At 56.8% G+C, this 63,685-nt stretch overlaps 2 protein-coding genes and 2 non-coding genes across 7 annotated transcripts; all 4 read left to right on the top strand.

Annotated features, from left to right (window-relative positions):
• The first annotated feature begins 5,437 nt into the window (after positions 1–5,437).
• Positions 5,438–52,917, top strand: TRPM2 (transient receptor potential cation channel subfamily M member 2). Of its 4 annotated transcripts, XM_019745725.2 has the most exons (33): positions 5,438–5,911; positions 6,246–6,376; positions 9,947–10,183; positions 10,936–11,024; positions 14,774–14,939; positions 16,210–16,390; positions 16,925–17,091; positions 18,706–18,886; positions 20,056–20,117; positions 21,152–21,352; positions 23,520–23,622; positions 27,458–27,579; positions 27,827–28,156; positions 31,669–31,806; positions 32,969–33,098; positions 33,267–33,412; positions 34,200–34,312; positions 34,695–34,908; positions 35,544–35,662; positions 36,167–36,299; positions 36,636–36,807; positions 40,962–41,145; positions 42,631–42,812; positions 43,082–43,214; positions 44,128–44,215; positions 44,700–44,787; positions 45,476–45,633; positions 46,250–46,326; positions 47,409–47,495; positions 47,937–48,042; positions 48,715–48,816; positions 50,201–50,314; positions 50,895–52,917. In XM_019745725.2, the coding sequence occupies exons 3-33, from the start codon at positions 10,040–10,042 to the stop codon at positions 51,018–51,020; spliced, it is 4,356 nt and encodes a 1,451-aa protein (XP_019601284.2). In that variant the 5' UTR covers positions 5,438–5,911; positions 6,246–6,376; positions 9,947–10,039; the 3' UTR covers positions 51,021–52,917. The 4 variants fall into 4 exon arrangements, with proteins under 4 accessions (XP_019601284.2, XP_019601290.2, XP_019601288.2 ...); XM_019745731.2 differs by lacking the exons at positions 5,438–5,911; positions 6,246–6,376 and adding an exon at positions 6,401–6,563; XM_019745729.2 differs by lacking the exons at positions 5,438–5,911; positions 6,246–6,376 and adding an exon at positions 6,606–7,120.
• On the top strand, positions 47,996–48,049 carry LOC141568083 (Z6 small nucleolar RNA). The gene has a single exon (XR_012491091.1). It is a non-coding gene; the product is annotated as a Z6 small nucleolar RNA (small nucleolar RNA).
• On the top strand, positions 48,690–48,758 carry LOC141568084 (Z6 small nucleolar RNA). Its single transcript, XR_012491092.1, has one exon. It is a non-coding gene; the product is annotated as a Z6 small nucleolar RNA (small nucleolar RNA).
• Positions 52,918–60,479: 7,562 nt separating the features above from the next.
• Positions 60,480–63,453, top strand: LRRC3 (leucine rich repeat containing 3). The gene is made up of 2 exons (XM_019745652.2): positions 60,480–60,694; positions 61,428–63,453. Exon 2 carries the CDS (start codon positions 61,572–61,574, stop codon positions 62,343–62,345), a length of 774 nt encoding a protein of 257 aa, XP_019601211.2. The 5' UTR covers positions 60,480–60,694; positions 61,428–61,571; the 3' UTR covers positions 62,346–63,453.
• The last annotated feature ends 232 nt before the right edge of the window (positions 63,454–63,685 follow it).

Here is a 63,685-nt window from a genome sequence, read left to right as displayed (position 1 = left end):
ACTGGCCCCCAACTCTGCTCCTTGGCTATAGCGCCCCACTTGTCCTGGTATTGGAGTTGAGCCCAATCTCTGTCCCCTTTGGCAATAGTCTTGGATAAAGCCCTGCTTCCCATTTTAACAAGTGTCACGGTAATTCCCCCCCCCCCCACAAAAGTCAAAGATTGCTTTCCCAGGATGTCACAGCAACATCCAAAGCCCCGGGCCCCCAAGACTGGCAGAGGACCTACTTGTATAAGAGGCTCATGGCATGGCGAGGGGTGTGATTTGGTGGGTTAGAGTGGAATTTTGCTATGGGAGCTCCCATCCTGCCCAACCTTGCCATTTTTATCATAAAGACAATCTAGGGGATTCTAAAAGGAGGAAAATGTTCCCACTTTAATGAACAACTGCTGCTGTTTCCTGTGTGGTTCCGTGGGCTGTATCTTGCTGGGCCATAGGGTGCTGTGAGGGGGTTACCAACCAGATTCTTGCCCGAGCCCTCTCATTGGTGCCTGGGTGAGATGGCCCAAAAGCGGTGTGTGAGGCTCCTCAGGCAGCAGGGAACTTTGGCGTTCTTTGGAGGAGGAAGGCAAGCTCGCAAACAGTGCCAGTCACAGGTGTCAGACAGACACTGGCATTCGTAGTGGCCTCCTGGAGAACTGTCCCAGGTATCAGGGCCTGAGAGGGTGGCTCTCACGGTGGAAGCCGACAGTCACAAAAAGCCAAGGTTTCGGTGATGGCATGCAGGGACACTGGGTCCATCACAGGGAGGAGACATTCCAGCAGTCAGATGGCCTGTGGTCTGGGGGATGGGGAAGGGTTCGGTGCTCGGTGGCCATCAGTGGTTGTTGGGTCAATGTAAGATTGGGGAGGGCAGGGCCGGCCCGGTGGCTCAGGAGGTTGGAGCTCCGTGCTCCTAACTCCGAAGGCTGCCGGTTCGATTCCCACATGGGCCAGTGGGCTCTCAACCACAAGGTTGCCAGTTCAATTCCTCGAGTCCCACAAGGGATGGTGGGCAGCGCCCCCTGCAACTAAGATTGAACACGGCACCTTGAGCTGAGCTTCCACTGAGCTCCTGGATGGCTCAGTTGGTTGGAGTGCGTCCTCTCAACCACAAGGTTGCTGGTTCCACTCCTGCAAGGGATGGTGGGCTGCGCCCCCTGCAACTAGCAACGGCAACTGGACCTGGAGCTGAGCTGCACCCTCTGCAACTAAGACTGAAAGGACAACAACTTGAAGCTGAACGGCACCCTCCACAACTAAAATTGAAAGGACAACAACTTGACTTGGAAAAAAGTCCTGGAAGTACATACTGTTCCCCAATAAAATCCTGTTCCCTTTCCTCCCCCCCAAAAAAAAAAAAAAAAAAAAAAAAGATTTGGGAGGACAGGGCGTCTCCGAGCATGTGTTCCAGGTTCTTAACCGGCAAGCAGGCAGAGGACCATCTGACTAATGAGGCTTGAGCTAAGAGAAATGCCAGTGACACCGGGGCTCAGCCCCATCTAGTGGCAAGAAGCTTCCGGCAGGCCCAGGCTGTTTGAGTTTGCAGAGGGTCTCTGGCTGTCCCAGCTGAAGAGCCGTGTCAAGTGACAGGGACAAAGCAAGGGCTGCCAGGACCTATGGAAAGCAGGCTGGGCCAAGAGGTGATGCAGAAGCATCCAGAGAGACTGTCCAAGGTGTGGAAGGATACTGCAGGCAGATGGAAAAAAGCAAGCCTGTGCAGCGCTAGGTTCTGGGGGAACTGAGCAGGCATGTGACAGAGCACTGTATGTTGTGATGGATGCCAGTGGGCCAGTCGCTGATGGGAAGAGGGCTTTAGTGTTGTTAGCCCTGCTCGTCCCAGGCTTGACCCCACCTGGCTGAGATGGCCCCTCCCCCTTCTACCTGGACTGGTGTGGCCTTGCCAGTCACGAGAAGTGGCACCTGCCCTGTGCCCCTTGATAACACCCAAGGGGTTGGGGCCTCCCTCTGGGAGGGCTGCACCTGGAGGGTTTTTTGTTGGTGATGGGGCCAGGGAAGAGGTGTGGAGACCCTGCAGGTCTGCCCTGAGAAGGTCAAGGTCAAATCACATTCAGGGCATGTGATTTCCCTGAACCGAGGAGTCACTAGGGAGCAGGAGCCACTCCCCCGAGTCCATGTGGCCTGGTCATCTGACAGGAAACATCTGCTTCTCTTGTCAGCTGAGGGTGAGGACAGGCTCCTGTCAGGTCCCCACACGGAAGGGAGGAAGAGGGCACAGGCTTGCTCAAGTGGGTACCTGTGAAACCCCTGCCACTTCTAGGTGACAGGGTGGTTGGGTGCGAATCAGCTGAAGGTCCTGGCGATTCTGATGACATTTGTGAAGTGAAGACTCTGCATGGTGGTTGGGCTGTGTTGCTGTGCCTTTCCCAGAACTCCATCCCCACGTAGCTCCAGTGCGACTTGTCCCAGAGAGGAGCTGCTATGCGCTTTAGAAGGAGAAAGTAGCAGCGGCCATGACCCGCGAAAGCCGTCTGGTCAGACGTGGGAGAGACGGGGTTGTGTGCTACTCTTCTTGACAGCTGCCCTGCCCCCTCCCACTCCCCATTCCTTGGCAGACTCCTCCTGGGCATCGCCTCCCTGCCTGGGGGCTGCTCAGTGACCCCCTTCTCCAGCTTCTCCTTTTGGATGTGCAGGTCTGCAGCGCCCCTCGCACCGCTGTCAAGCTGAATTGCTATAACATATTTTGTGTTTCATAATACAGGGCTTTTGCTTCCCTAAACGAACCCTGACAGGAGAAGGGCAACCAAACTTAAACCAAAAGTGAAACCTTGGCTCACATAAGTAACCCAGAAGCCAAGGGTGGGGGCCTCAAGCGTGGCTTGCTGCAGGGTCTGGGTCTCTACCCACCCCCACTACCAGTGACCGCATCCAGATGCCCCTCACCCTCGGCTCCCGGCCCAAGAGCCTCACTGTCGCGTCCAGCGCAACACGGGCAGTGAGGGTGTGAGAAGGGGCGGCTTTGGGTTAAGTTTTAAGAAAGAAACATACAGAGACTTAATGCAGTTAAATCTCAGAAGGCCAGGGGTCTCACAGTTCTGAAAGGCTGGAGCCCAGATTTGAGCCGACTGGAGGTTTTTATTGATAAGTATACAAGGGAGTAGCAGTGTTTTTGGCACGGTCTGTGGGACTCACTTATCACGTTATAGAAACAACCCAAACCAATTATGTTGACCTTCAAACAGCCGAAGCAGAAAGTCCTTGAGGTGAGGAATGCAACTCCTTTAAGGGACATACATCACATGTTGAAATTGTTTCACAGAGCCGAGCAGAGAGAGTTTAATCTTATCACTTTCAAGACTTTTCTCCCAATTAAGTGAGAGGGAAAAGTCAGAGCCAGCAGCCGCTTTTCCCAGACAGGGAGAAGGGGAGACAAGGCCCCTTCCCAAATCTTTCTGAGGCAGCACATTGGGGGTCTCCATGGGATTTGCCTGGCTTGAGTTGCCCCCCCCCCCGTGGGGGATCTTACTCGTCATTGGCTGCAAACCCTCTTTTGGAGACTAAATAGAGAGAAATACACAGTCCCAGAGATGCACAGTCTCACAGACTCTTCTTTCCTTAAGGAAAGACATGGGGGGACAGTCTGCTAGGCTGCTGTGTGACAACACCTCACGTCCAGTACAAAGAATGCTTTCTTCCAATGGCTCAGGTGCAAGTTTGGGTACTGGCCTGGCATGGGTCCCGTGCCACCTTGAATCCATCGTTGTGGCTGTCTGCAAAATGCCCGATGGCCAGCCTGAGAAGGTAGAGGACCCAGAGGGACATCTGAGAAGAAGAGGAAAGTGCTGCCGCTGGGCCATGGTGGCTGTGGGACAGGTGACCACCAAACCCTTCCTTGAGTCCCCTGCTAAAACTGCTGTATTTCAGCAGAGGCGTCCCTCCTCCAGCAGAGGAGACCTCTGGGTCTCTGTTCCCAGAATTCCCATGTGGCTGGCGCCCCAGGGTTGTCATTGTGGCCCTGGCCACAATAGGATCGTCTCTGCTCTTTAAAAAAAAAAAAATAATGATTCAGCATCTCTAAAGACCTTGCTGACTGAGTCCAGTTGTGACGCAGCTGAACCACGAGCTTCGTTTCTGCCAATGCCAGGTGCCCAGACCAGCATGGCTCCCTGGACTCCTGAAGCAGCATTGGCTGCACGCACACCTATGGCAGCTCCTCCTTACTGGTCCTTTGAAGCCCCTGGGACCATAGGGGGATGGGAGGGGCTTCCTCATGTCAGATTGCCTGCAGGGGGCGCGGAGGTGGGGGTGGGATCCTGGGCCCCCTGCGTCTTTGGTGGGGGCAGCAAGGATCCAGGGAAGGGGCCTGCTGTCCCCAAAGCCCTAACTGCTTGGCCCTCAGCCAGGGCCACCACACAGCGCATCAGGACCCCAAGGCTCGGGAAGGTTTGGGCTGGACAGTGACAGAGCAGAGGGCCCTGCAGGAGGAGAGAAAACAAGCTGTGGGCCAGGATCTTCTTTCTGATGCCCAGTCATGCAGCTGCGGGCAGGGTCTTCATTCTTCTCAGGGCCTCCCCAGAGTAAGTGGTGAGGGAGGAAAGGGGGGGAGGGGAGAGCGAGGGCAAGTTCCTTAGTTCCCCTGAGCCACAGCTCCCTCACAAGTGCAGATGACATTTCCTGCCACATCAGGTCTTGAGAACAGCAAACAGACATGGGGAGCTTAGCATGGTCCCTGGGCTAGGAGGGCATGCGTGGTGACCTCCAAGGACCCTGAGGCTGATGCTGAGAAGTTGGGAAGGACAGACGGCAGACGTGTTTCAGATCTTCGGGCAAACCACGGGACATTCTCATAGGAGAGCAGAGCGGCCTGCATCTACTGATTTAACTCAGTATCCTGAGCGAGTGTGCAGGTGAGGGGGCGTTTCCAGCTCAGTCTGCATCACAGTCGCTATGGAAATGTGCCACCTGTTAGAGCAGACATGCAGCCAAGAGAGCGTCTGCAGTCTCCACTCTTGTGCAGCACCATCGCTCTTACTTACTTTTTACCGGCAGCGCTTTAGGATTAGACGGTTCTGGAATCAGATGACCTGTTGACTTCAGGGACGAAGAAAAACAACGGTGTCCCCAGGCATGACGCCCACATCTCTTGGTGCTCTCTCGAGACCAGGAGCCAGCCAACCACAGCCCACCAGCGAGACCCAACCGCTGCCTACTTTGTCAAGTTTTATTGGCACAAAGCCACATCCATCCACTAACATTTTGCCAATGGCTGCTTTCTGGCTGCAGTGGCAGAGTTGAGCAGTTGGGACAGAAACCATGGGCCTGTAAAACCTGAAATGTTTACCGCCCGGCCCGTACAGGAAAGTCTGCAGCCCCGCTGTAACTTTGGCATGCTGGCACCCCCCCCACCCCCGCACCCCCAGGCCACCCCTTCCCCAGGAGCCCACAGCCTTGCTGCTCTGGGTTAGTCATGGCCAGAATGTGTTGACGCCATGTGCTCAGACTGCCATCTTTCTCACAGATTGCGGTTTTCCTCTGGCTGCCAGAGCAATGGGCTTTATATCTTGGGCACGATGTCCATGCCGGGAAAAAGCCCTCTGCTGTGTATTGTCTATCTGAGCTGGAAACAAGCCTCCCTCAAGGCCAGAATGGGCTTCATTCCTGCTTTACAGTCAAATGCCATTTTATGGGAAGGACATTTCATAATTGCTCTTGCAATTGCATAATTGTCCTGGTAGACGGAACTGGGCCTTCTTGTGCAACAAGTGACACTTCTCTAGGAGGGGAGGGCCCCTCAGGGAGACATGGGCACAGATGCCTCTTCCAAAGCCTGTCTCCTGAACTCGTCACCTCAGACGGCATTCCCACGGGGACCTGGGATCACTGGGAACAAGCCAGCCCGCACCTGCACGTCGGTCAGCTCTGCCATTATTGCCGTCTGAGGAAACAGTACATGAGACGGCAGCCCGGGAAGGTGCACTGGACGAGGGTCTGAAGCAGCTGCTGACACTGGCGGGTCTTACCCCTCTCTGGGTTGTGGCCATAGCAAGCCCACTCCCACAGCGGGCACCCACCCGGCATGAGCTAGCTTTTGGGCTCTGAGAATGCAGCTGGGGATGGTGGAGGGCTGTGCCCCTGCAGTGTGTGGCCCAGCAGGCGACAGCTGTTGCGTCCTGTGACGCCCGCTGCTGCCCATCTTCAGTTCTGTGCTGCTGACTGCAGTGGGGCTGCCCTGACTTTGTGCCTCTCAAAGTGTTTGAATAAACGACTAAGTGCTGCCCTATAAAGCTGTGGCACCTTCCCCACAGCTGCCGGAGACCCACGGGTGGCAGGCTAGTGAGACCGGACATCCGCAGCCTGTGGACGCACAGCACAGCTGCGGCTTCTCTGAGGGCAGGTGGAGGCGAGGGGCTTTCCAGAGGACTACTCTGGACACGAGGTCAGTGCGCCCTGGGGAGGAAATGAGAGGGTGGCCGGTCGGTTAGGAGTCAGCTAGTAGCCCTTGGGCCAAATCCGAGAAGCCACAGGACACTCTTCACGTGCCTGGACTTGAGCAGGGCCCAGGAGTGGCGGTGGAGCGCTGTGAGCCTGCAGTGGGGAAGGAGAGGGCAGACGGCCTTTGTGGGGTGAGAGAACTGCGTGGACCTTTAGGGGAAGCCGGTCAGCTTTTCAGGAGTCAAGTCAGTTCTGCCAGTCCTCCTGAGAAGGGCAGTGCTGCCGGTAGTGGAGTCAGGGTAGCTGCAGGGGTCTTTCCGGGAGGTGGGGGAGGGGTCCTAAGCCCGGTGGCGGAGTGGCTCACCCAGCGCCAGGCCCATTTGGGTCTCATGCTCTCTGGCAGCTCCTCCACTCCATTGCTCCCCTTCCCCGCGGGTTTCACCGAGAAATTCTCCACTAGCCCCTCAGGAGGCAAACACCGACATGAGTGCCGGTCTGGGGTTCTCTGGGGAGGCCTGGCTCCTGCCCGGCTCCTCCTCGGTTCTCTCCGCGGGCGCAGGACGCCACAGGCTGCGCTCTCCGGCTGCTTTCTGGCTGCGGTGACGCAGAGCGCGCTGCGGGCCACGCGGGCAGTGCGGGGGACGGCACGGGGCGCACGCTTTGCACGGGATGCAGGCAGCCCCGCAGGGCCAGGGCGGCCGTCCTGTGCAGCGGCGCGAGTGACACCGGCGCGGGGCGCTCTGAGCAGGTGCGCGCTCTGGCTGGGGGTGGACAACAGCGGAATGCTGCAGCGAGGTCGCAGGACCCGGTGCAGGGTGTGAGCGCGCGGGGTCGGTTCGGGCGCTGGGGTCCAAGGGCGCGGGCTCGTGTGCTTGCGCCACTGGATGGCAAGATGTAGGCGCTGGCTCGCTTGCGGGTGCAGGGTCGCAAGCAAGGGCGCTGCTGGGACTCGGGTGAATGCAGGCTCACGGGTCGGGATGTGGGCACAGGAGTGAGCACGCGTTGGGCTGCGGTGCAGTGGGTGGGGGAGGAGGCCAGGGCGCGGGACTGGGCGGGCGCTGCGACAGGGCAGGGCGGGGGCACCGTCTCTCCTGCCGCGCAGAGTCTCCACTGGGAGACATCAGACTTAGCAGACTCCGGCTCTTGCTCTGAACCCCACACAAAAATCAGGGCCCACTTCTGTCAGCTGCTACTTTCTTGGCTCCTGGTGTGTAGCTGTTTATAATCTGGAAGTGCCTTCACAGCCAGTTCAGAAGACACAGGGGATGGGAGCGGCAGGGGGCAGCAGGGAGCGGCTATCTGCTGACACAAGTAGAGGGTGCACGCCTGGCTGCTGTGTCCCCTGCCAGACCCGCATCTGGCTGCTGTGTCCTCTGCCAGACCTGCATCTAAAGTCCGTTGCTCTATTTCCTGGTGAGTGGGTGGGTTAGGAGGAACCCCTGTTTGTGAGCTCCCATGGTTATGGATCCCTGTGGCAGCCGTAAAAAGTTGTGCCCAGGAATTTCATTTGGTTTGGCCGTGGTGTCTTTTGCCAAGGGTGGGGATGGTTTACACCAGGGGTCGCGTCTTTCAGCCTGCCGTCCCTATAATGCAGGAACCTGGAAACAACAGAAGTTGGTTTCTCACAGTTACGGAGGCTGGAAGTCTGAGTTCAGGGTGCCAGCAGGGCAGGTGAAGGCCCCTTCTGTGTTTCAGACTTCTGCTTGTGACGTCACATGGCAGAGGTGGCAGGGAGCTCTCTGCGGTCTCCTTTATAAGGGCACGAATCCCAGTCATGAAGGGCCCATCCTCCTGACTTCTCTCCCAAAGGCCTCGCCTTCAAATACCATCACCTTGGGGGTTATGAATTCTAGGGGAACATATTCAGACCATACATTCTACTTCTGTCCCCCCCAAAATGCACATCCTTCTCGAATGCAAAGCACATGCACTCATCCTAACAACCCCCAGGGGCTTCACTCTCCCGGCATCCACTCTACAGTCTAAAGCCCGAGGCCACATTGAAATCAGACAGGGGTGGGACTCGGGCACATCCCTCCTGAGGCGACGCCTCTTCAGCTGGGAACCTGTGAGACCGGCCCAGCCACGTGCTTCCCAAATACAACATGGGACAAGCGTAGGACAGAATCCCCACTGCTCAGGGAGGCACTGGGAAGGAGGCAGGGGTCCTGGTCCCGGCAAGCCTGACACCTTAAGGCCCACCGGATGCTCCTCCCAGCTGGGATCGCATGCTGGACGCTCTGTGGGTCTGGGCTTGTCCACCCCCCACCACAGCTCTGCTAGGCGTTGCCCTCACAGTGGTCCTCTGCCCAGGTCATACTCCCGAGGCTCTGGGGGCCCCCATCCTTAAACATCTGGTTGCAGGGAGGCATGCCCCCAGGCTTGTGCACTGTACCCATAACAACGTGAGCTTTTTCCAACACCACCTTCAAGTTCTTCCAGCCTCTGCCCATCACCCAGGTCCAAAGCCACTTCCACATTTGTGGGGTTTGTCACAGCAGCACCCACTCCTGGTACCAGTGTTGTTTACCAAGGTGCCTTCATGGGAGGGCAGGTCTGGGGTCTGGGCATGAGCCTGGCCATGGGACAGGGGGAGGGAGGGAGCGAGGATGCAGAGGTGAGCGGCCTGCGTGTCACTGAGAGCATTTGCCTAAGGTCAGCGACCATGTGACTGAACCGCAAGTGCCTAGCACTGAGCTAAGCCAGGTAAGGGCTGGGTGGGTGCCTCACTCCTGACAGGTCCCCACCCCTCCCCAGAGCATAGCAACCCCATATTGAAGCAGGATGAATGGGCAAGGAAAGGCCTGTCCATGAGTGACCCTCGTGTGCTGGGAGGGGGCTCTGGATGGGACGTGAGACCCTGTGAGCCCCTTGCCCCAGGAGGCCCTCTTTCACACCTTCAGAGCCGCCTGGTGGGGGAGTGTGACTCCATGGATGACATCTTGGGGTGTCACTGTGGGGTGACATGTAGATGACATCTTGGGGTGACACTGTGGAGTGACTTGGGTGTGACATCATGACACGTGATGGCAGGCATCATGGCTCCAGGGCAGGCAGCAGGATTTGCACACGTTCATTTGTTTTTCTGGTTTGTAAATGAGGGTTTCGTCATGATGCTCAGGCGGCCTCAGTGATAGACACAGTGGCATCTGGGCTGGGGACACAGGATTTGAGAAAAGGGGTCCATGTAGGGACTTGTCTCATGGGTGCAGGGCTGTGCCACTCCCCGAAACCTACTTTGTGCTGAGAGGGGTCTTTTTGGAAAATGAAAGCAGTGCAGATGTGAGGAAGCATGGAGAGGGTGGTGGAGTGCGTGCCACGTGTGACTGGCCTCAATGGCCCCCAGCTCCTGGGTGCGGCGGCTGCAGGCTGAGTGGCAGGGGTGGGGATGGAGCTGCTTCTCTGGTCCTTCACAGTGGCTGAGGTGGTCACCGTTGAGAATGGTGCCTGGTGCCCGGGACTGTGGCTGTGCTTCCAGAAGGCCCGGGGCCCCAGCCAGGGGCAGAGCTCTGCAGACGGACGGACAGCGGGGCTGCACACAGGAACCTGCCTCATCCCCTCTGATCTGTTTCAGCCCCGACCCCCCTCCACGTGTTTCCGGAACTAGCCAGCCAGAGCAAAGCCTGTCCTGAGGGAGGCGGGAGACCGCCTGGAGCCCTTAGTCCTGATGAAAGCTGGCTCCAAGCAGGAGGAGGGCTTCGGGGTGCAGCCCAGGAGGGTGGCTGACCTGGGCCCGGCCCCCAACCTCTGGCGAAGCAGCAGCAGCCTGCACAAGAACAGGTCGCAGTACGTTGTCAACAGCTGTGAGAAGGTAGGCGTCTGGGGCAGCGGCTCAGCGGCAGATCCCCTGGCACCCTCATGGGGACCAGTGACCACAGGGAGGGGCGTTTCCTGCTGGGCAGGGAGTCCTGTCCTGGGGCTGCATCCCAGGAAGGCCCTGGAGGAGTGAGAACGGGAGAGAATGGTAGAGGCCATGTCTGCCCCCCCTGCCCCGCCCGTGGGTTCACAGTCACTTCCTGTTCTTGGTCCTGGGCCAGACTCATGGAAACCTGTCATCCCTGATCTTTGTGTAATCACTTCCCATCCTTTCTGACTGGGAAGGCCCTAGCACAGCCTAAGTCCTGGGCCAGCTTCCCAGAAGGCCCTGGACGCGGCTTTGTGGACCGGGCATGCCTGAATGTCACAGTCCCGTGTCAGGGGGCAGGAGCGTGTCTCAGCCCGCCATCCCACCAGGACCAAGGCAGGTGTCCAGACCCTTCTCTGCCGCCTTTTCACCACACCGAGTTGTTCCCAGGAAGGCAGTGTTGACATATAAACTGTGAAGTGTTGTGCACATTCAAACAGGGCCCAGAGGAAGCGATCCCACACATTGCCTCAAACTGTCCTGAATCCACACCTGAGCGCCCTCCACAAGGGGGCTGTGACCCTCAGCCTGCGTGGGCGGGCTCAGGTGTCCCTTCTCTGAAGAAAGCCCCTGGACGCGTCTAAGAGAGATGTGGGGTGTGCCACGATGAGAACTGGATTTCATTGCCGAGGGACTCACAGTGCCTCTTTTACCCTCAGCAAGAAAATCTCAGCTCATGGATTCCTGAAAATATCAAGAAGAAAGAATGCATGTACTTCGTGGAAAGCTGCAAACTGTCTGATGCTGGGTAAGTGACCCTTTCCCTGTTCCCACGTGGAGTGCTGGTGAGAGCAAGATTGACCAGGGCCTCCGCCGGGATAGACCCCGAGTCTGCACAGGCCCGCGCTGCAGGGAGCATTCCATTTACCCCACGAGCTTGCCGTGGGGAGGAGTCTCAGCCACCCTGCTTTGCAGTTGCGGTGCGTGGTGTAGGTGCACAGCGGTGCTTGGAACCCACCCACTGGTTCAGGCTTCACGCAGCTGGCCTTGAGAGCAGCTTGTTTCCCCCTGGAACAGACTGTCGTGGGCCCCAGGACTGGGGGAGGAGGGCCCAGGGACGTCCGCAACCTGGACCCCTCAGTGAGGAGGGCCCCAAGTCGAGACAGGCCCGTCCTGCCCCAAGGCCCACCGCACCGCCTCTGCCTGTCCCCCCAGGAGCCTGTGGGACAGTGGGGCCGCCAAGGCCGCCTCCACGGGCAGTAGTGGCCACTGTGCCTCCAAGTGCTGAACCATCTTCTGGGGCTGCGGGCTCCCCAGTGGGGTGCCCATGAATTGGGGGAGCCTGCGGGCAGCTGTGGAGGAAAGCCACCCATTCCTGTTCCTGAGCTGTGAGCCTCAGTGGTGTCGCCAGTCGTTTTAAGTTTTTTGAGTATATTGGTTAATGATATTACATAAGTTTCAGGTGTACGGCGTTATAACATGACATTTGTATACTCTGTTGTGTGCTGACTGCCCGAAGTCCATTCTTCTGTCACCATCCATTTGACCCCCTTTACCCTCTTCGTCCGCCCCCCACCCCCTTCCTCTCTGGTAACTACCGTTCTGTTGTCTGTATCTGTGCATTTTGGGTTTGTTAGTTTTGTTTGTTAGTTTGTTGCATTTTGTTTTCTGTCTCACTATGAGTGAAGTCATACGGTTCTTGTCCTTTTCTGTCTGAATTTATTTCACTTAGCACGATACTCTCAGGATCCATCCATATTGTCACAGTTCATCTTTTTATGGTTGAGTCGTATCCTATTGTATATACGAAACATAGGTACTAAGCTTATGGACCTCAGTCTCACAGGAAAGTAAAAGAAAAAATAAATGAATGGGCACATCAAACTAAAAGGCGTCTGCACAGCAAAAGAAACCACCAACAAACAAAGAGGCCACCAACCAAATGGGAGAAGATACTTGCAAACGCACCTCCGATGAGGGGCTAACATCCAGAACATATAAAGAACGCGTACAGCTCAACAGCAAAAACAAACAAGCTGATTAAACAATGGGCAGAGGACCTGAACACTTTTCCAAGGCAGACACACAGATGGCCACTAGATGCTCAATGTCACTAATCGTCAGGGAAATGCACTCAAAACCCCAATGAGATGTCACCTCACACCTGGCAGAATGGCATCATTGACAAGACAGACGTGGAGAAAAGGGACCGTCCTGCACTGTTGGTGCAACTGCAGGTTGGTGCAGCCACCGTGGAAAACAACATGGAGGGTCTTCAAGAAATTAAGAATAGAACAACTTTATGACCCAACAATGCTACTTTGTTGGTGTTCCTTGAAGACGAACAGACTGTAGATTTGTAGTTGCGTTTCTCTTCTAGTCACACTTTAGTTTGTGCTGTGCCAAAATGGGCCATGCTTTCCCTGACTTCTCCTTCCCCCCCTTCTTCCACCTCCCCCCCCCCACTCCGGTTCAAGCCGTTGTTTCTCAGTCTAGTTGTGTAGGACACAGCTCCCTGGCCCGTGCTGGTATTGTGAGCCTTGCGCTCCCCCGGCTGAGGCAGTGGGTCACTGGTCACCCGCTGGCTGCTCACAGCAGCTCATGGCAGCCCACGGAAGCTCACGGCCGTCCACGGCAGCACACAGCAGCCCGCAGGACTTCTTCTTGTCACCTGGGAAACGCCTGCTTATCCTTCAAAGCTATTGCAGACGCTACCTCTACCTCAAGTGGAGCTCTCCTTGACCGCTGCCCAGAGAGTGACCTCGCCCTCCTACCACACTCGGTGTAGTTCTCTTTTCTGAGCTGTGACCTCTGAGCAAGGAGAGTCACTTTATTGCTTCCTGTGCTGGACACGTAGTCAGCATCCAGCTCACATTTGCTGAATCATAGGGGAGGAGGGACGCCCTCTGCGGGCAAGATAGAAGACTATTACAACAGGAATCAAGTGGGACCCCAAGAATGTCGCTCCTGGGGTCCTGTGAGACGCCCCAAGGGTTGTCCCTAAAAATGCCTTGTGCATGTGTGGGGGTTCACGCCTGGCTTGGCTCCTCTTCAGACGAGAGCCCTCATTTCCCACTGAGTGGTCCTAGGACAGACCCTTGAGTTAGAGGAAGTTGCCACCATGCTCCAGCTGACAGCCTCATGCCGGTAACCTTGAATATACTTCACGCATGATCAGAGTTTCAGTTCCACTGTGAGTTCTGACAATATGCTGAGTAGTTTGCATTGAGGTCTCCAGTCTTAGTTGTTTTCAAATAGACTTATAAAAATGGCCTCAGAGGAAACCTGGGACACACAAGCTTCCCATACAGGAATCACTGGTTTCAAAAACATTTTGAAGACCGTACTGAGGTTATCTGGTTTCTAGGGGCATTGAAACCCGACAGTTCTTTCCTCTAAACTCCGGACCGGTGGAGAAGTATGTGTGTGTGAGACAGAGAGAGCCTGTAGCAGCTCTGTCACGTCACAGGAAGGGACCGGATGGCGGAGAAGGTGCTGCAGGAGCTCGCATTCCTCCCACGGGTGTTTGTGGAGGTGTTCCCGTTTATGCCCATGTAGGTCGCAGGTTCAGGAGCAAATTCTGTGTTTAATTTCTAGGTCAGTGGTTTCAGTACAGCTTCCTGCATTGTGTCAGGCTTGGGAACACCACATAGATTGAAGATCTAACCTCATCAGAGGGCGATGGTCCAGAGAGGAAGGAAAGCAGGCAGCTGTTGTAGGCTGACTGTTAGAAAAACAGAAGAGGAAATTTGAGGCAGCCTGGGGCCAAGACCAAGAACTGGGGCCCGCATCCTGGAGACCTCCCTCCCTGCCTTGGACCGTAAATTGAGGTGTTCCCTAAAGTCCCTGCAAGTCTGAGAGTGCCTGTGTCTGCCTGAGGGGCCGCAGGGGCCGGGTCTGTGCTCACAGCCCCGGGAGCCGCTGCGTGAGCAGTGGAGACACATGTAGCAACGGACCCACTTTGTGAGCGAGCGGGGAAAGGGCAGCTGAGGGGCCCAGGGGTACTTGGGTTTGGGGCAGGACGTGGCCTCTTAATCATTCTTGGTCCTCTGCATGGTTAATTTGCATCAACAAAATAATTGAGTAAATTATTTTCCATCTCCAGCCTTGTTTAACTTTCACGAATTTGGCAGGGCTGGGGAGCTGGGGCTAGGGGATGTGTTTTTTTCATCATTTAACGGTTGAGAAACTGAGTTTCAGATGCACCTAAGATCACCCACTTGGAAAGTAGCAGGAAACCTGTTTTCTTTCCCCGATATCGTCTGGCTCCCGTTTTATCTGGTTTTAGACTTTTTTTGGTCTTCTAGGTAGGTCATTTATTGCTAAAAAAAAGTAGGAATCTAAAGAATTCTTAGATTTCCAGTTAAACAAGGTGTGATTGGCGTGGCTGGGCAGAGTGCCTCCTTACTGCCCCCACGTGGCCTCCATTGGCACGGTGGCCGGTGCCTGTCATGCCGGGTGGGGGTGAGAGACCTGACTCTCCACTGGCCTCTGACACCCACAGTGGGGAGCAGGACAGGCACTTGGGTGCCTGTGGTGACCGAGGGGTCTTTGCAGGAAGGTGATATGCGAGTGTGGCTACACACGCGAGCAGCACCGGGAGGAGGCCATCAGGCCCCGTGCCTCCCAGGATGAGTGGGACCCGAAAAAGCACATCCAGGAGGTGCCCACGGACGCCTTTGGCAACATTGTTTTCACGGGCCTGGGCCAGAAGGTGGGAAAGGTGGGTTTTCATCGCCCCGTCGCTTAGTGTGGACCAGAGCCCACGAGTGGTGACCCACGGTGGCGGGACTTCCTGAGGGGATGGGAGGCTGGCTGTAACCTGGGGGCACAGAGCCCCCTTCAGCCTAAAGGGTGGGGCGGGCAGGGCTCCACGGGGCTGGCAGGAGACACTCGTGCCCGTGTCCTCGCGTACTGCAGGGCGGGGCGGGGCTGATGGCGTTTTGTCAGGGCCAGGGAAGGAGCCAGGGAACACACAGGACACAGGCACAGGTGCTGCAGGAATGGCAGTGAGGTGGTGGGAAGGGGTTTGGGGCCAGCGCGGAGGCTGGTGACCAAGGTGAGAGCCATGCCGGGTAGCCAGGCAGTGCGGGGTGGGGTCCCAGCAGGGCCTCTGAGCTCAGCATCACCACGCAGATTCTCAGGCCTCACCCAGACCTGCTGAATGGGGGCCCCGCCCCCGGCATTTGAACCAGGCTTCAGGAGGATCTGTCACAGCCCTTTGGCACCGCCTCTGAATGGAGTCTGGTGGAGCCACGTCTTTCTGTGCTGGGCTTCTGGAACCCCCACTCCTCTTACCAGCTGGGTGTGGCCTTTCCCCCGACTCCTCTGAGTCCCTGAGGAGGTGGAACGAGGAGGGTCCTGGGGATGCTGGCCCCAGAGCCACCTGCATCAGTGCCGTCACGTGTCAGGTGCTGTCCAGGCCGTCTGAGCTGCTCGCAGGGCGATTCCATGCCGGCTGGGTCTCTCTCCTGAGACGAGGGGTCCCCGAGGAGTGTGGTGGGGGTGTCTTCTGTAACACGAAAGAGGCTCAGAGGGCAGTGTCTGGACCAGAGGCTGAGGACGACTGCCCCCGTGTGACGGCCAGAGTGGGGGGACCCAGGATGGGGACCCAAGAGGGAGGCGGCACTGGGTGAAGGAGGCAAGGAAGGAGTGCAGTGTCACAGCAGAGGAGACAATGGCAGCGCAGCCCTTACGGCGAGACTGGGAGCAGACGGGGGCGTCAGGCTGGGCTGCTCCTGAAGTGGAGCGGGCGAGCGGGCAGTGCTGTGGCTGGGAGCTAGGCCGGGGTGTGAGGAAGAGGGGCTGTCTCCGGCCTTCCCCTCCCTCTTCTCTTTATCCACATCCTGCCTGGGCACTGTCACCTGCACTCCGTGCACCTAGACCCAGGGTGTCCTGTGAGGCATCGCCCCGCCCGGCTGGGTGGGGTTCTGGGGGCCGTATGGGCTGCCCTGACACGGGGGCTCCTCTGCTGTCCCCTGACTCCCTTGCAGTATGTCCGGGTCTCCCAGGACACCCCCTCCAGCGTGATCTACCAGCTCATGATCCAGCACTGGGGCCTGGACGTCCCCAGCCTCCTCATCTCAGTCACGGGCGGGGCCAAGGACTTTAACATGAAGCCCCAGCTGAAGAGCATCTTCCGCAGAGGCCTGATCAAGGTGGCCCAGACCACAGGTGTGTCGCAGGGGAGGGTCCAGGTGGCCCAGACCACAGGTGTGTCAGGGGTGGGCGAGGGACACGAGGCCCAGGTCACCGGGACCTGGGAGCAATGTGCAGGCTGCGTAGGAAGCACTGGGCAAGTGGGTCCCTGTGAGGCAGAGTTGGAATGTTATGACTGGTTGGCCTCGAGGCCACCCTCAGCCGAGCAGAGAAGCATCTGGTCAGACTCCCCAACCTTGCCTGCCCGAAGCGCCTTCTTCCGCGTCCTACTGCTGCCACTGGGCTGCTCATGGCCCGTAGACCCTGTCCCTACGCCTCCTTGCTCAGGTGGGCTCCTGGGCTCCTGCAGCTGCCACAGGAAGACAGTCGGGTGTGGCTTCCTGCAAAAACCTGTGTGTGACAGTTGACCGTGGGATTGGAAGCTCCTGAGTGGTGGCCCTGTGGAAACGGGCCTGAGCGGCACAGGCTCCTGGGCCCCGGGTGGCAGGCGTGCGCGTGGCGGGGGTCATACCGGCTCTGTGGGCTTCAGCTCTCTGCCCATCCCCCCAGGAGCTTGGATCATCACCGGGGGGACCCACACCGGCGTAATGAAGCAGGTGGGCGAGGCTGTGCATAACTTCAGCCTGAGCAGCAGCTACAACAAAGGTGAGGTCGTCACCATTGGCATCGCCACGTGGGGCACCGTGCACAACCGCGACGGCCTGGTCCACCCCACGGTGAGTGCGTGGCCCGAGCCGGGCAGGGGGCGGGCTCAGAGCAGGTGGCATGTGGGGTCTTACGGGGACGGCAGTGGGCACCAGGGTCAGTGCAGAACGGAGGGAAGGGGCTGGACAGGGACGCAGCAGAGCTGGGCTCAGGTCCCCACGCCGCAGGTCCTGGTGACCCAGGACACGTAGCTAACTTGTCTGGACTCTGGTTTCCTACCTCCCAATGACAGCTTGAGTCCACATAGAGTTGGCTGGGAGACTCCACTGGCCATCCTAACAGCCACACAGGTGAGAAATGGACTTGACGGAAGGAACTGGCGTGGCCGAGATTCCCCAGCGACGAGCATCTGGGTTACATTGAACCCAGGCTGTCTGATCGCAAAACCTGACCTTTCACCCTTAAATCCCTGCACTGAAAGGTCTCCCCCAGCCTGTGGACAGCCCTCACCGGCATGAGCTGTGTAAGGCTGGAGACAGAGCAGTCCTGTTCCCCTTTCACTGGGGTAACAGGGGAAGCCACTGCTTGATGTGGAGACTGGAGCTAGAAAAAATCGTTTGATCCGCTGAATCAGAGTTTTCAAGGATTCAGCAGATTTGGCATAATGAGCGCACGTCCACTTAGATCCCAGAGTCAGGAGAGTTTGAGGGACTCACTAGGGGTGCTGAGGGGGATTTCTCGTAGCTGCGCCATGAGTGGGGAAGTGTGGGGGCAGCCCTTCCCCTCCTGGGCAGCAGCAGCCTGTGCCCATGTCCTGGGGATGGTGACCCCTCTCGTCAGTCCCAGATGCTGGTGACGTGGCCAGCCTGCCAGCTGCCTTTGTCTTCCTTTTGTGCTGGACGCAGACGTGCTTAGCTGGAAGGACAGCTCATTCCACAGAGTGGAAATGTGAGGCCAGGAAAGACGGGCTGACCTCCAAGACCACTCTTTACTTTTCTCTCCATTTCGAATTCAGAAGACTTCTGGTGACAGCCACCTACGTGGACAACACGGGTTGTGTGTGCTGGTCCAGCAGCCACCTTCCTGGGTCTGAGTCCTGGGTACTGTGAAAATAACCACACACCGGGTGGCTTAAAGTGACAGAAACTTACTGTTTCACTGTTCTGGGGCCAGAACTCCGAGCACAATGTCACTTGGCCAAAATCAAGATGGTGGCAGGGCCGTGCGTCCTGCAGAGGCTGTAGGGAAAAGCAGTCCTGCCTCTTCCAGCTCATGGCAGGGCTGTGCGTCCTGCAGAGGCTGTAGGGAACAGCCATCTGCTTCTTCCAGCTCGTGGCTGCTGCTGGCAGCCTTGGCTTGTGGCCGTGTCACCCCAGTCTCTGCCTCCTGGTCACATGGCCTCTCTTCTGCAGTCAAATCTCCCTGTTCCTCTCTCTCTTAAGGACTGTTGTGGCGGCATTTAGGACCCAGCTGGACAGTGCAGGGTAATCTTCCCATATTAAGATCCTTAACTTCGCTGCATGTGCAAAGACCCTTTTTCCAGAATAGTTACATTCACAGGTTTCAGGGATTGGGACCTGATGTCTCCAGGGGTCACTTCGCAGCCTCGAGGCCCCCATTCCCAGCATTCACGATGCAGAACTTCCCATCTGTGTGTCCGACTCCTCTGTGGCCACTGTCCCCAGGGCGGCTTCCCTGCCGAGTACATCATGGACGAGGAAGGCCAAGGGCACCTGACCTGCCTGGACAGCAACCACTCCCACTTCATCCTGGTGGACGACGGCACCCACGGCCGCTATGGGGTGGAGATCCCGCTAAGGACCAGGCTGGAGAAGTTCATCTCGGAGCAGACAAAGGAAGGAGGGGGTGAGGGAGCGCGCTTTGCGGGCAGGGGGACCGGGCCGGCCACGGGATGGGGGTGCAGCTGGCCGTGGCCAGGATGCGCCACAGGCATGGGTGGTGCCTGGTGCACGGTCAGAACAAGTGGATTTCCTTACATCTGTTCGGTGGGGGGTCGTCTCATACCCCGTGTAAGTAGCGAGGGAGTCAGGGCACGCCCCTGCTTTTCTGCTCAGTCTCAGGTCAGAGACCATCTTGTAGTCACGTAACCAATGGGTCAGAGATAAGAACGTGGGCCATGGGGGCCTGTCATCTCTGCCCTGGTGGGTGGGACGGGATGGGTTCTGGGGCAGTGGGGTCAAGTACACAGGCTGTGCACATGCTGTGAGGAAGGGTGAGGGAGGGCCTGAGATGAGGGAGGGTCCAGCTCTGTGCCGGGTTGGTCGGGCACCGCGAGAGCAGAGGTTTAAGCTCCGCGGCACATGGGACATCGGAGTACCCTGCAGGGCTGAGTGGGCGGGAACTTGCCTTTCTATTCCCAGGAGACACTGACTTGCTGGCCTGGGGACCACACTTTGAACACCCTGCTTTGACTGAGAACTTGGGTGGAGTGTTGGGGTGTGCGAGTCTGTGGGCACAGGGAGACCGTGTTGGCACTTGGGGAGAAAGTTTGCTGCCCGGGGAAAGACATTTCTGACATCTTCACAAGACGCCTGGCTCAGGGCAGGGGCTGAACGTCCGACGTAGGCCTGAGGTTCCTGCTGTGCTCCCATGCCCACCAGGTGCCTTATGCCCACCTGGTCGACGTGTCCCAGAGCCAGATCTGAGACACCAGGAACAGCTGCAGACAGAAGCCAGCAGGTCGCTGTGGCCTGTGGTGACCGGCTGGGGCCCTGGCCTTGCCTGCTGCCCACAGTGCACACCTTCCCCTCCCACCCAGAAAGGGAGCAGCATGGCGAGCGGGTGTGGGGAGAGGAGACGGCACAGGGCTCTCCACTGTGTGCTCACTTATGTGGAACAAGCAGGTCACCTGCCCCCAGAGCCTTTAATAGCTGCTTAGCACCTGTGATGCCCTCCCAACTGGTGCTTCCACCTGATTCGTGATTAGGTGGGAGCTGGCGGGCAGGGCGGTCTCTGCGGGTGGAGCATTCTGAGCCCCCGCGCCCCCCAATTTGGGTCTCACTGCTTCGTCCTAGGCGTGGCCATCAAGATCCCCATTGTCTGTGTGGTGCTGGAGGGGGGCCCCGGCACACTGCAGGTGAGTACTGGCCGTGTGGGCTGGGCCCCTGGGGTTCGAGTCCTGCTGTAGGTGGGACAATTGGCCCAGAGCACTGTTGCCAGCATCCCAGTGGGTCACTGGCAAGAGAGGGCAAGGAGCTTGTCCCCCATGAGGTGGAGCAAAGGTGGTCCACCATGTGGCAGGGCCCTCTCCAGGTGGGGGAAGGGCGCCCTGGCCAGTAAGTGGGGCTCCAGAGGGTCTGTGGCAAGGATGGACCGATGGCCCCCTGCTTCCAGGACTGGGGGATTTCTATAAACCTGCACCCAGACTCCCCAAAAGCAAAAGCCCTTGGCCTGCCCATCCCCGTGGGACCAGCAGCGGTCTATAGGCTGGTGCCCTCCTTCAGTGGCCTTGACCTGTATTCAGACCTGCCCCACCGTGTGCGGTCACTGTTCATGGTCTCTGTGCTATAGGACAGTATATGATGTGGCAGCCTGCAGATTTGCGGGGAGAGCATAGAAAATGTCGTTTATGTTGACTAATCCTAGGAGTTTAACATGGAGCTCTGGGGGTCTCCTGGGGGACGGGAACACAGCTGGTCCCCACTTGGTCCCCTAGCAGAATCCTCCTCGTGGTTGTCTCACAGATGGCACCCACACTGCGTCCTGACACACAGGCATCCTTCTGCTGGGGTTAGGGGCCCTTCCTGAAGTTGAGCTCACCTTGGGTCCCCGGGGATCTCCCTTTGTCATCCTGGTCTCACCCTGGGCCCCAACAAGGGAGCAGGACCCCAGCCCAGGCAATGCCTTGTCTTTCTGGAGACGCTCTTGTGTCCTCTCACTCTGGCGCTGTTGAGTGACAGGCCTGGAGGAGACGGTGTGGCAGGCGCACCCCCCGCAGCACACCAGGACTGGCCCCCTCTTGCTTTGAGCAGTGGGTGCTGCCACGCTGCCAGAATTTCCAGTAAATTTCATGGTAACCCATCAGGCCCATCATTAAGCCCCCTGGAGAGTTCAGGAAGTGTGAGAGTGGGGCGGGCTCATCCTGGCTCACGGTGCATCCCCGCCTTGCAGACCATCTACAACGCCATCAGTCACGGCACGCCCTGTGTGGTTGTGGAGGGCTCAGGCCGCGTGGCCGACGTCATTGCCCAGGTGGCCGGTCTGCCCATCTCCAAGATCACCATCTCCCTGATTCAGCAGAAGCTGGCTGTGTTTTTCCAGGAGATGTTTGAGACGTTCACCGAAGGCATGATGGTGGAGTGGACCAAAAAGGTGAGGCAGGCAGGCACGTCGGTCACCAGGCACGGTGACTCGCAGGCACTGGTAGCCTGGTGAGAAGGACCAGGGCACAGGGACCCAGAAACGGAGGCCTGGCGGGCCTGGGGTGGGCACAGCGTGGCCTGCAGAGGGTGGGGGCTTCAAGCCGGCCAGGGGCACAGGGCAGGCGGGCAGCCTTTTGCTGAGGCAGCACGCGGTCCTGCCCGGGGAGGGTGGGTCTTGAACGTCAGGTCCCGGGCTGGGACAGTGCAGGTGCGAGGCACAGCTGTTCTGGGGACAGGAGCTGCTGGGCTGCCGGCCAGGGGTCTGGCCGGTGCTGAGGCCGTGAGTGAGCGGCAGGGGCACTGCAGCTGGACAGCAGCCGGAGGCAGCCTAGCTTCCCAGCCTGGCGAGCGCTTGTGGTCTCAGGTGACCTCATTAGACATGGATGTCCTGTGAGACTGCTTTTGCCAGGTCAGGTCAGTTTGTGAAAACACAGGCCGGGCTGTGAGCTTCACCTCCGTTCCCTACCAGCCATTTCGGATTGGCAGGCCAGCCCTAGGGCCTTTCCTCGGTTAGTGTATAAATTATTCAAGCAGTTCTCAGAACTGAACCCACTGTTGTCAAAAGGCACCCGTTTCAATCCACTGTCCGTTGCCGAGTTGAGGCCCTGAAAATGGCCTCCAGACAACACAGTCTCAGCCGTGCCACGGGGGTGACCCCTCGTCATCACTCTCGTGTGGGGGAAGGGGTCCCAGCTCCATGGTCATGAGCAGTGATTCACACAGCAAAGGAGCACATGGGTCTGCAGTACATGGGCAGCAGGTGAGCAGCCAGTCTTTTCCCTCAGACGCTGCCGTTGGTGCACGTGGATACCAGCTGTGGGGGTCTCGTCAGGGGGCTCACAGCCAGCCCCAGGCAGCTGTGTGTCTGGAGGGCACATCTGCCCTCTCTCAGCACTGCTCTTCCTGCTTGTCAAATACGGACAATGATGGTTAAACTCGGAGGACGGGATGAATTCAGCTGTATAACGTACTTCGTTTGTGTCCGCACATATGTGCCCCCAAGGTGATAGCTGCTATCATGCGAACCAAGGGCTGGTTAAGTTCAGGAGACACTTTGCCTGGAGGTTGGGGGGGTTGGGTGGCTGGGGAGACCAGGGGCTATTTTGGAGTTGACATGAAAGCTGGACCCCGAGGGAGGGGGAAGGTTGGGGTCTTAGAAGGGGAGGTGGGTGTGTGAAGGCACCTGCTAGGTGAGGTGTGGTCCCTACGGAAGCATGAGCAACACGCTGCAAGATTGGGTGTGGCCAGCCTGGGGGTGAGGGAGGGGTCTGAAGCTTTGGGTAGCCATGGAAGGGCTTATGGGGAGTAGCGACTGGTACAGGCAACTGGTAGCAGCCAGGAAACAATGTAATTGCTAGATGGATAGGTAGGTAGGTAGGCAGGCAGGCAGACAGACAGACAGATAGGTGATAGAGCGAATAGGTACATAGATATATACCGTGTTTCCCCGAAAATAAGACCTAACCGGAAAATAAGCCCTAGCATGATTTTTCAGGATGACATCCCCTGAACATAAGCCCTAATGCGTATTTTGGAGCAAAAATTAATATAAGACACAGTTTTATTTTGGGGGGAGCACGGTAGCTAGGTAGGTAGGGTAGGTAAGTAGGAAGATAGGAAGGGAGGGCAGATAGATAATGTGGACAGACAGGTAGGTGGATGGATGGGTGATGGATGGATGGATGGATGGATGGATGGATGGATGGATGGATGGATGGATGGATGGATAAGTAGGTAGGTAGGCAGGTAAGCAGGTAGGCAGATTGGTGAGGAATAGCAGGGCCCAGATGGGAGGATCAGGGAGAGAAATTTTATATTAAACAATGCTGGGCGTTCAGCAGACATCGCCTCATGGGTAAGGTGAACATTCTTTACGCTTGGGTTACGTTTTCTACGCGACAGACCACTCTCAAACATTGCATATTTGTCCCTTATGCACTTTCATCTTCATTGTCCAGGCCATGGGGAGGCACGGTGGTGGCCCTGGCCACACAGGCAGGCAGGATGCGTGCTCAGGGCTCTAGTTCCGTGTCTTGGCTTTGATTCTCTGGGTGCCCTGGGAGGGGGCCGGAGGCCCGCTCGTCACTGCGTACCTCACTTGGGAATATCTGTTGCAGATCCAAGACATTGTCCGGAGGCGGCAGCTGCTGACCATCTTCCGGGAGGGCAAGGACGGCCAGCATGATGTGGACATGGCTATCCTGCAGGCTTTGCTGAAAGGTGAGGGTCAGGCAAAGTGGGGACCCTGAGTCCTACACCCCGGTCAGGGGGCCGCTGGCAGGTGGGTGCCCATCACCAATGTTGCGGTACAGGCGCCTTCCTCATGTTCTTATAAAATCTGAGCACAGCCCACAATAATTTAACCCTTTGTGGCCATCCTAGCTCCTCATAAAATTTCAGGGTAGGAAGAAAGAAGCGTGGAAGGCCCACTCCTGACTCCCCACACTTGGTCCCATGCTAGAACTCCCTGTCTCCCCGGCAGGCCAGTCTGACGCAGAGGGTCCTCATGACAGACAGCTCTCGGGTGCTTCTCCTGCGTCTGCCCTTTGCTCTCTGGCACACTCTCTCAGGGCACACTCTTTACTCTTCCCTCTTCTCCCGCCTTCCTGCTGGTGTCCGCACGCCTGAGCTAGGGACACGGCCCCCAGCTGACGCTGACGCACAGAAGAAAGCTTCCCTGGTGGCCTGTCCAACGTTACCTTTATTTCTGTACGTCCACTCCACGCCCGTCTCACTGGCGCATGAAACTTCTGACCTGTGAACCGGTTAAAACTGAGACTAGAGACTTCCGTGTAAAGGCCTCGTCTAGGGAGAGTCTCCTGGGACAGAGAGCTGGGAAGAGCTGCTTCAGCAACAGAGTGGCTCCCTCCTCTGTGGGGTGGGACCAGGAGCTGACTCACCATGTGGCCGAGGGCCAGACAGCCAAGTGTGAATATCTGGGTGCGGGCGGGTCCAAGGGGTTCCCCCCACAGATGGCAGTGGAAGCATCTGTCTCTTCTCTTCCTTCTTCTCTGAAGCAGCCAAAGGAGCGAGAGGAGGGAGACCAGGCAGCCCGTGTCTGGGGAAACCCTTGAAGGCGGTGACAAGGGGCCCTTGGGGACACTGGGCCTGACCATCAGTGCACAGCACTATAGGGGGACCCTACTCGTGGCCCAGAATAGACCCCACGTACCTGGGCAGCAAGTACTGTGCTCTGTTTGCACACAGAGCCAGACCAGCTAACGCCATAGTCGTGGTCACTTCTGGGCGGCTGGGGAGCGAGGGCATGTGCACGCACCTGGGTGCCGGCGTGCTTCCTGTCCTGATAATGGTGGTAGTCACGCAGGTGTAGACGCAGTAGGAAGTCGTGGAGCTTTACAGTTAAGGTCTGAGCACCGTGGACTCTGCTATCCTCAGTAAGAAGTTTTAGGGAGATGCTTCGGCACAGCTCGGTTGTGCAGGACAGCCTGTGGGTACCCCACGTGTGCAGAGGGCGCACAAAGAGACTGTGAGGGCCCCGGGAGACAGACAGCGTACTCACATCCAGCATAACTGGTCGTAAGTGGTTGCACAGGAGAAGGGAGTGGGCCCCTGGAGTTTCGGAAAGGAGCTCCCTCCTAATTCTGTGGGTGTCTGTGAAGACACGTGTGGTTATAAATACGTGTGGGGTTTTTCGGTGATAACCTTTATACAAACAACTTCACTGAGGTACCGTTTATATGTAGTAACCCCCACTCTAAGTTTACTGCTGGGTGAATTTTAACAGGTGTGTGTGGACCCCATGTCCCCCCCACAGTCCAGACACAGGACCATTCCCTCACCCAGAAAGTTCCCTCGTGCCCCTATGTCATCAAATCTCCCTCCACTCCACCCCGGTGACCCTTTATCTGCTTTCTGTCACTACAGGTCAATGACATGTTCTAGAACTTCATGTAAATGGAACCAGATGTTGTATTTTGTTTTGTGTCTCACTTCTTTTGCTCAGTGCCGCGGTTTTGAGGTTCATCCACGTTGTTCACCTCTGTATGAGAACTCGGTTTCTTTTTGCTGCTGAGTGGGTATTGTGTCCTGAGTGGTGCTGCGTCCTGAGTGGTGCTGCGTCCTGAGTGGTGCTGCGTCCTGAGTGGTGCTGCGTCCTGAGTGGTGCTGCGCCCTGAGTGGTGCTGCGCCCTGAGTGGTGCTGCGTCCTGAGTGGTGCTGCGTCCTGAGTGGTGCTGCCGTGAGTGGTGCTGCGTCCTGAGTGGTGTGCATCCTGAGTGGTGCTGCGTCCTGAGTGGTGCTGCGTCCTGAGTGGTGCTGCGTCCTGAGTGGTGCTGTGTCCTGAGTGGTGATGTGTCCTGAGTGGGTATTGTGTCCTGAGTGGTGCTGTGTCCTGAGTGGGTATTGTGTCCTGAGTGGTGCTGCGCCCTGAGTGGTGCTGCGCCCTGAGTGGTGCTGCGTCCTGAGTGGTGCTGCCATGAGTGGTGCTGCGTCCTGAGTGGTGCTGCATCCTGAGTGGTGCTGCGTCCTGAGTGGTGCTGCGTCCTGAGTGGTGCTGTGTCCTGAGTGGTGCTGCCGTGAGTGGGTATTGTGTCCTGAGTGGTGCTGTGTCGTGAGTGGTGCTGCGTCCTGAGTGGTGCTGCATTCTGAGTGGTGATGTGTCCTGAGTGGTGATGTGTCCTGAGTGGTGCTGCCGTGAGTGGTGCTGCATCCTGAGTGGTGATGTGTCCTGAGTGGTGCTGCGTCCTGAGTGGTGCTGCGTCCTGAGTGGTGCTGCCGTGAGTGGTGCTGCGTCCTGAGTGGTGATGTGTCCTGAGTGGTGCTGCGTCCTAAGTGGTGCTGCGTCCTGAGTGGTGCTGCGTCCTGAGTGGTGCTGCCGTGAGTGGTGCTGCGTCCTGAGTGGTGTGCATCCTGAGTGGTGCTGTATCCTGAGTGGTGCTGCGTCCTGAGTGGTGCTGCGTCCTGAGTGGTGCTGCATCGTGAGCACACGCCATTTGTTTTCCATCTGTTGTCGGACAGTTAGGTGGCCTCCAGCTTGTGGCTATTCTGAACCCAGATATTTGCTTCTTTTTCTGTTGGGTGCACCTCTGAGAGTGGAATGACTGGGTCTTTAGGGTGAGTGTATGTTTACCTTTATAAGAAACTTCCAAACTGTTTTCCAGAAAGATGGCTCTGTTTCACCTCTCGCTGTGCAGCCTCCCCAACACGTGGTGCCATCTGTCGTTTAGACTGTGGCCACCCTCGTGGGTATGAGGTGACACCTCAGTGTGGCCTCCGGGTGACTGTTGATGAGTGTCTCTCCCTGGGCGAGGTGGCCGTTTGTCTGCCGTGTTGGTGGAGTGCCTTTCAGACCGTTGGTCCATGTTCGCTCGGGTGCCTGTCGTCTTATCCTTGCGTCATAGGAGCCCTGGACAAGCCCTTTGCCAGATGTGTGAGCCGGGTCCTCGGCGCGTGGCCTGCCAGCCTCCCTCATGGTGTCCTTGAAGAGCAGAAGGCTCATATTGTACTGTTTTGTTCCTTTCTGGCTCATGTTCTTCACAGCCTGTCCCATGGGTGCATATTTCCTCTGCTCACTGTAGAAGCTGTCAGCTTAGGTCCAGGGTCCACGCCACTTAATTCTGTGTGTGCTGTGAGGTAAGGGTCAGAGTTTCTTCTTTTCCCTCTCCAAATAACAACCCACGTTTTAATATGTTAAGGCAGAAAGAGAGCAGAAATGAGTTGGGCAAAACACTTGTGCTGAGACACTGGGTGAGGTGGTGGTTTTGCAGTCAAGGCAACAATGAAGTGGGATGCTCTGTGGCCATGACTTTCGAAGGTTAACATAAAGGTGCCGTCTTTGGGACCTGAGGTGGGGGTGGGGCTGGGGAGCTGGGGGAGCCAGGTGGTCCCTGATCCTAACAGGAGAAGTGCTCTTATGAAGGCGCGTGCGTGGGGAGCAGTTTGCCGCTGAGCTCTGCACGTAATTCGATTAAAATACAGAGAGGCTATGGCTGGTGATGGGCCCCTGCTCTGTGGCTCCATTAGATGGCAGCGGTGCTGACCAGAAGTGGCTTTGAGCCTCAGGTGGAAACCCTGGGCACTGTGCTCTTACCTGCAGCCTCTCAGAGCTGTGACCACTTTGGGCACGAGAACTGGGACCACCAGCTGAAGCTGGCAGTGGCGTGGAACCGCGTGGACATTGCCCGCAGTGAGATCTTCACGGATGAGCGGCAGTGGAAGGTAGGGCTTCTCGGGGTTGCTCTGGTTGTGGGCCGGCTGGGCCCACGCGCGTCGTGCCACGGAGGCAGGACGGGCCCTGGAGGTCGCCTCCTCCTGATGCAGCCCCTTCCTTGGTAGAAGGCGGCCCCGGGCAAGTTTCCTTCCCCCTGAACTGCAGACAGCAGTTGTCCCATCTGAGGGCACTGAGGCCAGGATGACAGGAGGTGGTGACCAGGGGCAGCCCCCTGCCAACAGTCCTCTCTCTCAGCCTTCAGAGCTGCACCCCATGATGACGGCTGCCCTCATCTCCAACAAGCCCGAGTTTGTGAAACTCTTCCTGGAGAACGGGGTGCGGCTGCAGGACTTGGTCACCTGGGACACGCTGCTGCACCTGTACGAGCACCTGGACCCCGCCTGCCTGTTCCACTGCAAACTGCAGAAGGTGCTGGCCAAGGAGCCCCCGACACCTGCCCTGCTCATGCACCACGTGACCCAGCTACTGTGGGAGCTGCTGGGGGACTTCACGCAGCCACTGTACCCCCGGCCCCGCTCCAGTGACCAGCCGCAGTGCCTGCCTGGGCCCCACGTCAGACTCAACGTGCGTGCTGGTAACATGGCCCCGCCCGGCCTGGCCTCATGCCTGGTCACTGCCGTGTCCTTAGCATGTTCTAAAACAATGTGGCTGGTGTTTTTATTAGAAAAAACACACTCCCGGTCCTCGTCTGCTCAGCTGCCCTAACAAAATGCCACGGACTGGGTGGGGTGCGGGGAGGGGCTTACACAACACAGTGTATTTTCTCACAGCTCTGGAGGCTGGAAGTCCAGCATGGAGGTGCCTGCAGGGCTGCTTTCTGGTGAGGCCTCTCCCGCCCATATGCAGACGCTGCCGTCTCTGCGGCCTGTCCTTGGTGTGCCTGTGCTCTGACACAGAGCCAGCGCTGGTGTCACTTCTCTTCTTTTAAGGACACCAGTCCTATTGGACCAGGTCCCACAGTGTGAGCTCATCTAACCTACATCAACCCCCGTAAAGGTCCTATTGCAATGGGGGTAAGACTTCAACATACGAATTTGGGAGGACACAGCTCAGTCTGTAACATTCCATCTTCTGTCCCCCCAAAATGCACATCCTTCTCGAATGCAAAGCACATGCACTCATCCCAACAGCCCCCAGGGGCTTCACTCTCTAGGCATCCACTCTACAGTCTAAAGCCCGAGGCCGCATTGAAACCAGACAGGGGTGGGACTTGGGCACATCCCTCCTGAGGCCACGCCTCTTCAGCTGGGAACCTGTGAGACCAGCCCAGCCATGTGCTTCCCAAATATGGAGGTGGGACAGGCGTAGGACAGAATCCCCACTGCTCAGGGAGACGTCGGGAAGGAGGCAGGGGTCACGGTCCCAGCAAGCCTGACACCCAACGGGGCAAATGCCGTGGGTCTGGGGCTCAAGGTAATTCTCTGCAGCCGGATGTGCCTTTGGGCCATGGGGGCAGCACTGCCACCCCTGTGGTCTCCGTAGCACTGGGCCTTGCCCCTTAGGCAGTGGGGGGTGGCCTCCTGGCCCAAGGAGATGAAGCTGAGCATCCTCGCCAATGGGCCTATGGTGGCCTGTACGACCTTCAGGGTTTTCCCTCCTTCACTTGAAAGGTAACACCTTCATGGCTTCACAGCTCTGTGGAAACTCAGAGTCCCACAGGCTCCTTCATCCCATCCCGTTTGTTCTGTCCCCTGCCATCCCAGAGCCAGCGTCTCCACTGCTATAATCCTGTCTCTCCCTGGCTTCTGCTGAGATGGCGGGTTAACTCCAGGCTCCACATCCGGCATCTGTGTATCGAGCGGCTTTCCAGCCAGCACGCCTTGGTGCTCTCGCCAGAACTTTGTGCGTTATAGATGTGCTCTCCTGCTTTGTGCGTTATAGACATGCTGAGGACTTTGCAAATCTGTACGTTCTGGTTCCTTCTTGCTTGAAAATGCCTTTACCGTGTATCTCTCCTCTCGCAGTTTATGTTAAGCAGTCAGGAGAAACAGGCTGCGCCTTCAACACTCTGCTTTGCAGTCTCCTCAGCCAAGTATCCGGTATCATAGCTCACAAGCCCTACTGTCCACAAAACACTAGGACACCATGCAGCCGAGCTCTCTGCCGCTTTATAACCCCATCCCCTTTCCTCCGGTCTCCAGCAGCATGGTCCTCGTTTCCATCTGAGACCTCTCCAGAATCACCTTTGATGTCCCTGTTTCTGCCAACAGTCCCTTTGTGGCAACCTCAGCTTTTCTGAGCCTGCGCCTCTAAACTCTTCCAGCCTCTCCCTATCACCCGGTTCTAAGGCCACTTCCACATTTTTAGGTCTTTGTAACCCCAGCACCCTCACTTCTCAGTACTAGTTTCTCTCTTAGTTCAGGCGACTATAACAGGACACCATAGCTGGGGGGCTTTTGAACAACAGACATTTATTGCTCACAGTTCTGGAGGCTGGGAGCCTGGGGCCGTGGTGCCTGCAGGGCTGATTTAAGTAAGGCCTTTCTCTGGGGCACCTGTGTGTGTGTGGCGGGGTGGCGGGGAGGCCGACCTGTGTGTCTTCTTCTTCCTGGACAACAATCCTATTGGATCAGGGCCCCACCCTAAGGACCCCATTTTACCTCAGCCACCTCCTTGGAGACCCAAATACAGTCACATTTGGGGAGGGGGCTCCAACAGGAATTTGGGGCACACTCTTCAGTCCATAACTCGCCCTTCCTAAACATTTCAAGTAGTACAAAAGGTTATGCATGGAAGGCGATCTCCCCGGTGCCCAGGACCCCACTTCTGCTCACCCAGGTCAGAATATCCCCCCACGTCTGGGTGAGGCGCTCAGCACATGCGCTGCAGCAGTAGGAGGGGAGGGTTTTTATTCATGCTTTGACTCTCACCTTGATTGCAGTGTAATGTGTGTTTAATATGATGCTGGATTCTACTGACAATATTTTCGGGGGTTTTACATGAGAATATTTAAGCCTTTGATTGCGGTTTTATTTTTGCAGCTGTCTTCGTCACGTTCTGGTATCAAGTTTATGTTAGCCTTGTAACATCTGTTGGAAGCCTTCCTTCTCTCTCTGCTGCAGAACATTTTATGTGGCTGGAATTCACTGCTTCTTACAAGCTCAGCAAACTTCCCTGGGCGTCCACCGGGGCCTGGTGCCTTTGGGGTAGTAGCTCTGATAACTTCCTCAGTTTCTTTCCTAAGGATTTCTCTGTTTAGGTTTTCTGTGTGTTCTAAGATTAGGTTGAGTTTTGTCTTTTTCTCTGCTAGAAAATGATCCACTTCTTTCAGGTTTTCAAACCTGTTCATTGTCCCAAGCAAGCTGTGCCTGAGAAAGACGTGTCTGTGGCCCAGCTTTTTATATTCACAGTTCCTTGCTTTTTGATTCCAGCGTATTTAAGATACCCCTTTGGGATGTCTTATGAAGGTCCGCAATGGGAGCTCACACTTAACCACGCCTGTAATGTAAGAAGATAAACTAATTTATAAAGGTGAACTTTCAGGAAATTTCCAAAATGACTCATTAAAGAAAGTGGGATTTTCTGTGTGATGTGTGTGGCACATGCTGTCTGCCCCTGGGACGTGTCCCCAGGCTGTCTGAGGATGTGTGTACTCACTGACCAGCCACCAAACCTGGGTTCTTGTGTCACTACATCGGTTGTGTAACATGCTCACATGCAACCAGGGTCTCCACTCTGCAGGCGACACTGGTGGGCCCAAAGCTTACAGCCCTGTCTCGTAACAAACAGAATTTTTCTTCAGAGGAAAAGGCTTTGATGCCATCATAGGAGACTCAGGGCCCTTGAGCTGCTTGCTGTGCAACGGCACCTACAAATGTTAGTGCAAGAGTTAGCTGGTAACCCGCTTTCTGGATGTTTTTACATCCAGATGGAGTGACAGCTTTGGAACCCCCATGTGCATGAGAACTGCCTAGGGAATTTTTGAAAATGCAGGTCACCTGGCAAACCCTCCAGGGACACAGGTTCTGAGAAGGTGTGGGGCTGTGCTCAGGACCTGTGCCCCCACCAGCGCCCCTGGGAAACCTGATGCTAGTGGGGACCTAGGTGGGGGGCTGTGACTGTCTGCTATTCTCCAGGTGCAAGGGGTGTGTCTCCAGTCCCTCTACCCACATTCATCAGACCGTGTCACCTTCACCGTGGACCCGGTCCGTGACCTTCTCATTTGGGCCATCATCCAGAACCGGCGGGAGCTGGCAGAAATCATTTGGGCTCAGGTAACCAGATGCACGGCCATGGAAGACCAGTGACAGGGCTCCAGCGGGGAACCTGACCAGAGACCCCAGCACGGACAGCAGGTGGGGTGGCACATGGCTATGGGGGGAGGAACTCAGGGGACCCAGCGTGCAGATCAGAGGGTTTGGCTTTAGGCAAGAAAAGAACTTGGAAAAGGTGAGCCACAACTGCCGTTCTGTACAGGCGGAGGCTCTCTGGTCAAGTCCTCCCTGGGCACCCAGGCTCTGTGCTCAGTGCACAGGCTGTGGCCGTCCTGTTCAGTAGAGGCTGCAGGGCCATTTCCATGCCCAGAGGGACCACGTGCGTCCTCATTGGCTGGTGGGACCTCGATGGTGACTGACCTGCCATGTGGATGGGGAGCAGGCCCGCTGCTCTGCCCTGAGCCCGGTTCAAACTCATTTTCCTCTTAAAGGGGAAGTAATTTTTCCTCAGAGAGGCCCCTGTTTTCCAGTGCTGACATTTCCAAAGTCCTCAGTGTCACCAGCAGAGCGGCCTGGTGGTGGTTCTGGGGGGGTATCCGCCCTCTCCCCAGGGATATGGTGGGTCAGCATCTGGGCGGAGCCTGACTGTGGCCTCGGTCAGCTGTGCACCGCGGGGCTCGGGATGCAAAGTGCAGAGCACCAGGCTGTGACACCAGACCCTCTTGCTGGGCCGGTGCTGCCCTCAGACCCAGTGCCTCTGGGCTGGGCTTCGAGAACCTTCCCTGAGGTTTTCTTGGCTCTCCTCCAGTGCCTGGCACTGGCAGTACCACCAAGGCAGGGAACCCTGTACCTGGACGGGGACTTGCATGAGTCCCACTTCTCCCACTGGGTGCTCTCTGACCCTCAGCCCCACACCTGGGGTGGACCAGATGCTGTGGTGCTCTGGGGCTCGTGCTGGCAGGTGTGTTTAGTCCATGTTATGGGCGGGCAAGCCGGCCACCTAGCCCCCAGACCACTCTCACTGTCTGTGCAGGAGACTGGGCCCCAGAAAGAGCTTATGTGTTGATTTGGGGTGACCTAAATGATTTATCTAGATAGAAACCACAAATGGTCATCCAGCGGCTTGGGCGGTTCCGAGGGTTCTGCTTTTGTCACCTCAGGCAGGGTGTGGGGTCCCCGGGCTGGACCCTGCCTGGTCCTCACCGTGGCTTCCGTGCCTCAGAGCCAGGACTGCATAGCCGCCGCACTGGCCTGCAGCAAGATCCTCAAGGAGCTCTCGAGGGAAGAAGAGGACATGGACAGCTCCGAGGACACGCTGGCACTCGCGGACGAGTACGAGCAGAGAGCCATCGGTGAGCTGGGACCACACTCAGCCCATGTGTCACCCTGGGGTCCACGTCCCGGTCTCAGCCCTCGTCCTGTCCAGGCTGTGTCATCTGGAGGGGCTGCTCTCTGACACTGTCCCCGGCATCAGTGATGGGGACCCCACTGCTGTGACACGGACCTTGCTCCTCTGTCAGGGGTCTTCACCGAATGCTACCGGAAGGATGAGGAGCGAGCGCAGAAACTGCTCATCCGCGTGTCGGAGGCCTGGGGGAAGACCACCTGCCTGCAGCTGGCGCTGGAGGCCAACGGCATGAAATTCATGTCTCACGGGGGTGTCCAGGTGACCTTCTGTGTGGCCTCAGGAGCAGATGTGGAGCTGCTGGGACGCAGCCCCCACTCCTACAGCTGGCACAGATGTTCATGCATTCGGGCCCCTCGGGGACCCAGGGACAGTGCCTAGCCCATCGGGTCACATGTTGCAGACCCGACAGACCGTCTTTCCTCCCTGTTTGCAGAGAAGGGAAGTGACACTAAGTGCGAGCTGGCGGTGGGTCACGAGGGCTGTTGGTCTCCTCCACACAGGCTGTTCCTACCTGGGCGACCCCAGGAGCCAGGCAGCAGTCCCCCACCTGGGGCCTCGGGGGGGACATGTGGGCGGGGGCAGCCTGTCCTGGAGCTGAGGGCAGGTAGCTGCTCCATGCCCAGCGGAGGCCTGGCGTGTGGCTGGTGCCCTCGGAACGCTGCTGCTTCCTCGAGCAGCCTCACACATGTCCATGCAGCACTGCCGTGCGCTGCTACGCTGAGGCCTGGGAACACCTGGGGAAAGGCCTGTCACCCACCCTCCCAGCACACACACAGGGGCCAGCTGGGGAGAGCCAGGAAGGAGGGCCCTGGAGCCGGGAGCCGGCTTTTCACCCACCTCTCCACCCTGGCCTTGGGGCAGTGCAGCCGTCCTCACCTGGCAGATGGCGGGGCCGTCCGCTGCCACCCACCGCATTGCAGGGTTGGGGCCCAGAGAGCACTGTGCTCAAGCGTGTGGAGTCACTCACCCTCGGGCGGGGCGCAGAGCTGGGCTCAGGGTGGGGGCGCGGTGGCTGCCACCCTGAAGCTGACCCCTCTGTCCTCAGGCCTTTCTGACCAAGGTGTGGTGGGGCCAGCTCTGTGTGGACAACGGGCTCTGGCGGGTGCTCCTGTGCATGCTGCTCTTCCCGCTGCTCACCACCGGCCTGGTCTCCTTCAGGTGCTGCCTGGCTGAGGGGCGTGGGCACCGTCACACGTATCCTCACGATTGTGCCTGGAGCCTGGAATGGGGGGGATGCGTGCGGGCAAGAGGCAGCAGGAGGGACCCCACTTGTGTGATGCTCACAGCCCACCCATCCCCCATGTCCCTGAGTACCCCGTCCCCCCCAGCACCCACGTGGCGCAAGCGTTTGTTATCGCCCTGATGGATCCAGGCTGTGGGCTCCTTTGGAGTCTCCCTCTCTGGGCCCCTCTGTTGTAGCTGCCTGTCCGGCTGAGTCCTCCCTTCCCAGCCATGTGGCATGAGCACATGTGGGACCCTGCTGAGCACGTGGGCCGGGGGCCTGGGGCACCCTCTGGCCTCACCCCGCACTTGCCCCCAGGGAGAAGAGGCTGCAGGCGGCCTGCTGCCTGGCCCGCGTGCGCGCCTTCTTCAACGCGCCCGTGGTCATCTTCCACCTCAACATCCTGTCCTACTTCTGCTTCCTGTGCCTCTTTGCCTACGTGCTCATGGTGGACTTCCAGCCCTCGCCCTCCAGGTGCGAGTGCCTCGTCTACCTCTGGCTCTTCTCCCTGGCCTGCGAGGAGTTGCGGCAGGTACGTCCCAGCCCTTCCCTCAGTCCTCTCAGTGTCCTGAAGGCCATGGCCTGTGGGGCCCTGGGCACCGTCTGAGATCCCAGGGTGGAGGTGCAGGTGGCTGGTGCTGTGTCTGGGGTGTGGGGGTTTGGGGGCCTGGCCTCCTGTAGCCACACCCCATCCACAGAGGCCAGAGCCCCAGCCTCAAAGGGCAGCCCAGACCCAAGGCCTGCCCTGCTCCCTGCGTCTGCCCCCCTCCCAGAAGGGATCTGCTTGTTCCCATGGGGCTGCCTGCCCCACCCCCAGCTGTCTGGGTCTTATGGATGCACAGGAAGGCCACACAGGGCTGCCTATTCACTCCGTGGGTCTGACCGTCCTCTTGGGGCTGCTGCAGGAAGCAGGAAGGCTAGCTGGCTCCTGACGGGGAGGGGCTTCCCCAGCACACACATTTGCATACTGGGCAGGGCCAGGGGCCAGGCCGCTGAAGGAGCCTGGCATCACCTCCTGCGTCACCTGTCACCTCTCCAGCTCTTCCTGACCCAGGGGCGGTGAGAACCGTCTCCTCCCAGCTTGCTCTCCAGGAAGGAGCCAGCATTTTACTGCGGGTAAGACAAGGGTGACCACAGGGCAGGCCTGCCAAACGTATCCTCTCACAGCTCCTCTACGACCCTGACGGTTGCGGGCTGGTGAAGATGGCCCTGCTGTACTTCAGTGACTTCTGGAATAAACTGGACATCACTGCCATCCTTCTCTTCATAGCAGGACTGACCTGCAGGTGAGCGGCCCTCTGCCCTCAGGGCGCTTGCAGGGGTCTGTCCCGGCCACCCTGGGGCTCATTCCTCCGAATGCATCGTCTGTCCAGTGGTGACCCTGCCTACTCAGGACTGCCTGAGGAGCAGAGGACGGCTATGGAGAGGTCTCTGTCACCTCAGATGGCTGCCCACGGGCACAGGCGTCGTCCCAGCCCTGCGGCTCCCTCCTGCTATAGCCCTGGCCTCTCCACTATCCATTACGGCTGCATAATGGACACAGTCCCCATGCCACCATGTCATGATCCCCTTTCAGCACAAAACGTGAGGGACCCTGCCCAGCCTCCTATCCCAGGATGCCGGCACGGCTGGCTGCCCTGCCTGGGGCGGGGCTTCCGGACCTTTATGGAGAACCCACCCCCACCCCCCGCCACCCCCGGAGCCACACATGGGCTCTGGCAGGTGAGCAGGCGGCCAGGAACAGGCCCTGGGAGCTGGGAGCTGAGGCCCCTGCCTCTGCCCCGGGCCAGGCTGATTCCATCATTGCTGTACACCGGGCGCGTCATCCTGTCTCTGGATTTCATCATATTCTGTCTTCGGCTGATGCACATTTTCACCGTCAGTAAGACGCTGGGGCCCAAGATAATCATCCTGAAGCGGATGGTAAGGGGGAGGGGCTGATGCCAGTGGCAAGTGAGATGCGCTGGGGCTTAAACACACGCCCACTTTGCCCCCGGGCTCCCACATCCTGGCAAGCCCCTCTCAGGTCTCTGCCTGTATGTCACCTCTTCCCGGCAGCCTTCCCTGATCTCCACAGCTCATTCCCTATCCCATTAAAGCTCATGTTGCTGCCCTCTGAGGGTCATGGTCACATCATGGGTGCCCAACACCCCCTGAGAGTGTGGGGCAGCCCCAGGGCTGTCTCCCCGGAACTCCTGCTCTGAGCACCTGCAGGTCGTGTGGGATGCGTGGCTGCAGCTGTGCCTGCTCTCTCTGCAGATGAAGGACGTCTTCTTTTTCCTCTTCCTGCTGGCCGTGTGGGTCGTGTCCTTCGGGGTGGCCAAGCAGGCCATCCTCATCCACAACGAGAGCCGGGTGGACTGGATCTTCCGGGGGGTCGTGTACCAGTCGTACCTCACCATCTTCGGGCAGATCCCAGCCTACATCGATGGTGGGCGTGGCCCTATGATGGGTGGGGGGGAGGGGTGGGCAGAGGAGGCCCCGCCCAGCAGAGGTCCTGCCACCTCATTGCACTGGACGCCTCATTGCACTGGACAGGCAGTAGTGTTTCCTGTTTGCTCAGCTCTGCCCTGGGGGCAGGAGCTTCCGGAGTGCCCAGGGCAGAGGAGCGGCTGCACCGTGGTCCCCTTGGGGGATGGCATCCGCTGGGGTGCGGGCCGGGCAGGGTACTGAGCTGTACCTTGCAGCTGCTGCTGAGCTGGGAGCTGTAGGTGGGCTAAGGGTGTGGCCTGGGACACCAGCTGATACCCCCTCCCAACATTAATTCCACCCTAGTCCTCTTCCACCATGGTCAGAAATCATTTCCTTCTTCTCTGGATGGAGAGACCGCTTTTGGTATACTGAGGTTTTTCGTTATTTACTCATTTTAGAATCTAAATTTAGAACATTTGCTTCCCCCTAGAAGACCTCCCTCACCCATTAGTGGTCACCCCAATTCCCCCCAGCCCTTGACTTTCCATCGTTATAGAATTTGGCTTTCTGCACATTGTGTAGAACCTGAATAATGTACCATGCAGTCTTCTTTTTCTTAGCACAGTGTTTCCCACATCCGTCAGTGCTGTAGCAGTATCAGAACTGCGTTCCTTTTTTGTGGCTGCACAGTATTCCACTGGATGGACCACATTTTGTTTCTTCATTCATTCATAAGCAGAGAACATTTGAGTTGTTTCTAGTGTTTGGCTACTGTGAACAATGTAGCGATGAACAGTTAGGAGTGTTTGTGTGAACGTGTGTTTTCTTTTCTCTTGGATGAATACCTCACAGTGAAACTGCTGGGTCACTTGGTGACTCGGTGTTTGACTTTGACTGCCAGACTGTCAGACAGCAGCCGCACCACCTTATCCTGGCGGCCGTGCACGAGGGTTCCGACCTGTCCACATCCTCACCAACACTTGTTACTGTCTGACTTTTTCATCCTAGCCATCCCGCTGGGGTTTAGGTTTGCATTTACGTGTCGCTGTGGTTTGGGTTTGCATTTACCTGACAGCTGTTGAGCATTTCATATGCTTACTGAGCTGTTTGTGTGTCTTCTTTGGAGAAATGTCTATTCCTATCCTTTGCCCATTTTTCAAGTGGGTTTTTTGTCTTTTTATTGAGGTGTAAGAGTTTTTTACATATGGATACTAGTCTCTTACCATATATATGGTTTGTAAATATATGCTGGCATTCTTAGGTTGTCCTTTCACTTTCTTTATGTTGTCCTTTGAAGCACAAAAGGTTTTAATTTTGAGGAAGTTCAATTGATCAATCTTTTTTGTAATTTGTGCTTTTGGTGGCATATCGAAGAATCCATTGCCTAACCATAGTCATGAAGATTTATTCCCATGCTGTTATTCTAAAAGTTTTATAGCGTTAGCTCTTACTTTAGGTCTTTGATCTATTTAAATTAATTTTTGTGAATAGTGTTCTTCTGCATGCAAATTCCAGTTGTTTCAGCATCTTTTTTTGAAAAAACTGTTGTTTCCCCATTGACTTGTCTCAGCACCTTTGTCACAAATCAGTTGACCATTATTGAAAGGGTTTGTCTCTAGGCTCTCAGTTCTGTTCCATTGATGGCTACGCCTGTCCTGTGTCGGGACCACACTGCCTTGGTTACTGCAGCTGTGTAGTAAGATTTAACACTGGGAAATGTGAGTCTTTCAACTCACGTCTTCTTTTTCAAGATTGATTTGGCTTCTGGGTCCTTTGGGTCCATGTGAATTTTGGGATCAGCTTAATCAATTTCTCCAAAAAAGGCATCTAGGATTTTGACTGTGAACATGATCTTTAATTTCTTTCGGTAACATTTTGTAGTTTTCAGTGTCTAACTGGCAGTCCTTTTGTTAGATTTATTCCAAAATGTTTTATTCTTTGTCATGCTGCCATATCTAGAATTACTGTATTAATTTTGTTTCTGGATTGCTTCTTGCTAGTGGATAGAAATACATTGTATTTTGTATATGGAGCTTGTATCTGGGAACCTTGCTGAACTGATTCATTAGTTTCCATAGTTTTAAGTGGACTCGTTGGGGTCTGCTCTGCGGGAGATCGTGTCATCTGCAGACAGAGACACTTGTACACATTCCTTCCCAACCTGGTTCCTTTTACTCTTTTTCCTGACTAATTATCCTGCTAGAACGTCCGGTACAATGTTGAACAGAAGGATTGAGAACAAACATCTGTATCTGTTGCTGATCTTAGCAGGAAAGCTTTCAATCTTTCACTATTAGATACGATGCTTGCTGTGGGTTTTTTGTGAATATCCTTTATCCAGTTGAAGAAATTTCTTTCTATTCCTAGGTTCTTGAGTGTTTTTCTTTTGAAAGATTTTGTCAAATGCTTTTTCTACATCTATTGAAATGTGCATATGGTTTTTGTTCTTTATGCTGTTAATATGGTGTATTAATTGCTTTTCAGATGTTAAACCAACTCTACTTTCCTGGAATAGGTCTCGTGTGGTCAAGGTATATAATTCCTTTTATACGTTGCTGAGTTTAGTTTGTTAGCCTGCTGTAGGGGAGTTTTACATCTATATTCACAAAAGGTATTGGTCGGTAGTTTTCTTTTCTTGTAGTGTTTTGTCTTCTTTTGGTATCAGGGCAATGCTGGCCTCACAGGATCACTTAGGAAGTATTCCCTCCTCTTTCATATTTTGGAAAAGTTTGTGAAGGATTGCTCCCCTTCCTCCCCCCACAACAAAGACCATGCCATTTACTTACAAAGGCCAGTGTGGGAGCTGAAAGAGGGAGGGTGGGAGGGAAGCCACGCAGACGTCCCCTCTGGATTGCTTGGGACCGTTTCCTACTTGCAGAAAATTCTGTTCCTTGTGCCTCCGTATTCTCAGTCACGGTGAAGGATTGGTTTTCATTCTTCTTTTAACCATTTGGTAGAATTCACCAGTGAAGCCATCTGGACCTGCACTTTTCTGTCAAGTTTTAAAATTACTAATTCAGTCTCTTGTTTTCGGTCTATTTATGTTTTCTGTTTGTTTTTCAGTCACTTGTGGTAGTTTGTGTCTTTCTAGGAATTTGCCCATTTTTCTAAGTTATCTAATTTGTTAGCATATATTTTTGTAATATTTTATTATAGTTCTTATTTTTGTAAGATTGGTAGTAATGTCCTTTCTTTCATTTATGATTTTAGACATTTGAGCCTTTTCTTGTTCTCCCTTGATCACTCGAGCTAAAGGGTTGTAATTTGGTTGATCTTTTTCAGGAACCAGATTTTGGTTTTGTTGATTGTCTTTGTTGTTTTTATATATTTTTTTTGTTTTATTTATTTGCATTCTGATCTTTGTTATTTCTTTCCTTCTGCTTGCTTTGGGTTTAGTTTTCTTTTCTCTTTTTAGTTCACTAAAGTGGAAGGTTACGTTATTGAGCTCTTCATTTTAATATAGGTATTTATAGCTATTATAGTGAGTTTTTATCAGAAAATTAATAACACTTTCAAAAATGTATTTGATTACAAAATAGTACATTCTCGTTGAAAACATTTTTAATTTAAGGTAAGTATAAAGAAAAGTGTTGTTCCTAACCCCACCTCCCAGAGTGAATCGCTATTCACAACCTAGTGTATTTCCTTGAGATTTTTTTCATGCACAAGCTGGATATGTCCTCTGCTTTTCTACCAGGGCGGGACTGTGGCTTGTGGTCATCTGCTGTGCGTGTCAGCATGTCACCTCTACACCTCTTCCCTTCCTCATGTCCCCGTCTCTTCACCATAGTTGTTAATTTTCTCATTTTGAGCTCTGTCCCACCACATTGAGCTCTCCAGGTTTGGGCCTGTGTCTCCTGGTGCAAGCCCCTGCCTGGGGCCCAGGAAGTGCCTGGTGGAGCGGCTGGGTCCTAGGCGGGGGCACGTGCCAGCCTGGAGAGGAGGCCTGGCTTGTGGGGCTTCCCTTGGCCACCACCCTTCTGCCCGCAGAGGATGCCTAACTGTGGACAGACAGCTGTCCTTGGGCTATCTCTGGGGCTGAGCTGGCAGTGGAGGTCCCCCGATGGGCGGGCGTCCAGGCCCGCGGGAGCCCAGGCCTGCGGGTGTCCAGGCTCGAGGGCGTCCCGGCTGGTGACTGCCTGTCTCCTTTGCTCTGGCCCCACTGCGTGCTAGGTGTGGACTTCAGCCTGGACCGCTGCAGCCCCAATGGCACTGATCCGTACAAGCCCAAGTGCCCCGAAAGCGACGCCACGCGGCACCAGCCCATTTTCCCTGAGTGGCTGACGGTCACCCTGCTCTGCCTGTACCTGCTCTTCACCAACATTCTGCTGCTCAACCTGCTCATTGCCATGTTCAAGTGAGTGCCAGGCGGGTGGGGGCTCTCCCTGGCCGGGTGGCCCCCGTCACCGCTGCCCACTCCTGTCACCACCACCATGCAGCCCTGGAGCCCGGGACTCAGGCCCCAGTCGCTCTCAGGTGCTTTGCTCAACGCAGGCTGAATGATGCTGGCCGTTCTTCTGGCCCCTGTGTCTGTCCAGGGCACTCCTGTTGGGGGGACAGTGGCACCAGTCATTTCTGCCTGTGGGCTGTGCTGCGGGACGCTACGGGGGGCTGGCTGCTCAGTCTTGCTCCTCCGTGGTCCTGGGGTCAATGGGGCTGCAGCAGGAGAGGGGGGAACTCCATCTCCATGGTCACGGACCAGCCTGTGGAACCTCTGGGTGCCTCACAGGGACATCAGCCTCCCTGGAGGGGCCGGGGACAGTCACGTGCAGGGGGCAGCTGGATTTGCACCCAGGCCTCTCAGGACATACAATTTAGCTTTGCTCAGCCTCTGTCCTCTTGCAGAAAACACTGTTTTGCCTGTTGTTTGTGAACATGAAATAAGGTCCTGAAGGTGAAAGCTTTCAGCAGGCCTCCCACTTTGCAGATGAGGGAGCCGGGCTGGGCGGGACAGTGCCCTGTCTGAAGTCACCTCTGGATATGGAGGAATACATGTCAGCACTCAGTAAAACTGCTGCTCTCACAATGTGGGGTGACCTGCATTTGTTCTCGTGTAAGAAGCCCAAAGGAGACAGGAGCGCAGGGCCAGCCCGCCTGTGGCACGGCGGAGGCCAACAGCCACCCCTAGCTCTGCTGGTCCACCAGCTCCTGAGGCCCTTTCTGGCCTCTGCAGAAGAGCCCATGGGACCCGTGACCCTTGTGGAAGTTTTTTAATTCTGGGTTTGGACAGGCACTATTTCTCTTCCCCTTTTATCAGCTAAGTTGCTGAGGTTGTCACTTTCTGATTTCATGTGACAGTTCCTGAATGTGTGCTGCAACTGTGACACGGAGGCCACAAGGGGCCAGTGGGCAGGGGCTCTGTCCTCGTAGCAAGCAGAGCAAGCGCATTTCTGCACCTCTGGCCTCCCCTCCGCCGGCCTCTGCCCATCTCAATTTGGTGCTGCCAGGGTCCATGCAAGACGAACGTGCGGACAGTAAACTTGTCTGCTGTTGAAGACACCGTCCCTTCTGTTTGTCAGGTTCAACTGATAAGCTCCTTTTAGAGTTCAACGCCAGGACGACGTCTGTCTCATGACAAGTGTCCGCTTTGTTTTATCGTTACTGAGGTTTATAAGCCGCCAGATCTAGGTCTTCTTCCTTTGTTCACACCTTGGCCCCCAGGAATCGCCCAAGTCTGAGCCTGACTAGTCCACCATCTCTTTGTGCCTCTAGAATCGCCCTTCTGGGCAATGCGTGTCAGCTCTTCATGGCCGTCACCAGGCACCGGCAGTGAGATGGGCGTCAGTCACTCTTGCCGGTGTCCCCATCTCATGTGACCGGCATGCTCCTTGCCTCCCACCAGCTACACGTTCGAGCAGGTCCAGGAGCACACGGACCAGATCTGGAAGTTCCAGCGCCACGGTCTGATAGAGGAGTACCAGGGCCGGCCCCCGGCCCCGCCCCCTTTCATTCTCCTCAGCCATCTGCATCTCTTCATCAAGAGGGTTGTCCTCAAGATACCTGCCAGGCGACACAAGCAGCTCAGTAAGCTGGACCCTTGGCCGTCCCCACAGCGCGTTCTTAGGAGTCTTGGGGGCCAGACGTGGGCTTGGGGTGGGTGTGGTGGCTGCTTCTGGAAGACAGGAAACTCGGGAAGAGTGCAGACGAGCCAGGCCACTGGCCTCACACCAGCCCCTTGAGGTGGGGGGGCTCCTCCTGCTTTCGGGTGCAGCCCCTCCTGGTGGGGCCCTCGAATGGGCCGGGCCTCATGTGTCCTCGTCACGTGGAGTCAGGTCGCTCTGTTCCCCACACAGAGAACAAGCTGGAGAAGAATGAGGAGGCCGTGCTCCTATCCTGGGAGATGTACCTGAAGGAGAGTTACCTGCAGAGCCAGCAGGACCAGCAGAGGCAGAGGCCGGAGCGGAAGATGGAAGACATCAGCCACAGGTGTGGGGGGCAGGAGTGCAGCACCCGTGGCTGTGACACACCTACGGACAGAGCCCACCTGGGGGACGCCCAGCGGCTGCTCACCTGGGGCTGGGAACCTCCCTGTGGCAGCCCCTGCACGTCTACGGGCACTGGGCCCTCCATCAGCTGACCCTGAGAGGCCACGTGGGGTAGGGGAGGGGCAGAAGGGCTGCAGGTGCCCGACTGGACGCCTTGGAGGGTGGACAGTGCACGGCCTCACTGCAGCTCCTGTAGGGCCTTGGTGGCCCAACCCCGCGCTCAAGCCCACTCGGCACGGTCTTCCCACTCTCCATTCCTCCTGCCCCACTTTGCAGTCAGTGTTGGGGATAGATCTGTCTGCTCCCTTCTCTCCACCCCACCCCTCAGCCCTGTGAGCACTAGACGTGGGACACTGGGTCCTGCTATCACTGTGTGCCTCGCTGTGGGCCAGGAGGAAGGAGGGGACACGGTGCCATGTGGTCAGGGCAGCTCCTGCCCCTGACATGGAGGTTCCCACAGGCCATGGAGAGGGGCATCCTGGGGCCCCGGGATGGGGAGCAGCCAAGAGCGTGTGCCCCTCCCTCTCCTCAGAGACAGCCACTTGCCTTTCTATACCTCTCTCGGCTCATCAGTGAAATGGTGACAGTAACATTACCCACTGGCTGCAGAGTGGCCGTGGAGCCTGAGGCGTCCACTGGCTACGAGACCGTCCCCCTAGGGCAGCAGGCAGTGTTCGTTCTGTACAGAAACATGCATTATCAGTACTTTCAAGTGAACAGGAAGACGCCTGAAATGAAGGCCACAGAGCCCAGCTGCTGAGGCTGATGGGGGCCCCCGCCTTCCAGCTGGCCCCGTTTCCTCACCGTCCAGGCCGCAAGGCTGGCCAGCTGGGCTCAGCTGTGTCCTCTTCCAGGGTGGACACCATGGTGGACCTGCTGGAAATGGACCGTCTGAAGCAGTCGGGCTTCATGGAGCAGAGACTGTCCTCCTTGGAGGAGCAGGTGGGTCCAGGCAGGGCTGCGTGTGGGGCCCAGGTCTGATGGGCCTGGCCGGTCCCTAGCAGTGCAGTGGCTTTGAGAATGAGCATGCCGGAAAACAACCAGGAGAAGGAGGTGGGGAATGCCAGGGCGGCCACTCCTAATGGGAAGGGGCGCCTTTTATGTCCTCCGGAGGGTTCTTCCAAAGATTTCCCTGCAATTTAACCGCCCCCCCCCACACACACACACACTGCACTGTGAGGTGGGCACATCGTGGCCGTCTGGGGAATAAACTCTGGTCCCCTCCTTGGGCCTCCTCAGGCCTGTCCTGAGATGACCACTGTTACAGGACTCTGCCCGGAACCCGGGAGGAGGCTGTGAGATCACAGTGGCCCATGGCTGTCCTCAGCCCTCCCAGCAGGCCTCGCGGTGTTGGGGGCTGCCCGGGGAGCAGGCAGGCTGTGTGGGGCCGGTGTTGACCCCATCTTGCTTGGGATGTGCCTTCCAGGTGGCCCAGACGGCCAGAGCGCTGCACTGGATCGTGAAGACCTTGAGGGATGGTGGCCTTGGCTCGGGAGAGGACGCCCCCACCCTGGGTGAGTGGTGGCTGCACTTTGAGTCTGGGCTCTGTGGGGAGCAGAGAGAGGCAGACATCGGGGGCTGCTGCTGGGCCTGGAGGAAGGCTGCCATGCACGTGCCAAGTGCAGCCGAGGCTCCCGCCCCTGACTTGACCTAGCGGGGACTTCCAACGGGAAACCTGGCCCAGGACCCCATCCTCTTCCTGTGTCTCATGCTGCAAAGGGGACACCTCCAGAGCCCAGGTCTGATGGGCCTGGCTGCCCAGAGGAGGTGTATGAGACCCAGCCTTGGGGACTAGGTGACAGAAAGCCAAGTCTGTGCTGCTGACTTGGCAGGCAGCCAAGAACCGGGCACGAGGACCCTCTGGGGGAACTCTGGCCCCACAGCAGAGGTGCCCCCTCCATTGGATGAGCTTCCGTGAGGGCCGTGAGCCCAACTGGTTACCGAGAGCCCTGCCAGTAGCTGCCCAGGGAGGCAGGTGTAGGCCGGGTATACGCTTATTGCTGGACCCCAGATCTCTGTCCTCCCAGGGCTGCAGTGCTGGGGGCCCCAGGGAGGGTGTCCTTTCAGGGCTGGCGTTGGACCTGGGCTGGGGGAGGGGAGGCAGCCCAGTTTGGGGGAAAGGTCTCTAGAGGATGCGCCATCCTGTGGGCTCAGTGCCTGAGCCCGGCCGGCTTTGCCCACGGCTGGTGTGGCTGTCCCCAGCGCCCCAGAAGGCCTCGGAGAGGCAGGACCTGGAGCTGGATGGCAGGCAGGAGGCAGAGGACCTGAGCCAGGCCCCCCACGTGAATGCCCGGCACCTCTTCTACCCCAACTCCCCCGTCCTGCGTTTCCCCGTGCCTGACGAGAAGGTGCCCTGGGAGGTGAGTGCCGTCCAGGCTGGGTGGGCAGTGCTGGGGGGTGAGGGAGCCGTCCCGCCCCAAGGGGGCGGGTTAGCTTGCAGCAGAGGAGGAAACTGAGCCACACGTCCACACAGCTGCAGGTGCTGGAGCTTGGACTTGAGCCCAAGCCACCCGGTGGGCCTCTGACCCACACTGGGAGTTTCCGGTCACCCCACTTTCCCTAGCTCCCATTGTCCCCAGTGCACGGTCACTGCCCCCTTCTGTGCGTGCCAGGTGAGTGGAAGTATTGAAGCAGGGGGACAGAGACAGATATAACAGCACTCATCCCACCCCCGCAGGCTTTGTCTTTGGCCTTTCCGGAACATTCCGGGCTGTTGCTTTCATTACCTGCTCCCTCCCTGGTCCCTGCCAGTCGGAATCCTTCTCACCTCTGTGCCCAGCTTAGCCCCCTGCCTGTCCTGGGGAGACTCCCTTAGCCCACCAGTTCTGTCGCCAGTCCCTTGGCTGGGTCCCCCATGGCTAGTGTCTCAGGTCGGCCCCAGCTCAGAGCTGTCTTTGGGGTGCTCTCGGGGTCCTGAGCTGTGAGCGCTTGGAGGAAAAGCAGACAGTCTGAGGGGAGAACCTCGATTTTGTGCAGACAGAGTTTCTCATCTACAACCCGCCGTTTTACACAGAGGAGAGGAAGGGCCAGGCCTCGGTGGACCCCGTGGCAAAGTGAGTGTGCCCTCCTCACGGCCCAGAGTGGGAGGGCGAGGGACCCCAGTACTCCACAGTGACCGCGGGGAGCCCCACAGCGTCTGCTTCCGGCCTGGACAGGGTGCCCGGCACGCTGGGGGCGTGGCTGGGGCACCTGCGGCCCAGTGGGGGGGCCTCCCCAGGTGTGGTCATCACACTGCTCTGCCCGCTTGCCCTGTGGGGACGTGAGTGCTTGTGTCCTCCCAGCACCCTGTAGCCTCTGTCCCGGATTACCTCCAACGCCGGGGACAGCCCCACGGGCTGCAGGGGCGTGCAGGGCAGCTGTGAGGTTCAGGACAGGCTCCCTCTGTGAGTGCCGCCCCGCTCGCCCACCCCACCCTCATGCAGGCCTACTGTGTGCCAGCCGGGGGTTCCCCAGGTGAAGGAGCCGCCCCCCCCCCCAGGAAGGATCGGGAGGGACCACAGATGGCCAGGACGTGGGCAGGAGTGAGGGGCCTGAGGGTGGAGGTGGTGCTGGGCCTCTCTGGAATGTTCTGGAACAGGGAGAGGCTGTGTAAAAGATGTGCCAGGATCTAGCAGATGGGTTAGACCTGCGGGCTGAGAACGGCAGGTCAGACATGGATGATGAATGTCTTCTTCCTGTTTTACTGTGAATTCACATGAACCCACCCCAGTGTGAGAATCTGTAATTTGGAATAGGTCCTGGTGGGGTAGAAGGAGTTGGACTGCCCGGCCAGGAAACCTCAGGCCTGTGTTAGTTCCCAGGCTTGGGGAGGAAGGACAAGTCCGTGTGCCAGGGCCTGGTCCCCAGGCGCGGCCCTTGTCTGCGGCCCTGATGCCCCTGGGTACTTGGCCCTGACCCCATGCTGCCCCCTTGCTGTGTGGTGCCCTGGGTCGGTCACATGCTCTCTGGGGCACAGGATGGCCACTTTAACACCTTGCTTGTCTGCAGCAGGGCCAGACTTTTGCTCCCAAGGAGACCTCTTTGTTTTCCAACTGACCCCATGCAACTTGAAGCCCCCACCTCACCCCTTGGGCTCCCCAGGGGCTGGCTGTCCCAGTGGCAGGCGGCAGGCTGAGCAGACCCCTCTCTGCCCCAGGAACCCCAAGGGCCGCACAGGGCTGCGTGGGTGCGGGAGCCTCAGCTGCTTTGGACCCAATCACACGCTGCAGCCTGTGGTCACTCGGTGAGTATGCCAGTGACGAGGACGCCCCGACAGGGACTCACTCCCGGGCCCTTCCCCGTGCACCCAGATTGCCCAGAGGACCACTCGTGTTTGGCACCAGCCTCACGGTGGGGTCCACACAGGGAGGAGTGTCCCAGGCCAGCTGCCCACCCCCACAGAGGCTGCCTGTGCTTCCCAGTGGGTCCTCTTCCCTTAGAGCCCACGGGAGGAGGGACAGAGCAGCCAGGGCTCACCTCCATGGACAGACAGAAAACACGCATAATTCCACCACGATTCCGGACTCACAGTGTGGAACGCCCGGGTCCCTGAAAACTGCTCTCCCAGAAGCCGGCCGTTCTAGCCCTGCCAGCTGTCATGGAGTGGGAGTGGGTCCTCAGGAAAAGAGACAGACAGCTGGTCCCGGGAGGGGAGGGGAGAGGTGTCAGCTGGGTCCCCATGCAGGTGGAAGAGGAACCAGGATGGAGCCGTCTGCAGGAAGAGCATAAAGAAAGTGCTGGAAGTGCTGCTGGTGAAGCAGCCCCTCTCAGAACACTGGGCCTTGCCAGGGGTAAGCCACCAAGCCGTCTGTCTATTCTCTTTGTCCTTCGCCCTGTCTACCCACTGACCAAACGAACGCCAGTCACCTGCGACTACAGCCTGGACAGTTCTGGCCTCTGTCCCTGGCTGTTAATGACAGAGCCACGTACTTGGCAGGTCTTCAGGCCCTAGCACAGCTGCCAGGGCTCTGGGCCCTCAGCACAGGGGCCGCAGCTTGGAGCGTCGGGCCCTGAGGGGCGCCTGCTGAGCCTGCAGAGGTCCAGCTGCCACAGCTACCGAGGGGCAGGGTGTCGTGAGGGCCCAGAATGGACATGACGTGGACTGTGAGGGACTTTGAGTACCAAGCAGGGTCCCCTAGATGGGTAGGGGACAGGGAGTGCAGGCGCAGGGTCTGTGTCCTTAAGCGGGTGGCAGCCAGGCTGGTGGCCAGGCCACGGGAGGCACCAGTGCCTGGCCTGCCCTCTCCCAAGGCTGTGCTTTCAGCCTCACGCCCGCTGCCGAGCAGGCTGACGTGGGCACTGGGCTCTGGGCAACGTCACTCTGGCCCAAGACAGCCAGGGCGCCAGACGCTCGTCCGCCTGTGGCTCCAGGGCTCTGGCTGGCCGCCCATGCCGGGCAGGTGGCCAGGGATGTGAGTCCCTGGACGGCCTGCCCACCTGCTTCCGCCTCCCTCCCTGCTCAGGGCTCCCAGGAACCAGGAGAGACGCTGCCTCGGAACCTGAAGCAGATCCTCCGCAGAGAGTTCTGGCCTCCCTTCGAGAACCTGCTGAGGCAGGGCACGGAGGTACGACAGCCTTTCTGTGTGTCCCGAGCCCCCTCGGGCTGCAGGGAGAAGCAGAATGTTCCCCTTTGCCGTCTCCTCTCTAAGTCGGGGGTGGCCTAGGGCGCTGCCACCCTGGGCAGGCCTGGTATCCATTCCCCTCCCACACTCACTCTTGTCCTGAGCACAGCTGGCACATGGGGGACCCGCGGCGTCCGTGCCTCCCAGGGACACGAGCTGGGCCCACCCGCACTTGTCAGGCCTGTTTGCTTTATTGAATCTCTAATTCATTACGAGAGCAGCACCTGTTTGCTAGGACATCCCAAATGCAGCCGGACACACAGTGAACAGCCAGCCGCCGGCACAGCCACGCGGGGCGCCCCGTGCCATGGCCTGCTGGCTTCCTCCCGCCTGTGTGGGCACAGCTCCTACTCTGTCCACACTGGAGCCCACAACAGCCGCAGGCGACGTTCCTCTGTTCCTTGTTTTTGCTCTTAGTTTGCGGTGGTCCTATTTTTAGGTCCATACGTACAAATTTCCCTCGTTCTTTCTCACGACTACATAATGTTTTGTGGGCTACATATATTTTGTGCCACGATTTGGTTAAACAGTCCCCTAAGTGGCATCTAAGTTGTCACCAGTCCTTTTTCTGCCACGTGTTAGGATGAACCAGGCCATGGCTGGCACTGATGGTTTTGACCTATAAACCCAGCCATTTCGTGGGGTTTGTCCTGTGTGCTGCCTGGGGGGACACTGCCATCTCCCGTTTCCGTACTTTGTAAAAACAGTTTGTTTCTTGAGGTAAAGTCTGAACAGCATAAAATTAACCATTTTACAGTGAACTGTTCGGTGGCATTTAGTACATTGACAGTGCTGTGTGGCCGCCACCTCTGTCAGTTCCGGAACATTCCCATCACCCCAGAAGGATACGCCGCACCCGTTGGGGGCCACTCCCTTCCCACCCCCCACCCCCCCACCCCACCCCCCGCTCACCGCTGAGTGCTCTCGGAGTCTGGGTTTACCCTTCTGGACATTCATGTTGGTGGGATCACACGGTGTATGGCCCTTGGTGCCTGGCGTCTGTCACTTAGTGTGATGTCTTCAGGGTCCGCTATTAGTTTTAGTCCTTCCAAGGACAGTCCCGGCGGGTCCGATGAGAGGCCAGCAGCCAGGAAGGAGACGAGTGAGGCTGTGCGCCCCGAAATGTGTTGGTCAAGGCTGAAAGCCTTGTTGGGAGCAGCTGGAAGGGCGGGGAGAGAGCCAGGCCGGGGGCTTGGGTGCCCTGGGCAGCTGTGCTCAGAGCGTCTGAGGGCCGGATAGAGCTTGAGGACGGTGAGGTCCCTCCCGCGGGAAGGAAGCCAGCGGGCTCAGGGCCCGTCTGACTGGCTCGCTCTGCCCTGCCCCCTAGGTGTACAAAGGCTACGTGGACGACCCGCGGAACACGGACAACGCCTGGATCGAGACAGTAGCCATCAGTGTCCACTTCCCAGACCAGAGCGACGAGCTAAAGAGGCTGGACTCTGTATGGGGCTTGGGCCCAGGCTCTAGGCAGGGGCACTTGGGTCGTACAGGAGGGGTCTGACGGGCTCCGGGCAGGGGCCAAGTGTGGGGGCTTCAGGGGTCAGAGTTGTGCCCAGAGGGCACTAAGGGGAGGCCAGAGGGCACCAGCAGGGCCTGGAGCAAGTCAGGGCTAGATGGGGACCCTGGGATGGGGTCCTCCTGGGGCCCCCTCAGGCTCGCATCAGGGGAGATGTGTTCATACACCTTTATGGGGATACCGTCCCCCGTATTTAGCTCAATCCTGAGTGTCCCTAATCTAGAACTGAGGCTGAGAGGTTCTAGGGAAGAAAACTCGGGGCTTCCTATGCAGGAGAGAACACCTCGGAATAAGGAGACGCTGTCTCACTCTGGGACAGTCAGGGCTGCAGCGTTTTCTGAGTTGGGCCTCAAGCAGGCGTCCTTGCTCCCTGGTGACAGAAGAATAAAGCCCAGGCCAGCCCGTGGCAAGGCCCGGAGCCCAGGACTGAGGCCTGGGAGAAGCCTGGGGTGGCTGGGTGGAGGTGGGCGGCTCCGAGGCTCAGGATGTGCCTTTGTCTTTGCAGCACCTGCACACCTGCGACCCACGGGTGGCCATCCGATGGCAGGTGGTGGACAGGCGCATCCCGCTGCCCACCACCCACAAGACCATCCTCCAGAAGGCGGCCGCTCTGTACGAGGCTTACTACTGACCGTGGGCTCAGGCCGAGGCTGGTGCATCCCCGGCCCCTCAGAGACTAAAGCCGCACGATGCAGCCGTGGACCTCGGCAGGCGAGGGGACCCACCGCCCCTCAGGGCTAGCTGGACTCAACTGCCAGATGAGCTCGTGAAGTGGAAGGCAGCAAGGCACTCTGAGAGGGGGCCGAGGCAGGGGACAGGCTGGCTCCGGTCACACAGCAGCTCCTGGAACTCTGCCAGTCATCGCTGCCTCTTTGAGCTGGCTGGCAGCCAGGTGAGGGGCTGGAGCCTCCTGGCAGCCTCGGCCCTCAGCTGGAGTCCACTCCCTCCTGGTCATGTCGTCATGGGTGCATCAGCCCAAGGCCTGCGACTCCCAGGGAGCTGGGGTTCCCCTGTGGCCTCTTCCTTGGGCCCAGGCCCCACAGAGGGCCTCCACTATGACCTGACTCGGTCCCACGCCTGGCCTGGGGTGGGCACCGTGGGAACCCCAGTTCCCCGCCCGGTTCACCATCAGGGCTGAGCCCCTCAGCAGGGTCAGGGTCTGGTGTGCTCAGACCTGCTCTGGACGTGCAGGGGGTCCCTGCCTGTGCACGCCCCCGGGACTCACACACACTGCTCTGTCCCTCCTTGTGAACCCAGGGAGGAGTGGCTGGTGGGTCTGGGTGGCGGGGGAAGGGCGCCCTGTTTGGTGTCAGGGACTCACACACCATCGGCATCAACCAGAAGCTTTAAGGACCAAGAAGCTTGTTCAATCTGACATCCGTTCGCTGCCCCATACAGCCTGGCCAGCTCCTGCACTTCCCGCAAATTAGTTCCAGACCAGTGCACTGTCGGGGCTGTGTCTGGGCCACCGGAACCTCTGCCCACCCCGGCCTGAGGGCATCTCCCATGGCGTCTCCCCGTGGACGCCCTGCAGGCACCCAAAGGCCAAACTTGTGGTTCCTGCTCTGACACCACCCCCCGCCCTGCCCCCTGCTCTTCAGCCTCCGAGGCCCAGGCTCCATCATGGTCCTCAAGCCCCACCTTGGCCTCCCCACCTGCAGGTGCTCAGGTGCCCTGGAGCCTTGGTTTTTATCTAGACTCATATACCCAGCCAAACTAGAATTCAAGTGGCAGCACCAAATAAAGACGTTTTCGACTTGTAAGGACACAGAGAAACTGTTACTTGTGTCCTTTCTGGCAGAATGTCTCAAAGATGAGTCGTGGAAACGCAACCATATTGGCTCGGGCTGCTCTAACAACACCGCTGCCAGGAGGTCCAGACCCGGTGCCTCAGCGGTGGTTTCTGGTGAGGCCTCTGCTGGGTGTCCTCACAGCCTGTCCTCGGGGGACACCAGTCCTGGCAGATCAGGGCTCCACTCGTGACCTCATTTAACCTCATTCTGTCCTTAGGGGGTCCACCTCCAAATACAGCCACACTGGGAGTCACGGGTTCCACATAAGAATATTTGGGAAGGACACACACGCACACACACACACACATACACACACACACACACGTATGGTAAGCAAAGAAAGCATTAAAATGTATGGCTAAGTCTTATCATTGTGACACATAAAGGGAAAAGAAAAGTTAACAGCAGCTTAGAATTAATGTCCCGCCAGCCTCAGGGGGCACTGCATGCCAGCCTCCAGCATGGTGAAGGTCGGGAAGAAGAAATGGACACTGACCAGGGTGGTGCCAGGACAAAACAAAATGTACTTCAGGTCTGGGCGACCCTAGGACAGAAATAGGGTAACGCTCTAACCCCTCAGAGGGACAACAACAATGGAACAACAACTCAGGGAAAGAAAAAATATCAGAGGACGGTTAATACAAAATAAAATGGTAGGAAGTAGTCAAAACATGTCAGTAATTATGACACATATAAACTGTGATTCTCATATTGAAATAAAAACCAGCAAATTTCTCTTGTTCTCTCTGTTATTATTATTATTATTTTTTTTTGTCACCTAAAACAGAAGAGATGTAACAGCTGGCCACATGGGCAAGACGCGCCGGGCAGGTGCTTCCAGAAAGAAAGGTGTGGAGACAGGGATGGCAGAGCAGAAGGCTCAAGGCTCAGACTTGCCCTTTTAAGGACACAGAGGAGTGTCTGCACTAAAGATACAAATTCATGAAGACAGCACTTTCCTGAACTGCTATCCACCTAACACCAGAGCTTTTAAGTGTATGAAGCAAAATAGTTAGAAACTCAAGGAGAAATTGGCAAATCCACAGAAATCTCAGAAATCTCAGAAATCAAGGAATCTCAGAAATCGAATCAAGAAGCAAAAGGAAAATAGGGTAGAATTTGAATAATGCAATTAACAAGACTGGCCATGCTGTGTGTGCATTTGTGTTGTGTGTGCATGTGTGTATACCTTCACATATGTGTGTACAAGTGTATGTTTATGCTATACATACAAATTACCGTCTGCACATAAATTTATATGTACAATCCAAGGATAATATATATTGATATTTGTATAATAAATGATGTGTAACATAAATGCATGACACACACATAACCATACATATGTGCACTCTGTGTACATGATTCTGTACCCACCCCAACAACAAGAAGGCCCGGGAGAGACACTTAGTTCCCAGACACACACGTGACATTCACAAAGGCTGAGCACACACCACGATCCAGGGGGTCTCCACAACTCCCCACAGGCGGCTCTGTCACCCAGGCCACTCTCTGGTCACGGCCTTAGAACAGTAGCATTAGAATGGGGACACCCATTGGAAGAGAACAGTGCATGCAGGTGTCTATGTCCTCGCTGCACACTTGGACCGAGAGTGACCAGTCCCCTAGGTAACCCCGAGGAAGAGGAGGCGACACCAGCAGGGCACAACCTGCCCAAGGCTCCGGGGATCACTTTGGGGCCCGTTTCCCAGCAGGAGCACTAGTGTGGGAGGGAAGTGCCTGTCGGGAGAGCAGACGCTGTCCTGAGACTCTGCTCAGCACCCCCAGGGTCACCTCCAGCTGCTCAGGGACCCTGGTAAGCCAATCCTGTGATTGGGACTGTGTGGGGACAGAGCCAGGAGAGCAGTTTCCAGGCTCTCGGCCTCACGTGGAGAGGTGCTGGCTTGGGTAGTAGACGGCCATCAGCTGTGACTAGTTGGCCATCAGCTGTTACCAGTTAGCCATTACCCACTAATATAACTGCCGTGGCTGAGCTAGCAAGGGCGGATTGCAGTTAGCAAGTGGGTTGTTGGTTGGCAGAGAAGCGGATGGCAGGTTGCTGATCATGTGGCTCCTGCTTCCTGTGTCTCCAACCCAGCCACCAGCGAGACTATAGTGGTGTGACTCCCCTACTATGGCTCCGTGGGTGTTCCTTTTTGGCCTCACCATATCCCGCGTTCTTATATGGGGAGCGGGACCAGAGACTCTGCATTACAGACAGGCTAGGGAAAGCCAAGGGAGTCGCCACACCCTGTGAAGACCTGTCCTTCCACCTGCCCACCCCTGCAACCAGCACCTTTCCTGGGGAGCAAATCAGAGCGAGACCGTGAGAGGGTCCTGGGTCACAACCTGCTGTATGAGGCTGGAGAGTTTTACGAGGGTCACATAACTTCAAATACACTTATTTACAAATCACAAGACCGGAAGTGAATTGTCTGAGGTTAGGACTCACGAAGTTCAAGAAACAGCGACCACATAAATCTAGGGGCTGAGGCAGAATTTAAGGAAAGAGGAAAATAAGAATCAGCATGGAAAAAATGGGCTCTTGAGAAAGAACAACAAAATTAACAAAACTTGGATCAAGAGGAAGAGGGAGTGCTCTGGCGTGTGTGTGTGTGCGTGTGTGTGTGTGTGTGACTGAGTGTGAGTGTGTGTGACTGTGAGTGTGAATGTGTGTGTGGGGGTGTGAGTGTGACTGTGAGTGTGTGTGACTGTGTGTGTGACTGAGTGTGAGTGTGTGACTGTGTGTGAATGTGTGTGGGTGTGGGTGTGAGTGTGTGTGACTGTGTGTGTGAATGTGTGTGAGTGTGTACAGCCTGTAGAGGGGACAGACATGAACCTCCCTCCCCCACCAGCCCTCGGATCCCCTGCAGCCAAGAGAGGGAGGCAGTTTGTTGCGAGGTGGCCGGGGAAGGAATGATCAGGGCACAAGAGAAGGCCACAGGCCCTGTGTGCCTGGGGAGCCAGGACAGGGAACCATCTCCGGCCTTCCTTCTGGTTTTCCAATCCAGGTTTCCAAGATCTGGCAGAGAGAACCAGGAATTTCAGGAGATCCAGGAATTCAGAGAGATCTAGGAATTCCGGGAAGGCTCCAGCTGGCCGAAGCTGCTGGGACAATTTTGCCAAAGGCAATCCATCCACAAGGTTCTTAGGGGTTCCAGCCATGCCGTTTTGGTTCCCATGCTGCGAGCACGTCCTCCCAGGCAGCTGCCTCTGTCTTGTCCCTTTGTGCCGCTCCAACCCTGCCTGTGAGCTGGCTGCCCTCAGTGGCACCTGGCAGGCTGGGGTGCTGTCTGAGGGCAGGTGGGGCCAGTGTGGAGGCCAGGACAGCCGAGGGCCCAGCTGGGCACGTGGAAGGGGAGGGCGGGAGAGCAGGCGACCAGCACACGCCTAGAAGGGCGGCTGCCAGAGGAAGGCCTGTCCCAGGCCTCTGTGGTTGCTCTGCGTGGGGAGGCCGTGGCCAGGCCTCGCTGGGACATGTCACTCATCTGCCTGCTTTATGCTGCCCTGTGCATGGTGCAGACTGCCGCTCCTTATGCCCAGGGGGACGCACTTGACCCTGCCAGCAGGACGGCCTTCCTGATGGGGAAGCAATTAGGCAGCCAGAGCAGCTGTGTTTAATCCCTGGGGCCGTGATCACCAGCCCAGAGCCCAATTACAGTCTGGAGGGTGGCTCCAGTGGGCAAACCATGTGGCCAGGATGGCATTAGAATATTTCTGGTGTTTCTTAGAGCACTGGCTGTGGTCTAGAGTGGACAGTGAGCCAGGCTCTTGCAGGGCCCATGGCCTGGGCCTGGCTGGTGGCCAGCACCTGCTGTGGACACTCTGATGTCAGCACCAGTGAGATCTGTGAGGACCGAGAGCACAGCTCACCACACAGCTTCCCATGAGCACCTGGAACTGATGTGTCCATCACCAATGTAGTCACAGTAACAGGCGGATCCCCGAGAACAGCAAACCTGCAGGTCCTGTTCTCTGCTCCGGAGGCGGAGTGCACACTCGCTCAGGGCACACTTGGTCAGGGCACACTTGGTCAGGGCACACACTCGCTCAGGGCACACACTCACTCAGGGCACACTCGCTCAGGGCACACTTGGTCAGGGCACACTTGGTCAGGGCACACACTTGCTCAGGGCACACACTCGCTCAGGGCACACTCGCTCAGGGCACACTTGGTCAGGGCACACACTTAGTCAGGGCACACACTCGGTCAGGGCACACACTCAGTCAGGGCACACTCAGTCAGGGCACACGTTTAGGAGCACACACACGGTCAGGAGCGCACACCTAGCCACCTGCACAAATCTTGCTGTCAGCTGCTCGATGGATGTTTGACTTGCGCTGACCAGCACGCAGATGAGGCCCAGCACAGCAGCCCCAGGAGCCCCTCGAGCTCCCTCCCCACCATGGCCTCCACCACTGACAAGTGTTGCCTGTTCTTGAACCTCCCACAAGCAGAACTGCACAGCGTGAGCTCTGTGTGACTGGCCCCTCCCACTCCCCCATCCACACTGTGCTTTTTGGTGGTAACCACATAATGTTTAATTTAAATATTAAAAACATTCCATAATGTGGGGACTCCCCTTTGGCACCTCTTCTTTACCATATAATAACCTGCCAACAGCTTCACAGATCACCATATTAGTCTCTGTAAAAGGTAGCTGACTGCTTAAGGCAGAAATAATAATGCATTGTGGGGTTCCTGCACACGTGCACATTAACTGCACGACAACCGCACAGCCCCAATGGGTGCAACACATGGCTGCCGGGCTGCTACTCAGGTGAAGAGGTCCAGTGTGACCTGGCGGATGATTGGACAGGAAGAGGCAGCCGGATGCCACTCCCTAAAGCAGCCACTGAAATAACAGTGAAGAGTTACAGCCAGGAGTCATGAAAGGAGAGAAAATGGATTCACAAAGATACTCAGTCCGAAGGAAGGCAAGGAAAGAGGACAAGGGACAGAGCAGAAGAACAAATGAGAAAGAAACAGAGGCAGACAGGCTGGAGCCTCACCATGCAGCCGTCACGTCAAATGCGAGTTATCCCAGTGCCACCAATGTGTTAAGAATACTGTCCCCTAAGCCACCAGCCTTACTCAGTGTCACTAGCTTTTTCACTAAAGTCCTTGTCTAGTCTAGGGTTCTGCACTGCATTGAGTTGTCACTTCTCCTTAGTCTTTTCCAATCTGTAACAGTGACTCAGGCATTTCTCGTCTGTTATGACTTTTTCATTCTGTTTTTCTCCCCTCTTTCTTCCGTCTCACCGCCCCCCACTCCGGTTCAAGCCGTTGTTTCTCAGTCTAGTTGTGTAGGACACAGCTCCCTGGCCCATGCTGGTATTGTGAGCCTTGCGCTCCCCTGGCTGAGGCAGTCAGTCGCCGGTCGTTGGTCGGCCGCTCACAGCGCCACACAGTAGCCTGCAGCAGCAGCCCCATGGCAGCACAGCAGCTGGTGGCAGCACATGCCAACCTCCGGCTGCTCATAGAAGCTCAGCTCTAGGGAGAGCCGTTGTTCACAATCTGAGCTGTAGAAGGCAGAGTTCATTGGCCCATGTTGGAATTGAACCGGCGGCCTTCGGAATCGAACCGGCGGCCTTCAGAGTTGGGAGCATGGCACTCCAACCGCCTGAACCACCGGGCCAGCCCCGACTTCCTCATTCTTGAAGTGTACTGATTAGTCACTTTGTAAAAGGTCTTTCAATCGGAGTGTGTCTGAAGTGTTCTCACGACTGGAAATTGTGCATTTTGGGCAAGAATACCCTCGAAGTGAGGTTGTGTCTTTCTCAGTCCATTGCATCAAGGGCTACATGATGTCTCTCTGTCTTATTACTGATATTATCTTTTGTCACATACTAAGGTGGTTTCTGCTGGGTTTCTCCACTGTAAAGTTATTACTTTTCCTTTTGTACTTAATCAAAATATTGAGGAAGATACTTGGGTGCTATGGAAATCCTGAAGGATATAAAGACACTCAAAAGTGAAAGGTGGGAGTCCGGCCTGGTGGCTCAGGCAATTGGAGCTCCATGCTCCTAACTCCAAAGGCTGCCGGTTCGATTCCCACATGGGCCAGTGGGCTCTCAACCACAAGGTTGCCAGTTCAACTCCCGTAAGGGATGGTGGGCTCCACCCCCTGCAACTAAGATTGAACATGGCACCTAAAGCTGAGCCGCCACTGAGCTCCCAGATGGCTCAGTCGGTTGGAGCACATCCTCTCAACCACAAGGTTGCCGGTTCAAGTCCTTGACTCCCGCAAGGGATGGTGGGCTGTGCCCCCTGCAGCTAACCACAGCAACTGGACCTGGAGCTGAACTGCGCCCTCCACAACTACGATTAAAAGGACAACAACTTGACTTGGAAAAAATCCTGGAAGTACACACTGTCCCCCAATAAAGTCCTGTCCCCTTCCCCAATAAAATCTTTTTTTAAAAAGTGAAAGTTGGGAGGAGCTATCCCATGCCAGCCTGATCAAAAGACAGCTGGAGGGCTGTGTCAATGTCGGACAAAGCAGGGTTCCAGGCAAGGAGCTGGGGATCATTTCATAATGAGGAAGTGGCCAATTAATCAAGAGGACACAATAATCTCAATATCAGGTTTCAAAATACACAGAGCAGAAAAGTGATAGAACTGCAAGGAGAAACAGACAAATCTATGCTCACAGTCAGAGTCCAACAGCCCTTTCTCAATAATTCATAGAGCAAGTGGACAGAAAATCAGTGATAACATAGGACACTCAAGTCACACCATCAACAGAGGTTTACAACAAACAGTCCTGGAACACTGGATATCTGTATGCACAAAAAATAAACTTAGACTCCTATCTCATATCATATACCAAAATTAACTCAAAATGGATAATAGAGACGAAAATGCAAAACCTCAACTTTAAAACCCTTCTGACTTTAAATTAGGCAAAGATTTTTTATATATGACAACAAAAGAGTGATTCATAAAATAAAAAATTGATAAAACGGACCTCATCAAAATTAAAAACTTCTGCTCTTTGAAAAACTTCTAGGAGGATGAAGATACTCCACAGACTCAGAGAAAATGTTTACAAATCATGTATCTGCTAAAGGACCTGTATCCAGATAGATATACAAAGAACTCTCAAAACTCAACAATAAGGAAACAACTCAATGAACAGTAGGTAAAAGATGTGAACAGAGCACTTTCCTAAAGAAGATAAATGGCAAATACACAGATGAGAAGATGCCCACCATCATGAGTCACAGGGTTCAAATCAACATCACCACCGTGAGATACACCAGTAAACACCGATTAGCGTGTCTAACGCTAAAGCACTGAGCGTGCCAGATGCTGGTACAGGTGTGAGTATACACTGTTGGTGGGAAAGCTGTGCAGTCACTTTGTCAGTTTCTTTGAAGTTAAGCATGCAGATACCATGTGATCCAGCCATTCATTCCATTCCGAGATTTACCCAAGAGAAAGAAGAGTATTTGCCCAAAGGTTGCACACAATGTCCGTTTCACTTCATTTGTCATAGCTAGCAACGGGAAACAACACAAATGTCCACAAACAGGCGAACAGAGAGCAAACCGTGGAACACGCATACAATGACAGTCCTCAGCACTAAAAGGAATGCCCTGACTACACATCAGCAGGGGCAGCTCAGTCATTTGCTGAGTGAGAGAAGCTAGACAAAACAGTACCTGCTGTGATTGCACTTATGTGAGTCTCTGGGGACAGCCAGCAGGTCAGCGCTTGCCTGGTGATGGGGGACGAGGGCAGGGAGGATCAAGGCGCAGTGGGGTATTTACTGCGTTGATTGTGGTGGTGGTTTCCCGGGTGGGTGTATACAAACGTCGAAAACGTATCAAATTTAAAAATGTGGTTTATTGTATATCAATTACACCACAATAAAGCTGTTTTTAAAAGCCCTAGGATGGGTCAGGCCTAGCTTAACCGCCCCACCCCATACTTCCTACCCTCCTCAGGCCCACACGCAGGGACCCTAAGACACAGAGGGTCCTGGGGCAGAAAGCGACTTAGGTGGATGGTGACCTAAGCCCACTAAACAGCTTTAGGGGTCACTGACATCGGGGGTGGAGGGACGCACAGCAAGGGCTTGGTGCTGATCCGAGGGTCTCCTGGTGCCACGCACCCAGTGTCAGCGCCAGGAAGGGATTCGCCCCACCCCGTGGGGCGGGGCTGGACCCGGGGAGAAGCCGGGCTCGGAGATGTCACGGCCCCTCCCCCAGCCCCCGAGACACACCCCCGCCCTAAAGCCCCGCCCCCGCCCCGCCCCACGGCTTCCCAAGGCCCCGCCCCGCCCCTCAGTCTGAGCCTCCGCGTCGTCGTGGCCCGCGCCCGCCCTCCCGAGCCCAGCCCCGCCCCTCGCCCCAGGTACCGCGGGTGGGGCGCAGGCCAAGTCGCGTGTGTCCCGGTGGCCGCGGACGTGGGCGCGGGCTCCGGTGTGGCCCGGGTGTGGCTCCGGGTCGGGCTCCGAGCAGCCGAGATCCTCACGCAGAGCAGCCTCCGGACGCGGACGCGCAGGTAAAGCCCCCGGCCCAGTCGGGAGCGTGGACACCCCTCCCCCGTCCATTCCCCGCCTGCGGGTCCTCGGGGTCCCGAGTCCCGGGGTACGAGCCCCGCCCGCCCAAGCCCCGCGCGGCCCCGCCACTCCACGCCCCAGAGCAGCGCGCGCCCAGGGCTTGGCTTTTCTCTTTTCTCGTTTTCCTTCCTTTTAACTGAAATCAAGGGCGCTGACCCTGGTGCTTGTGCCAGGCAGCGGTTCCTATTGCGGCCGACAGAGAGGACGTTTATTTATTATTATAATTTTTAAAGGGTTGTCAAAATTCGCAAAGTGCTAAGCTTCTTACAGCAGCCTGGCCCGGCTGTGATGAGCGCCCGCTGGTCGATTGGGTCACCGGGCATTCAGTCTTCCTGGTTCTCAGCCAGAGGGGAGATGAGGGGGTGAGGAGGTGGACCCTAGTCCGCCTCACCCGGTGCTCTCCAGGCCCCTGGTCACCTAGGTGGGCAGTGGGTTTGCCCAGGGCGTGTGGCAGGGTCGTCCCCCCATTTCCATAGGTGCTGGCCCCCAGCCAGCAGTCAGCACCACCTGTCCTTGCTCTTCTGGTGTCATTGGGAGTCCCTGGAAATAAGTTACAGAGACACCCCCCCACACACACACAGGTGAGATAAGCCTGTGACAGTTCTCCAAAGTCACAGTGTACCCTGGGTCCCAGCTGGACCACTGAGGACAATGCGTGCTGCTCCTCTCTTTTAGAACTGAGAGAACACCGTTTTTCCTGCCACGTGAGGAACGAGAGTTTATGTCCGTGTCGGATGGTCACTTGCACAGCTGCAGGCAGGGACGTGGGGACGAGCACTGAGCAAGAGGAGCGTGCCGTCTGTCCTCAGTGCAGTCAGGATGGGCCCCATGGGCAAACAGAGCCCCTCATCCCTGCCAGTCCCCACGGGCGGGTCCTGCCTCCTCCTCCTCTTCTGCCTGCGCCTGGGCACCTCCTGCCCACAGAGCTGCCAGTGTCCTGACCACGCCGGTGCCGTGGCCGTTCACTGCAGTGCGAGGGACCTGCAAGAGATTCCCCAGGACATTCCTGCCAACGCTGTGCTCCTAAAGCTCGATGCCAACAGAATCGCCCGCGTCCCCAACGGAGCCTTCCAGCACCTGAGCCAGCTGCGAGAGCTGGACTTGTCTCGGAACGCCATCGAGACCATCGGCCCCGCCGCCTTCGCGGGCCTGGCCGCGGGCCTGCGGCTGCTGGACCTGTCTCACAACCGCATCCGCAGGATCCCCAAGGATGCCCTGGGCCAGCTCAGTGCCAAGGTCCGCCTGGCTCACAACCCCCTGCACTGCGAGTGTGCCCTGCAGGAGGCCCTGTGGGAGCTGAAGCTGGACCCCGACTCGGTGGACGAGATCGCCTGCCACAGCTCGGAGCAGGAGGAGTACGTGGGCAAGCCGCTGATCCAGGCTCTGGACGCTGGTGTCAGCTTCTGCAGCGTCCAGCACAAGACCACCGACGTGGCCATGCTGGTCACCATGTTCGGCTGGTTCACCATGGTGATCGCCTACGTCGTGTACTACGTGCGACAGAACCAGGAGGACGCCAGGAGGCACCTGGAGTACCTGAAGTCCCTGCCCAGCACCCCCGCCGCCAAGGACCCCCTCAGCCCCGCCCCCTAGTGCCGCTGAGCCCCAGCACTCTTGTGGCAGGTGGTGACTGACGCTTGGTCTTGGTATCCCCCTGGGGTGGCAGTCACAGCTACTTCTGTGCAGTGCTCTTTGGGACAAAGCTCTTTCTGGAATTGCACTTCGTCACTGTGACACCTTTCGAGTTCAGTCATTTTGCCATCAGACCCATTGACGGAGGAAGAAACCAAAGCTCAGAGAAAGGGACTGACTTGTCCACACGACAGTCAGGGAGTGGTCCAGTGCGGCCTCAAAACCAGGCGAAGTTCACGTCCCTCCCATTCTGTGGGCCTCTCCCACGTGGCCTGTGGGAGCGAAAGCATTCAGAGAAGGGACGGCTGTGCTCATGGGTCTGTGGTTCCCGTGCTTTGGGGTGCAGATTCGTCTGTGGAAGGCACAGGAGACCCTGTGGAACTGACACGCTCTGACCCCTGGTGTTTCCTGTACACATTTGACCATCGAACTCGCCAGCGCAAAGCAGTGGTGACCAGGGCTTTCCAGAGAGAGAAGCGAGTGAAAGTGTGCTCAAACTCACTGTCAACAACTGTGCTTATTTTCAGAATGTTTGTGAAGAGAGACACTTGTACCCAAATTTCAGTCCAGTGAGAGGAAAATAATCCCCCAAATCCCAAACCAGAAACACCATGGAGAGAAACCTGAAGACGGGCCAGAGTGGGTCCTGGGGCGGTGTCAGTCGGCGACATGTTCGGCCCTGGCCTGCTTCCTGCTGCGCTGTCTGTGCCTCGTGTGTGGGAAGGCCTGTCCCCTCTGGTCACCTCCGTGCCTTGCTGTTCTGCTCAGACACCAAAGCAGCTCCTTTCAAAGGACAGGGGGACTGATGTCTGATGTCTCCAGGCCAGTCAACGGGACACCTACTTTTCTCCAGCAACAACCTGCCTCTCTCTCTTTTTCTCTCTCCCTGTCTCTCTCTGTCTCTCTCTCTCTCCCTCTCCCTCTCCCTCTTCCCCCCCCCTCTGCTCCCAAGAATATCAGAGCTCATTGAATGCTCTGTTTTCTTACCTATGATACTTCACGATCAGCGTGGACGTTACCTCCTTCTGTATGACTCTGATCCGTCTTTCCAATTTTATTTGTTACTGTCTTTTTGTATGAGTGTTTATATTTTAAGCCACTTCAGATATTTTGGGGGGAAGCAAATAGGGAAAAATTGCTATGAACTGAAGGCACAAAGGATAGACGCCCCACCAAGCAGAAGCTTAGAAAGGATTCACAGTGCAGGGTGGTTTGTGCCTGGAAAGTAGTGACCTGAAGTGGGAAACGAACATGGGGCCGCAGCCACCCCTTCAGCCTGAGACCCGAAGGCCCGTGTGGAC

Source organism: Rhinolophus sinicus, linkage group LG01 (genome assembly GCF_036562045.2).
Source record: "Rhinolophus sinicus isolate RSC01 linkage group LG01, ASM3656204v1, whole genome shotgun sequence".
NCBI classification, from domain to species: Eukaryota; Metazoa; Chordata; class Mammalia; order Chiroptera; family Rhinolophidae; genus Rhinolophus; species Rhinolophus sinicus.
Note: the sequence above shows the minus strand (reverse complement) of the source record. Positions and strands in the feature narration are given on the sequence as shown.

Excerpts from the sequence above, each read along its gene's own strand:
- LRRC3 (XM_019745652.2), top strand. The coding sequence starts at position 61,572 with ATGGGCCCCATGGGCAAACAGAGCCCCTCATCCCTGCCAGTCCCCACG.
- TRPM2 (XM_019745725.2), top strand. The coding sequence starts at position 10,040 with ATGAAAGCTGGCTCCAAGCAGGAGGAGGGCTTCGGGGTGCAGCCCAGG. Across the intron at positions 41,146-42,630 it reads CTGCTCATTGCCATGTTCAA|CTACACGTTCGAGCAGGTCC; the intron begins GTGAGTGCCAGG and ends GCCTCCCACCAG. Across the intron at positions 43,215-44,127 it reads ATGGAAGACATCAGCCACAG|GGTGGACACCATGGTGGACC; the intron begins GTGTGGGGGGCA and ends GTCCTCTTCCAG.